General features: G+C 44.5%; 2 protein-coding genes across 2 annotated transcripts; one reads left to right on the top strand and one right to left on the bottom strand.

Annotated features, from left to right (window-relative positions):
* The first annotated feature begins 5,577 nt into the window (after positions 1-5,577).
* LOC149435569 (E3 ubiquitin/ISG15 ligase TRIM25-like) lies at positions 5,578-7,885 on the top strand. The gene has a single exon (XM_089662519.1). It carries the CDS (start codon positions 5,578-5,580, stop codon positions 6,817-6,819), a length of 1,242 nt encoding a protein of 413 aa, XP_089518645.1. The 3' UTR covers positions 6,820-7,885.
* A 46,267-nt stretch (positions 7,886-54,152) lies between these two features.
* LOC149435568 (small ribosomal subunit protein mS34-like) lies at positions 54,153-69,526 on the bottom strand. Its single transcript, XM_089662522.1, has 4 exons — positions 69,290-69,526; positions 60,940-61,143; positions 58,172-58,214; positions 54,153-54,729 (listed from the first exon to the last, which is right to left on the bottom strand). Exons 1-4 carry the CDS (start codon positions 69,401-69,403, stop codon positions 54,437-54,439), a joined length of 654 nt encoding a protein of 217 aa, XP_089518648.1. The 5' UTR covers positions 69,404-69,526; the 3' UTR covers positions 54,153-54,436.
* Positions 69,527-72,089: the final 2,563 nt, after the last annotated feature.

Here is a 72,089-nt window from a genome sequence, read left to right as displayed (position 1 = left end):
TTACAGAATTATTAACTCTGGCTAAAAGGGTAGCACTTCCACCTGGCAGCACTAGGGTCATCGGTTCGAATCCCATCCACAGCACCACCTGCCTGGAGTTTGCATGTTCTCCCTGTGGTTGCATGGGTTTCACCCCACACTCCAAAGACATGCTGGTAGGTTAATTTGCTCCTGTCTAAATGGACCCTAGTATGTAAATGCATGAATGTGAGTTATGGACCTTAGATTGTACGCCTCTTGAGGGTTAGAGACTGATGTGAATTTACAATATGTATATGTAAATTGTAATAATAATATTTAACGCTTCCCCATTCTATGCAAAACTAGAAAAAGTTTCTGGTTAGGCTTTAAAAGATCTCCAAACCTTGAAACCAAATGTAATGCACTCCAGCTTCAAACGATCCATTATGCTCAATCCACAGATCCGAATCATCCTGCAGGGATCGTTGGCATGCAACCTATACAGGCTGACACCAGACCCGCTCCAAGAAAAGGTAAGTTGTAAAGAAAGCCGACGATCCCCGCAGGATGGATCAGATCTGCGGATTGGGGAGTATAATGGATCGGAGTCCGATCCATTATGCTCAATCCGCAGATCCGATCCATTCTGCGGGGATCGTCGGAGGGGGTGTCACCAAGCGTTATTGCACCGGGTGACACCAACCCTAGTCACTCCCCTGATGTAAGGTGTACTGCTTTTACTCACGTGGATCTGCTTTCTTCTCTCTCTGGGACGGAATGTGCCCAGAGAGAGAAGATTTAATAATTTCCTGTACCTGTGTAAATGTAATCACAGGTACAGGAAGATCTCTGAAAGGGCAGGGATCATTCAGAAGATCCAGGCCGAACATCACTGGCCTGAATCTGTTGATTGATTGGTCAGGCACCAAATCACGGCACTGGTGGGTCGGCGGGTACATGTGCGGTCGCCGCAGTCGCGCGAATCACGTATATATACACGTGATGTCGCACAGAGAGTCCCCCCGTAGCAGTATTTCAGCTATAGTGCGGACTTAAAGCAGTTAAGATAGTACCCCTTACCCTCAATTTCCAACCGCTGATTCAGCATCCCCCACCCTTTAGCTGTGTGATGAAGTGCTGAAAAGTCCAGGATAACAAACAGACACTTCACAGGCAGAGCAAGGAAGGGCAAGATAATAGAAATACACAACAGTTCCATGGGAGGAAAGCAATGGAAAAAAAACACCCACCTCCAGAGTGCCCTTAAGACAGAAGCACTGTATACAGGACACTAGCACACGGCTATTTTTATACAAACTCATAATAAAATGGAATATTTATTGAACAGTAACAAGGATGAAATAAAATAAACACACAACTCATATAGTGTTATAGTGGTGCTAAATAAATAATAAATAAAAAAAATGTGAAGTGAATACCACAAAATAAATGTGACCAAAAATGAATAAAACATCCATGATTAACGTGATAAAAAAATCAATTTAAATTAAAGGTGATCAAAAGTCCATGAAAAAACATAATAAAGTGATCCAAAGTCCATAAACTCAATTCTTCTCCTTCACTGCGTACAATAGACTGATAACCAAGTGCTTCACAGAAATCCCCCACATGGATGTGCACTCACCACAGATAATTGCCTTCCAGTGTTGTGGTTGGCAAACAAGCTTCCTGGGATAATCTTCCTATGACGGAGGTGTAGGTGAGACAGAACACACGCAGAGAGCGGTCGGTACACAAGGTTTTTATTGAGGGATTTGGGGCACTTGATCGGTGCAGCAAGGGTTAAGTCCGGGGCACACAGCAGAGGGACAGTTCAGGCAGGTAATGGGTAAAGTCCAGGCTACAACATGGCAGTTCAGACAGACAATGGGTAAGTCCGGGCACACAGCAGAAGGGCAGGCTGGCAGACAATGAACAATCCGGGCACACAGCAGAGGGGCAGTTCAGGCAAAGATAATCCGGGCACACAGCAGAAGGCAGCTCTGGAAAAATCAGGACATGATTTCTAAACTACCATCACTCCCTCATTTTCAAGTCCACCTACACAAATCTTAAATCGTTCAGCTATCCCTGGTGCCACTAAAAATGTCCACGGCTAAGCCATAGTCCTAATAGTTTTCACAATATGACCATTTGTTTGCAACTCATGCCGCCCAATGACATTCATTGAAACTCCACTCTAGCCACCTCAAATTTGAAGGGCAATTTCTAAACTGCAACTGTGCATTCATTTTTAATATTTCAGAGGCATACTATGCATCAAAATGTAGGTCTGGGTCTTGTGATTCTCAAAATATAAAGCTCTTCACTGTAGGATTTATAATTTTTAAAACTACGACCATTTGAAGATGCCAGTGAAGTGAGCAATTTGGAGCAGTTTGTTTTTAACCGCTCTTCTCTGCCCTATTTGAAATCTAATTTTGAATTTGTGACAGTTTGGCCGGCTTCTGGTTAAAGGTTTGGAAATAAGTTTTCTACAGTAGAGAGTATTTGAGGTGTTTCAACTAGCTACATTTATGAAAAGAAATTAGAGCTGTGTGAATATCATCATGCCATCTAAAGGAAAGAGATCTAAAGCTGCAAAGATACGCTGGATTAAACTGGACCTTTCAGACCCACGCTTTCGGGATCCGGAGCCCCACAGCAGCATAGTGGAAATGGAGGCCCACTCCATAAAGTTACTCTGCCCAGTCCAACCTTTTCACAGTTACTCCAACCACTCCAACCACACAACAGTTACTCAAGACACTCCACCCAGTTACTCCGCCCACTCCAGTTGTAGACTACTGGTGGAGGCAAGAACACTTCACACAATTTCCCCAGAAATTGTAGATTTTCTAGTTCTTATTATTATTATAGCCAAATTTACCACCCTAACTCCTCCCACAGTTTTTACACTACATAGACAGTAATATACGTGCGGATTGTTCCCGATTGGTGTGCTATTACTTTGTGGAACGTTTTGCCAAATGGTTCACGAAATGTCAGCGTTTTTGTGGTGAAATTGGTCCCATAGGAATGAATGGCGGAATGTTCAAAACTAGAGTGGGAGCTGACAAAAGCTAGAGTGTGAGCTGAAAAATCAGGACATGATTTCTAAACTGCCATCACTCCCTCATTTTCAAGCCCACCTACACAAATCTTATATCAAAACGTTCAGCTATCCCTGCTGCCACTAAAAATGTCCACGGCAATTTCTAAACTACGACTGTGCCTTCATTATTAATATTTCAGAGACATACTATGCATCAAAATGTAGGTCTGGGTCTTGTGATTCTCACAATATAAAGCTCTTTGCTGTAGGATTTATAGTTTTTACTCTGCCCAGTCCAACCTTTTCATAGTTACTCTAGCCATTCCAACCACACAACAGTTACTCAAGCCACTCCACCCAGTTACTCCACCCACTCCAGTTGTAGACTGGTGGAGGCAAGAACACTTCACACAATTTCCCCAGAAATTGTAGCTTTTCTAGTTATTATTATTATTATACAGTTTTTATATAGCGCCAAAGGGTTTGCTCAGCGCTGTACAGTAGCAAGGGGGACAGAACATGAGACAAGACAGTAACAATACAATACACAAGGGGTTTGAGGGCCCTGCTCTTTCGAGCTTACAATCTAGGAGGAAGGGGAAGGTGGTACAGGAGGAGATGGCTGTGGGGGATGGAGTGGTGGGAGGAGTGGAGGAGGTTAGTTGTTAGGTGAGGTCGGGTGTTAGGTGAGGTTGGGGTAGGCTTCCCTGAAGAGGAGGGTTGTCAGGAATCTAGGAATGACCAGAAAGGTGTGGACTGACACAGGGAAACGCAGGTCTCAGGTACAGTATAATACAGTTTATTATTAGCCACCCAGATATATATATATATATATATATATATATATATATATAAACACACAGTGAGCAAACCAACCTTCCACTAATCTTAGGAGGTGCAGGAATACAGGCGTAGTCAGGGCTGGAGAGGTGGAACGGTCAGGCCGGCCGTAGGGTTCTGTAATGACCGTTTGGTGGTACCTCTAGCGGTCCCCAGGACAGGATTCCCCAGGGCGCGGAGTCTAAGTCCCAGTCTGCTTATTCACCAGGGCCCCTGATGGTGGGGATGGACTTGGAGCAGACAGAAACCAGGTCGCGGCCCCTGAGTACACCTGCTAGTGGTAGAGGGATCCGCCAGAGGTATGTGCAGGTAGAAAGCCTGATGTGAAGAGGCAGAAGGTGTGAGCAGGGACCGCTGGATCCGTGCAGAATGGATGGATGGCAGAGTAGTTAGCATGGTCAGACGGGCCAGGTCAGCAATGTGCGGGCAGCAAGGTACCAAAGGAGCAGGCAGAGAATGGTCAGGGTCACAAGCCGGGTTCAGTAACTCACGGGCAGCGTGGTACAGGGGATCAGGCAGAAGGATGGTCAGGCAAGCCAGGGGTTCAACAGGAGACGGTCAGCAGAGGTCAGGATCAAGCAGGGTCAGCAACGAAGCAGGAACACAGGATACCAGGTACAGAGGCTCATGGGAAACCATACACCAAGGCCCAGATCACAGGCCTGGTCATGCCTTAAATACACCTTCTGCAATCAGCCCCAGGTTTGGCTGATTGCAGAAGTGAGTTTCTGGCTGCTGAGAGCACCCGCTGGTCAGCTCTGGTACTGCAGCCCACACGGCAGGTGAGTCCCACCACCAGTGCTGAGTCCATTCCTGACAAGGGTTTTCAGGGTGCGCCTGAAGGTGAGGAGGGTAGGTGACAGTCTGATGGATTGGGGTAGGGAGTTCCAGAGGATGGGGGAAGTCCTGGAGAAGTCCTGCAATTGGGCATGGGAGGAGGAGACCAGGGAGCTAGAGAGTAGGAGGTCCTGTGAGGAGCAGAGGGCACCGGTAGGGTAGTATTTGGGTATCAGGTCAGTTATGTAGTTCGGGGCGGCATTGTGAATGGCTTTGTAGGTCAGAGTTAGCAGTTTGAATTTGATGCGTTGGACAATCGGGAGCCAATGAAGGGATTGGCAGAGGGGGGAGGCAGATGTGGAGCGGTTGGTGAGATGGATGAGTCTAGCCGCTGAGTTTAGGATCGACTGGAGTGGGGATAGCGTTCGTTTGGGTAGGCCAGTGAGAAGGGAATTGCAATAGTCCAGGCGTGAGATGATAGCTTTTCTAGTTATCTGTTATTATCTCTTCTGTTGTGACACGTGATGCATTAAATCTACTTTGAATAGGCAACGCCTGTGTTTTGTCTCTCATTTTACTCTGCATTGGATATACTGTACTTCAATTTGTATTGGGATTCAAGTTTTATGGATTGTATATTTGCGCTTTTATATGTATTTTATCTTGAGTAACCATTGAATAAAGTATTGACTGTGTACAGTAATAGCACTGTTCTTTAGAAACATTCTGACTACAATTATGCTGTGATTTACAGATAGCCAGACAAAATAGCATTTTCAGAAATAATATGCAAAGGCTGCTCCCATATTTCTCCCATGACAGGTCTATTTTCAATTGGCAGTGTTGACTGCATGTGTTAATGTTCAAGCTGAACATTTTGTGAATGTCTCCCGCCCTTCTAAGAGTAACATTTTCACTTTCATTTCTGCTTCGCTCGTTTCAGCATGGCGTCTGTCAATCTACAAGAAGAGCTGGACTGCTCCATCTGTCTGGACATCTATAAAGATCCTGTGTCACTAAGATGTGGACATAACTTCTGCCAAGACTGTGTGGTGTCTGCACTGAATGCACAGAAGTCCAGACTGTATACTTGTCCCGAATGTAAAGCTGAGTATGCCGAGTGGCCTCTACTAGAGAAAAACAGGAAGCTACGAAACATAGTGGAAGGTTTCCTATCTATCCAGAGAGACCAGGAGAAGATATTATGTACGTATTGTGTTAAATCTTCTACACCCGCTGTTAAGACCTGCCTCCATTGTGAGATCTCTCTGTGTGCAGAGCACCTGGAGGCCCACAACAATAACTTGGATCATGTTTTAACAGAACCCACCTCCTCCTTCGGTAATAAAAAGTGCTCCATCCACAAGAAACCTTTGGAGTTCTACTGCTGTGAAGATACTACTTGTCTGTGTACCTCCTGTTGTTTGGTTGGAAAGCACAAGGGACATGATGTGATTCTTGTAGAAGAGGCTGCCGAGCAGGTGAAGGAGAGACTAAAAAATGCTTTGGTTAAACTTACTCCACTGGAAGACAAACTTGAAAAACAAGTTCGAAGTCTGCAGGAGCACAAGAAAAAAGTGCAGGGGAAAGCACATTCTGAAAAACAACAGGCTACCAACCTGTACAAAGATATCAGAAGACAGGCAGAGGTCCAAGAGAAACAAGTCCTAAGCGACATCTCCAAGGTGGAAGAACATGTTTTACTCAAAGTCTCTGATGTGATCAAGGAGGTGGAATCACAAAAGAGCAAGCTGTCCAAGAAGATACGTGAAATGAAGAAGCTGAGTGACATGACTGATTCAATAGCTCTTCTGCAAGAACAGCAAGCAAATGTAGATGAAGCTTCTGAGGGCCAAGATGTAAAAGTCAATAAAGATCTGGACATCCCTGGTCTGGATGAGGTTTTGGTTATGTTGACTTTGCATAAATCCATTACTGATTTTGTGAACAAGGCAAACTTGAAAGTTTCTTCCCATATAAAAGAGGCTTCTGACATGTTATTGGATGTCAACACTGCCCATATGAATGTGGCTTTATCCCATGACCTGAAGGTAGCATCATTTTACACAACACCTCAGGTCAGGTTAGAATTACCGGGGAGATTTACATTCTGGAGTCAAGTGTTGAGCACCAAGAGCTTCTCCTCAGGAAAACATTTCTGGGAGATAGAAACCAGTCACTTTTGACTTTGGACTGTGCGAATTTAAGGGGTGTGCTACCCTAGCATGGAAAGGCAACAAGAAAGGTCTGGTATTAGAGAAAACAACAAGTCCTGGAGCTTACGAATTGCTCCGAATAAATATTTAGCTATGCATAATTCAGAAACACAGGAAGTTCCTCGCACGTCTCCCTGCTTGAGATATGTCGTGTACCTGGATTACAAGTCTGGACATTTGTCCTTCTATCAGCTGTGCGATACCATCCTACATCTGCATACCTTCAAGGCAACCTTCACCGAGCCCCTGCATGCTGCATTCTATGTGGATGATGGCGCTTGGGTAAAGATAAAAAGTTAAAAGGCGTACTCTGCTTTCTGACTGGTGCAAAACAGGTTCCAAAGTTTGAATTTGTGTATTTAAAACCTGAACTAGGTTTTTTATTGTATACTCACATTGGAAATTACATGATCTCGTAAGTATGTATATCTCATACTGAGAGTTCGCTGTGGAAGCTCTCAATGACTGTAGTAGTAACTGCTATTACAGTGATCGTCACTGTCTTCTGGGTCTTGTGGCAAGCAGCTGCCCCATTCCACACTGATCTGCTCACGTGGCACTGCTCATCTCCCATTCACAAAAGACCTTGTATTTTTTCAATGAATACAAGACTGAATTAACTGAAGAGGAGGGATGGTGATATCACAATCTCCACCTCGTCCATTCAGAGAACATCATGTATTCATTAAAAATGAAGAGGACAGTGGTGATCAGTGTAGTACAGTAGCAATGATTGGCAGCTTCGACATTAGCTCCTCAGGTATGATGTGCATACTTACATCGGTCTGAGCTGGACCAATCAAAATATGCAGTGAAGATCATACCTGAAGTTCAGCATCAATGATCTAAAGTGGTTGTAAACCCTTACATATACCTAGTGAAGTGACTGACCTTATATGATAGACAGGGGTGAAACAAATCCAAATACGTTCCAAGGAATTGTTGCTGTATTGTCTCCCTATATATTGTAAAGGGCTGAGCAAACTGTTGGTGCTATATAAAACCTGTATAATAATAATAATAAGTTGTACCTGTTTATTTGCAGCCATTTGTTCTGTACATCCTTGTAAAACTCAGAGATGAAAAGGATTATTCAAAGATTCACAGAGCAGGGGTGGGGAGCTGCAGTTGCACACTGTATAAGAGCTCTGAGAGCTGATTGGAGGAAAGGGACTCCCCACCTTCACACAGCATACAGGAACAGAACTGAGGCTGTCAATCACAGGCTGTCTGCTGGAGCTCTCTCCCCTGTCACCTTTTTAGCTCTTGGTATCAGGAAAACATGTCAGAAGTGACTCATGCTGATAACAGAGGAACAAGACAGCAGAAAAACGACACATAGAGCTTTGGAGAGAGGCAAGTAAACACTATAGAAATATGTTCTTTGTTCAGATTTCATGTATGAGGTTTACAACCAGTTTAAAGCTGACCTCTGGGGAAAATTTTAAACTACCCTTGTAGGTGGGGCTTTCCCTGCACTGCAAGGGTTAAATGCTCTTTAATCCTAGGGTACCATTAAAAGCAGCTTCACTTAACATATCCTATGCTATGGTTGTGGGGGGCCCTCGGCATCCTCACTTATAATGCAGACTACTGGTCCTGCATTGTATGTGTATGTGATGATGTAAGAGTGCCTGCAACTCATGGAGTGCTGAAGAGAAGTGGCTTTCGGCGATCGGCTACATGGAAAGGGAGAAGCCTGCAGGTGGAAGGAGTAAGGTAAGTAAAACTGCATTTAAAGGTACCCTAAGGCCTGGCTCACACCTATGCGTTTTTAGTGATTTTTTTTATTGCAAAAACTCACTACAGTCCATTTAACATAGTTTCCTATGGGACAAGTTCACATTTATGCATTTTCAGCCGTTGTATTTTTGGAAAGGATCAGGGACTTGTTTTTTTTCTGCAGCAAATTGCAACATGCATAGGTGTGAACCACGCCTTAGACAAAAATGAGCATTTAACCCCTGCGGTCCAGGTTGAGCAAAGGTCATTTTAAATTTTCCCAGCTTTATCTAGTATGCAGAGATTTCCCTATGCAGCAAGTGACCAGGGGCGGACTGACAACTCATGGGGCCCCCGGGCAATAGGGGATCATGGGGCCCCTGTGTCCTTGCCCAAACTCAAAAAAGCCTATGAAAAAGGTACCGGGGGCATCTCATGGGGCCCCTTACTGACCCTGGGCCCTTGGGCAGTGCCCGAGTTTCCAAATGGTCAGTCCACCCCTGCACGTGACTTTTCTATATGTGGACTTTTTTCTTTAGGATGATTTATCCAGATATAGGGCTGGATTCTGCACTTACCCCTGGTTCACATATCCGCGTTCCTGCGGTCTGCGTTTTACGCGGACACAATAGCCCATTCATTTGAATGGACTCCCGCGCCCCAGGACACCCAGTGAAGAAGTCCCTGCACTTCTTCTGAAAACGCAGCCCGCATGGGAACCTCGGTTCCCAGTACATTTGCGATTTCCAGTGCGGGCGGAGTGCCATCAGAACTAATGGCACCTGCCTGTGGGTCCGCATTTCTCTGTGCGGGTGGTGCGGCTGCACTGATTTTTTAGTGCGGATCCGCAGCAGCACCACCCGCACATATGTGAACCTAGCCTTAGCGTATCAGTGTCTGGATTTGTGGAAGATGATAGGCACATTAACCATTAGCCGCCCGGCCAATGGCCGTTTGGTGGCTTCAGATGTGTATCTGCATTCCGGGTGCACGCCATTTGGCGTGCTCCCGCACATGCGCCGTTTGCGCTAGTGCAGAGCGGCGCAGCAGTGCGATCTGTCATCGGCCGTGCACCTCGGACACAGCCGATGACAGATCCGAGTACCGGCTCCCGTTGCTGGTACCATGTGACCTGCCGTGACCAATCACAGCAGGTCACATGACAGTTGTATACAATGGATGGCTTCATTCATGATGCCATCCATTGTATACTAGTGCCTAGCTGTGAATGGTCACAGCTAATCACATGCACATGTCATGTGATTAGCTGTGACCAAATCACAGCTAAGCACAAAAAAAAAAAAAAAAAAAACTGAATGAATCGATTTCATTCAGGTAAATGCTTGCTTATAGCAAAGTAATTCTTTGCTATAAGCAAATTGTGTAAAAAAAAAAAAAAAATACTGATCACTTCCCCAAAGTAGTACAATGTTACTATGGTAACATTGTACTATTTTGGTCATAGTAAAAAATGAAAAAAAATCTTAAAAAAAATAAAAAAAAAATGTAACAAAAAAATAAATATAATAAAAAAATTTAAAAAAATTAAAAAATATATATATATTTTTTTTTTTCATACTGTCACCAGTCAGTGTCCCTGTTCACCGCCATGCCAGTTATATGATGATGCTGTACTGCACTGGTGACAGTATGTAAAAAAAAAAAATAGTGAAAATAATTTTTTTCATTTTCCGAAAAATTATGACAAAAAAATACAACTTCAAAAAACTCGCCATGCCTCTTAGGAAGTACGTCGGACTGTCTACTCTGAAAAAAGGGGTCATTTGGGGATATCTGTACTATTCTGACATTCTTGGACCTCAAGAAATTAGATTGGCCGTCAGTACTTCAGGATTGATCAATATTCAGATCTATACCATAGTTTGTGAACTCTATAACTTTCCTAAAAACTAAAAAATACATCCTAATTTGGGTTATTTTCACCAAAGACATGTAGCAGAATACATCTCGGCCTAAATTTATGAAGAACAATTATTTATTTGTAAACTTTTATAACAGAAACAAAGAAAAATGTGGGTTTTTTTCAAAATTTTTGGTCTTTTTTTGTTAATTTAGCAAAAAATAAAAACCCCAGTGGTGATTAAATACCACCAAAAGAAAGCTCTAGTTGTGTGAAGAAAATGATAAAATTTTAGTTTGGGTACAGTGTTGTATGACCGCGCAATTGTCATTCAAAATGTGAGAGCGCTGAAACCTGAAAAATGGCCCGGGCAGGAAGGTGTAAAATTGCACGGTATTGAAACGGTTAAAAGAGCCATTACTGAGAAAGCACATTGACTGGCATTGCCTTTTGAAAATGCTAATTATCTGGCTGTTATGCTGAGTTTTAGCCCTCATGGACTGGGACGTATTTTGGCTGGAAAAAGCCCCCAAAACTAGTGGGTTTCTAGGGGAGTTTTTTAGCTGTAAAAATGCTCTAACGATGAAAAACGCGGTAAAACGACGCAAACTGGCATTTTTGGACTTTTTTGACCAAAAAGAAAAATTTTTTTGGTAAAAAAAAACACAAAGTTTTTTAGCTGTAAAAATGCTCTGATGAAAAATGCGGTAAAAAGCAGCAAACCGGTATTTTTGAACTTTTTTGACCCAAAAAATTTTTTTCTGTTAAAAAAAAAGTTTTTTAGCTGTAAAAATGATCTAATGAAAAATATGGTAAAACGCCGCAAACCGGCATTTTTTGACAAAAAAAAATATTTTTTTTGGTAAAAAGAAACACAAAGTTTTTTTAGCTGTAAAAATGAGCCAATGAAAAACGCAGTAAAACACCGCAAACTGGCTTTTTTGACCAAAAAATAGATTTTTTTTACTAAAAAAAACACATTTTTTTTAGCTGTAAAAATGATCTGATGAAAAACGCGGTAAAACTGCCATTATATGACCAAAAAAAATATTTTTTTTGGTAAAAAAAAACAAATTTTTTTAGCTCCTCCTCAGCCTTTCCACCCACTGCTATCTCCTGCTGTGTAAGCAGATGGCTGTGTCTGCAGGTTTATCCTCTCACCCAGAGATTTAGTGCAGCACAGCTTAGGAGCGGGATAAACCCTGACTCCTGTTCTCCTCTCTCCCTCCTGGCAGTGCAGATTTGAATCCAATCAGAAGGCAGAAAAGAAGGAGCCAATGGGAGCATCAGTAATGACTCATTGTGCGGGCACCATGGATGATGGGAATTGTAGTTCTTAAAGGGATGTTTCACCACCCTTGTCAAATGACGGCTAACAAGTTCTTGACTTCAGCTCCCATAGATCCCTGATAGTGGAAGATTTGGAGCTTCACCATTTTTCTGGGCAAATCTGCTGAGAGGGGGTCAGTTTTAGAGAGGAGAGCAAAGGATATAGGCCTACTGTAGGGGTCTGTATTACACATCCACGGGACCAAAACCATGTAGAGGAGCTAACGGACATTCTTCTGTGCCTGTCCATCTACACCAGAGAGAGAGAGGATGGATCTGTTTTGAGCCTGCTAAGCTGCCCCAGAGACTGAACTTCAGAGAGAGAATTGCTGTGCCTCCAGAATCTGCAATGACCACAGGAATCTGAAATTGTAAATGAACTAATTTCCTGCGAGGGGCTGAACTACACCTCTTAAACTCTTGCCATACACATTACACTCTGCAGAGAGCGTTCTTACCCAGATGTTCATATACATCCACCACAAACACTTAAAGGGGCAGTTGATGTGCACCATCTAAATAAGGGCCCCACCGAAAGCCGACCAACATTAACTATTAGGCGCCAGATAATTTCAGCTGCCTTAAAGGAGTACTCCATACCTTGGGAAAGCATACTCATACCGGCTGCGAAGTTTATATGCAAAATGATGTATCCATTAACGTTTAAGCTGACTTTGTCTGTTAACTTCTCAGTTAAAAAAAAAACTAAACATGTTTGTCTCCAGAATGTGGAACCTGAAGGTGGATGCAGTGGATGCCCTGGTGGCACTGTGGGATCAGTAGCCCTGATATATGCCTTTCTTCTGAAACATTTATCTTTTGAGGTAAAGAAACACATGCATTACAGTCATTTTCAAAGCTCCAGATTGACCTTGGAGAGCGTGATTTGCTAGCCGACACTCCATGACCTCTGCCAAATCTGTCAGATCTGTTATCTCAAGGACTGATCTTTCATCCTGATTTTTGAAGTATACACCATAGGATTGTAAAAGACGTGGGACACCTTTGGGTGCCTCAAGGGGCGCAGTAACGAGGCTTGCTACATTTGCCACACTGAACAGTGGGTGTGGGCAAATTGCATTAACAGTGGGAGGGGCTTAAAGGGGTATGGTTAAATAAAACTGAACAGTTTCAGTAGAGCAGTGGACAGTGTCAGTAGGGCAGAGGTTGGTGTCTCTAGGGCAGTGGATGTTGTCAGGTTTTTTTTTTTGTTACTGATTTTTTTTAAATATAATTTTTTTCTACAATATTATTTTTCACAATTGTTAGGAACCCTTGGGGGGCTTTGGTGAAATATAAGGGGTCTAAACAGACCCCTGATGTCTCACTTTTGACACAGAGAAAGGGACTAAGGACAGAGTTTCCCTGGTCCCCATCTCTAAATGACTAGGAAGCACTCTGGGCTGAGCAGCTTCCTGTTCCAGCTTCCATGTGAGTGAAATTAAACAGAGGATAACAAAAGATAAAATGTCTGATCTCTGATGCCTTCACTTTATCCAGTATCACTCACATTGTAAGAGAGAGAGAGAGACAGTGACCAAAGCATCTCATCTATTTGACAAGTAAAGCAGCACTTATCTGGGGTCTGTGGTGTCTGTGGCTGCAGTGATACCCGACATGCGGTGATAGGGTCTCCTCCCCTGCACCTCCTCTTCACGGTCAGCTAACCGCCCCCCTGAAAAATGCCGCCCTAGGCAAACGCCTTGTTTGCCTCATGGCAGATACGCACCTGAGTATACTGTCTTCAAAAATTGCTAGAACGGAATATTGCCTTATAAACCACAATCTATTTGGGCTCATCTGTCAATCATGTGACAGAGCTCAGGCCTGGTGTTTGTCAGCTACACTTGAGCACTGTCACATGGGAGGAAGTCACAGCCCACCAGCTGTCAAAATATCCAATTAGTGGCTGCGTCTGATTGGGTGCAACCACTGTTTGGCTGACATTTCTCTGCCTGACTTTTTCAATCAAAGGATGTCAGGCGGGAGGGGGATGACAGGACGACCCACTAAGCAAATTTCAGCCTGTTCATCACATGTGTTTTAACCTCCTCGGCGGTATGATTCTTTCCGATTTTTTGTGCTGAAAGCGGTACCATTTTTTTGCATGGAAATATGTAGTTTTTTATTGTAGGCTGTAATTTTTAGGAATAACTCACTGAAATCTGTCCGAACAAGAGTCTATTAAACATCCCGGGTATGATAAAATTTGAAACATGAAATCATAAATTATAATTTAATAAATAATCATAAAAAATAATAATATAATAATAATAAATTTAATTCAATAATATAATCAAACCAAAAACACTGAAATTTGAAATACAGAGGCAAATTCGCACATCGCTGAGCAAAGTCGCAAAATCGTTTTCAGTGTCTGATGACCAATTTCCCCACAAATCAGTATCACTCAATTCTGCAAGTGGTTCTGATTTACTATCGCTGTTCTAAAACCGCTTTTGACGTAAAGAGACGCTTTTTGGACGCCATGGACTTTTCTCAGTTTCCAGGCAGAAAGAACATTCAAAATACAGGCAGGACACAGGACAAAGCAGTACGGACAAAATATATGTGAAATGCATTGAAACAGCAATGACAGCAAAAATGAAATTTTTTAAAAATTTCAAATTTCCCACCGGTTACGGCGCCCGTACGTCCCGACGTCACAGGGCGCGTAACACAGAAGCCGGATGCCGGCATCGGCCGGAGGAGATGGCTGGGACGCTGCAGGGGACACATCGTGGGAGTGAAGGACAAGGTAAGTGCTGCAGGGACCCCCAGAGCAACGCCGCGTGGTAAGCCCGAGTGTAGCTCGGGGTTACCGCTCTTGGTATAGAAATTTTACCCCGAGCTACACTCGGGAATACCGCTAAGGAGGTTAATGAGTTGGTAGGGCCCCTTCACATAGGCACTGTTACTTTGCCCTGCATTCATTGATAAATATCACAACAGCAACTTTTCCAGATAATTGTATTTAGAATGCTTGTTGAGCACGTAGAATCTATTCAATTCAGCTACTACAATATGTTATAACAAAAGGAATTAAATAAAATCACATGCATGATACTGACATTCTACTTCTCATACATCCCATGAAAAGAGGAATAGATACTACATAAAGAATCCCAACAAACCTGTGTGTTCACAGAAGCCACAGAGCTCTCTCGAAGGCCAGGGAACAAGTGTTTGGATTACAGATTAGATCTACCTTATATGGGAATCGAACTTGAGTAAAGTAGATAGCACAGTACAGGAACCGGGCTCAAAATACTAGAACTATATTTCATGCTGAAATTCCAGTGCATTCCTGTTAACACAGACATGATTCTCTAAAGCAGAGGCCTTCAAACCTTTCAGTACAAGGTCTTTAAACTTTTCAGGGTGAGGGCCACATCATATATTTTTTACTAAATTTTCATGAGCTGAAAAAAAATCGGTTTTATCAATTAACAAATCAGAACAACAGAAAACATTCCAAATAAACTTAGAACTCTTCAGAGTCTTCCCTTAAGTCTAGTAAGCACAATGAGAAAATTAGACGTAAAATACCACTTTTGAAGCGATTGGTTGATAATCTCATCGTTTGTACACAGTTTTCAAGAGCCGATCATGACAGTTAATGCAAAATTATCCAAAGTGGCAAGCACAAAAATTGTTCTTGTACAACACCAGAACAAATGATTTTCATTTAATCGGTACAGTATTTGTCCAAAAAAAATCAACCAACCAAGACCCTGCATGCTCAAAAACAAAAGAATGCATTACAATACAATACAATACATTAACCAGGGGTGAGCAACTGTGGTCCTCCAGCTGTTGGTGAACTACAAGTCCCATCATGCCTCTGCCTTTGAGAGTCGTGCTTGTAACTGTCAGTTTTGCAATGCCTCATGGGACTTGTAGTTCTACAACAGCTCGAGGGCCACAGTTGCCCACCGCTGTATTAAACTATTTTCGAAGTTGTATTCTGTCGTACAAGAATTTTCATAACTTTAGTAACCTCTTCATTTTCAATATGACACTAGCAAGCAAAAAATATGGACGATCATACGTCCGATATTCTCATCATGTGTACGAGGGTTTACATTACAGTCCCCTTCAGAGCACCCTTACATCACAGTCCTCCCTACAACAAAGTCCCCATCAGAGTCCCCTCTTATATCAGATGGCTGGATAAAATCTTGAAGTAGGCCACATTTGGCCAGAAGAAGTTAGTTTGGAGACCACTGCTTTAAAATGAAACTGCCTAAATAAATAGTTGAAATATACACACAGACCACTTTATTTACCAAAATACTTGTAAATCTTATCAGCCAGTGGTGTTATTCACACGCCCCTACCACACTGCATAGCCAGGATGGTATCAGCACTATCAAAACACTGCAGCTCTGCAGCATTTTGTGTTCCAAGCCGCTTGATCAAGGTTTCTCAACCAGGGTTCCATGAAATACTAAGGTTCCTCCAGAGGCTGCTAGGGGTTCCTTGAGCAATGAGCAATTTCTGCCTCTCAGATAAGTTTCCACTGACTTCCATCGATCTTTTTAGCTCTCTGTAAGGGGGTAATTCTTCCCAATGATCACAAGTGTAAGGCGCATTCTTCCCACTGACCATCACACTAATGTATCATGAGTTGTAGATAGTCATTTTAGCAGGGGTTCCATGAGACCAGAAAGTTATTTCAAGGGTTTTTTTGTTTTGAAAAGCTTGAGAAAGGCTGTTCTAGGCCTTGCACTGGGATATAAGAATTGCCACATTGATGGCTTTCCTAAATACTACCCTCTTTGGGGCAATGGCCTTTGAATGGCTTCTGAAGGTTACAGAAGCTCCTTTCGATTGTCCTGGACTTGTTCTTGTGCCAAAAAAATGTTCCTTCACTCGCTTAATTTTTTTTAGACAAAGGAAAAAATAGGAAATGCAAAAAGTGAAAAATAAAACCGTTTAAGCAGCAGAACACAATAACATAAGGGAAAAAATATACAAACACTTAAAAGAATTAAAATAAATGGCCCCAAATATCAATAACAAAATACCCTCTAATTTTTCTAAGCATCTAAATGAAGTTTCATATACATATCAACGACAAGATTGGTAATTTTGCAGCAAAATCGGTTTTGCCAGAATCATGGATCCATTCTGCTTTGAAAACCTACCTACCTATAAAATAAAACCCTGGATACATGTAGGAAATAGCTACAGTGGTGAAAATAATTATACAGGATTTATATAACGCCAATAGATTTCTCAGCGCTTTACAATATAACGGGAGACAATACAGCAACAATACAGTTCAATACAAGAGGGTTAGGGGGTCCTGCTCCTTGGGGCTTACAATCGAAGCTATTTGATCCCCTGCAAATTTTGTAAGTTTGCCCACTTACAAAGAAATGAAGGGTCTATAATTTTTATCATAGGTGTATTTTAAATGATAGAGACAGAATATCAACCAACAATCCACAAAAAACACATGATATAAATGTTATAACTTGAGTTGCAGTTCAGTGAGTAAAATAAGTATTTGATCCCCTACCAACCAACAATAATTCTGGCTCCCACAGACTGGCTATGTGCTCATGTGGTACACAAATTAGTCCTGTCAATTTAAGAAGGTACTCCTAACGACAACTCATTATGTGTATAAAATACACTTGTCCACAGATTCTTTCTTCTACTCAAACCTCACCGCCATAGGCAAGACCAAAGAGCTATCAAAGGATGTCAGGGACAAGATTGTAGATCTGCACAAGGCTGGAATGGGCTACAAGGCCATCAGCAAGAAGCTTGGTGAGAAGGAGACAACTGTTGGAGCGATTATTCAGAATGGAAGAAATACAAAATAACCATCAATTGCCCTTAGTCTGGAACTCTATGCAAGATTTCGCCTCATGGGGTATGATCATGAGAAAAGTGAGGGATCAGCCCAGAACTACACGGGAGGAGCTTGGGAATGATCTCAAGGAAGTTGGGACCACAGTCACCAAAGAAACCACTGGTAACACAATACGCCGCCATAGATTGAAATCCTGCAGTGCCCACAAGGTCCCCCAAGAAGAAGGCACATGTACAGACCCGTCTAAAGTTTGTCAATGAACATTTAAATGATTCAGAGAACTGGCAGCAAGTGCTGGTTAGATGAGACCAAAACTGAGCTCTTTGGCATTAACTCAACTTGCCGTGTTTGGGGGAAGAACAATGCTGACTATGACCCTAAGAACATCATCCCTACAGTCAAGCAGAGGTGGAAACATTATGCTTTGGGGCTGTTTCTCTTCTAACGTTACAGGCTGTCTTTGCCACATTGAGGAGCCAATGGACGGGGCCATGTATTGTAAAATATTGGATGAGAACCTTCCTCCCTCAGCCGAAACACTGAAGATGGGTCCTCTAGCATGACAATGACCCAAAACATTCCACCAAGGCAACAAAGGTGTGGCTCAAGAAGAAGCACGTTAAGGTCATGGAGTTGCCTAGCCAGTCTCCAGACCTTAATCCTACAGAAAATTTGAGATCTGTTAAAAAGAGTGGACCAAAATTCCTCCTGAGATGTGTGCAAACCTGGAAACCAACTACAGGAAATGTCTTACTTCTGAGCTTGCCAACAAGGGTTTCTCCACTAAGTACAAAATTATGTTTTGCTTGGGGATCAAATACTTATTTTACAAATTCTGCAGAGCATCAAAGAATATTTTTCCCCACTGTAATTTTATGAAGATCATACTGAATTAGGTACTGTTCTCTTAAAACAATTTCATCTTGAGATCTTGCATGCTATTAGGCTGAATAACTCAACATTTACATATGTTTTTCTCATTAAGTTATTTCAATTAAATCTTAGCACCTGAGTTCCCAGCTCCACCCACTTGCAAGGGCCATTACAAGGGCTATCATTTGCCATAAGGTACCATTGTGTATACAGAACTTGTATCATTTAGTTAGTAAGCAAGTATGATGAATAAGACTTCACAGCATTTGTAAGCAGACCTGGGAGCCTCCTAATAGCTATTCCTAGCAATAAACACACAAATAATAGGAGGTTGTGATACATATCAGGATATGTTTTGTAAGAAGTCACTACTGCAGCATAGATTTTGATTTGCATTTCAAGAACGCATATGTACAGATTATCCCTAAGGTTCACCAAAAAAAATCCTGATCTTGCCCCTGCATTGAAGGGTACATAATTTTCAGTTCAGGACCAGGCTATTTAGGGTTACCCTAGGAGGCACTTATGAGTGAATCCAACTTTGGAAGCACTCCTAGCCATATGGATATTTTTCAGATTTCTAGGTTTATAGGTTGGGCAGCAGAACACTTAGCTTGAGTTCACATATATGCGGTGCGGTATAACGCATGTGATTTGCACAGGAACCGCACCACATTCCTGTGCAAATCGAATGTTATTTGTGTGCGGTGCGATCGGAGCCATACATTTTGTATGGCTCTAATTGCAACGCATCCACACCAAAAATGTACAGGACCCTTTTTTGGGTCCACACTAGAATCGGATCGCATGGGTATTCACACCTATGTGATCCGATTCTGCACATTGCACCATGGTTTGCAGACCGCTTTCGGGGTGTTGCTAACTTAACATACACACCCGCAGTGGTTCGCATGAACGGAGTGCGATTCTGAAGCGGTGCGGAATTCGCACAGAAAACGCTACAAATTCCGCACCGCATCAGTGTGAACCCGGGCTTAAGTGAAGGGTCCCAGCATGTTGAAGGATGAACGCATGGTTTCCAGGGAGATAGTTGCACATCTATGACCACACTATGGGGGTTATTTAGTAAAACTGGAGGGTGCAAAATTGAGTGCAGCTCTGCATAAAAACAGCTTCCAGGTTTTATTGACAAAGCTTAATTGAACAAGCTGAAATTAGAAGCTGATTGGCTACCATGCCCAGCTGCACCAGATTCTAAGTGGATTAGGTTTAGTAAATCACCCCCATGTCTACCTGCAGTACCAGTCTACTGTCATACCTGGTTTATGGTAGTCCAGAGATACACATTAGCCCTTTAGTCTTCCTTCAGCGACCTCGTATAACAAACGTTAAGATTTGTCACTGCCTTTCTACCAGAAGTTTGCAGGAGGGAGGAGTTCCATTGTGATGTCAAGAGAAGCAAAAAAAATGTATACACCACAAGAAAAGGGACTTGGAACTCAACATAAAAAGAGATGGGAAACAATCGCAAGCTAAACTGTATATGTCAAAAAGGGAAGTTTGTTTGAAAAAGGACAGCAAGGAACCTTGAAGATTAACATTTTATGTCACTGTCAGTCTGGACTTCAGCAGAAGAGTTCTCAGGATCAGAAAGGTGAGTTTGTTATGTAGCACTACCCCCTTAAGAGTTGCTAGAGATTTGGGTCCCCCTATAGTCCTGCACAGCCAGGCAACACGCATTTCCTTCCAGACTTGCATTCCAGAGACAGTAAACAGTCCTTGAGCTTGTTTTTTTTTTTTATATTATTAAGGGGTAAATAACTTAGATGGGGATGAGGGGTACATGGGATGCCCGAGGAACTGTAAAACTGAGGACAACTCCCTGGAACTATGTACCAGTAGTCAGGGCCGCTGTTAGATATCACGGGGCCCCGTGCAGCCTACCTGACAGGCCCCCCCCCCCCCCCGCCAGAAAAAAAATCAAAATTATATTTACGGTAAAAATACACTGAAAACGTTATTAATATACACAATCCCAAGAAAATTCTAAAATCTAAATGATAAAACAGTACTGAGTTAATAAATAAAGCTGTGTGTGTAATTGAGGTATTGGGGTTCATTCACATGGGTGCTGTGGCCTGTAGAGTGTGAATCAGTGGTTTGTTTATGTGGCTGGAGCCACTTGGAGCCGTTTGCAGGCAACCTATGTTACACTATGGAAATGCTGCAGGTCCTAATTTGACAGGCATGCGGGTTCAGGTGTACAGCCCTGAACACAGACAGTGAGCATTCAGGGCCACTTCCCCATGCCTGCACACCTGTCAGATGAAAACCTGTGTTCATACAGCTGCTGTGTCCCCATAGCATAACAGGTGGCATTGCGTTTCTTTGCTGTGCAGGAAAATTTCTGCACTACAAATGATGTGAACAAGTCCTAAGGGCTGGTTCACACTATAGAAACACAGTCTAGATGTGTTCCAGATGCGTTTTTGCATGTGCATTTTTGAAGCATTTTTAGCGCATTCCGGTGCGTTTTTGATGCATTCAGTTTCATTTTTTTCCTGTCTTTCTCTTCAATTCAATTAGGGACATGTGCATTTCAGTGCCTTTTTGTTTGTTCTGGATTGTTTTTGGTGTTTTTCCTAGTTTCTATGGAAGTTTAAACCATATTAGAGTTCTATTTTTGTATATTAAGTAAATAAATTTGAGGAATTAGTTGTAAGCACTGAATCTTCATTTTAATGTACTGTATGAGTTTCCTCATTTGCTTTCAGAATATTTCCCTCTGGTCTAATGTATTCTGCTTCTTTTAACCAGAAGAATGATGTAGGTATCACAATAGTTATTACATTGGTGCCATCAAATCTCTCCTGGGCACAGACTATAAAAGCACCTAAGTACAGAGAAATCTTTTCTACAGTAGAATTAACTGAACATTCTGAGGACCTTTTCACACTGCATTGCTCATTCTTAAGGTGGCCATAGATGACCCATTTTTTTCAATCAGCCAGCAGACTGATTGAAAAACAATGAATGGCTTACTCCATCCACAAAAGATGTTTTTAATTTTTTTATTGGATATGTTTTATAACAGAAAGTAGAAAATAGGGTTTTTTTTCAAAATTATTGATCTTTTTCAGTTATATAATAAAATATAAAAAACCCAGTGGTTATCAAAAACTAGCAAAAGAAAGCTCTATATGTGTGTAAAAAGTATATACATTTAATTTGGGTACAGTGTTGAATGGCAGAGCAATGTCCAGTTAAAGTAGCACAGTGATGAATAGCAAAACAATGGTCTGGTCATGAAGAGGGTAAAAACCTCTGGGGGTAAAGTGGTTAAATGCACTTTGAGTTCCTGATAGACAGAACATAAGGCCCATTTTAAGCACCTGTTGAATGACCACATGACGTGTTTTTATTGGCTTCTGTGTATCTTCCCAGTACTGCAGATCAGATGTTGGTTGGGGTTATAATGTTGCTTTCTCCTAATTTTTTTGCTGTGTGATTTTTAAATAATAAGATGTTTGTACTCATTATAAAATCTATTTTTTGGAGTCCGTTGAGAGACACGGGAAGATTTCACCTTCAGTTTATACTGCTGCCTACAGGAGGATTAGACACTGGCAAACCAAAAAATTGTTTCGACCCAAGATAATTTCTACTACTGGCATGCTTCAGTTTTGTGACCTGTGTTCCCCAGGGATCTTCAAGAATAGCTTTTAATGTAAGCACAAAAATCTTATTTTTTTTCTTGTCCATGGAAGGTCACCTTTGGGATGCCCAAGAGCAGTCCAACTGAGAGGTGGGCAACAGCAAACAACTGCTAACAGGTCCAACGTGAATAATAAAATACTGGAGACTGTCTATTGCTCGAGAAAACCATTTATCTGAAGGACCATACAATTGAAGTTGGCACCAGATGACGCCACAACACCCATCTGGTAACAGAACAGTAACAAAGACTAGGTGGTAAATCAAATATAGGGAACCGAAGCTGGATGTCAAAAGAGCAGAATACATAGTGAAAAATGTCCTCACTTGGAAAAAAAGGACATTTCTTCAAAACAGTATAAGCTTGAAGTTGGCCTAACAGATCCATCTGCAAGGATGAAAATAAAATGAATTCCCTACAGGGAACATCAGCAAGGGCATCTGAGAATCAATACAGAAAGGAAGAGACTTACAGCCTAAACCTGGGCCAGCAAGAAGAAGGAGCTCCACTCAAGCAGACCATACACAATCAAAACCCGAAAGCTTTGTGGAGTGAAAAACATAATTAGCTCATAGGATTATGCCATCACTTGTTTAGTTTTTCTAATAAAAATCCATCATGTTGAATCAGGCATTTTCTGGCACACTAATGCTGTGAAAAACAAACAATTCAAAATTTTCGTTCAGTTTTCGCATTGTCTGTGGCCTGCTTTAGAGACTTGGGGCTGGACAGAAGGAAAGCAATGTCCTGGTAAAGGGAAGATCAGTCAGAGCCACACTAAAATAGAAGTAGGTCCTAGGGTCTCATTGCACATGAACCTAAAATAGGTACAGGATTCCCTGCATGGAATGGCTGTCAGGGCAGACATTAAGCCCACTGAGGAGATGACCAAGGAAGACCTCTGCAAAGTGAACTTAGTGCAGAACTTGGTGAGATCCCATGGAGTCCCCCTTGGTGAGATCCCATGGAGTCCCCCTTGGTGAGATCCCATGGAGTACCCCTTGGTATGATCCCATGAAGTCCCCCTTGGTATGATCCCATGGAGTCCCCCTTTCCAAACAAGGTAAAGAACATGGGAACACTCCATACAAGTGTTAGGCAAGAAGTAGAAGGCTCATCTCTTTCCCAAACATTAGCGAAGAAGAATTCAGACTTAATAGAACTGAGGGCAAAGCTCAATCAGCTCTGCTTGTTCATTCATAATAGTGAAGGACCATTTAGAGTTGTGTATCTGTGTAAAGTATCTGCTCTGTGTTTGCATAAGCATCACCAGATACATTACACATCATCACAGACTGTGTGCTGTTTTTCATGGTCTCCAGAGCAGCTCCTGCTGCCAGATACCAGAGCTGTCAATCACAAATCCTTTCTAACAACATTATCTGATGGGATGGGGGAATGTCCAACCATGCTGCTTAGAAATGAAGAGACGGATTTGAACAGGACCAAATACTATATTGCACTTAGACTAAGCAGCTAAACTAAATATGTATAGTAATAGATCTTCTTTAAGCTGTATATTCTGTATAGCACCTACCTGTCAGTGGCATCTTTTCCTCATCTGTGTGTACCTGTTTTGCAGCAGGTCACTTTACTGCCTAGGCTGTAAATGTGGAGGCCACATATTGTCAGTTCCTCCCAACTGTTTGCTCCTTGCTACTCATGTGCTAGTCATGCAACATTGAACAATATAACATATAACGATCATTTTGATGTTTCTAGCATATTGAATGTACAAATTAAGATACTTAATCGGTAAAAATACTTTTCAATGAATTTGACCAAATCAGTCGGTCCTGGCAGAAATAGCCAAACTCTGATTTTTTTGTTTTTGAGCAAATGATCATTTGAAGTAATCAAATACATAATCAATAATTTATTTCCTGTTATGTGCATGATCAAAATTAGAGAGAAGGGATGGCATGGAGTCTGGTGGCTACAGGGTGCAGCCAATAAATACAATTTGATGGATTTGCTACATCTTCCTTAGGACATGTATAATTAACTAATTAATTCAGCTTGTGGCCTGGATATGCTTTTTCATCACTTTGGCAGATCCTCTTTAGACAAATCCAGAAGTAAATAAAGCCATATAATTAATTGTTTTCTGTTGGATCCACATTATAATCATTATTTTATAGCATTATCCCGTTGATTGAGCCATCTTACTTGAGATATCTAGCCCAGCATCTGCTGTTTGATTAGGTGATGAGCAATTACTGCATTCAGTCCTTTGATTTAGCAAATATAATCCAAATTTCAATTATGGCATGTTAATAATACATTGTGAGGTAAGTATTTTGTTAAGTAATGCACACTAAACAAAAAGTAGGAACAGGCTTATGATAAAGAATACAGGGAAATTTCAAGTTTGTGGCTCTTTCTTGAGAACTGGGACACATTTCTTGTTGCAGTCCAGAGGTAGTGTTGTTAACTGTCATGCTACAGGCAAGAGTAAGTAGGCCCAAATCATATTTTCATAAACAGTTTGAAAATCAAAGTACATGTCTACCATTGTTTTAACATTACAATGTCCAAGGAAGGTCAAATGTTTACTGTGTGTGCAGGGGCGGACTGACCATTTGGAAACTCGGGCACTGCCCGAGGGCCCGGGGTCAGTAGGGGGCTCCATGAGATGCCCCTGGTACCTTTTTCATAGGCTTTTTTGAGTTTGGGAAAGGACACAGGGGCCCCATGATCCCCTATTGCCTGGGGGCCCCAGGAGTTGTCAGTCCGCCCCTGTGTGTGTGCCTTCACAATGGGGACAATTCGCTACAAAGTGTGTTCCCACTGGACACCAGACTATGCGGCTGCATTTCAGTTAGCACAATCTAGAGCACACTTTCTCAACTACAGTAGAGTTTTTCCTGAGATTACTAGAGGTTCCTTGAGCGGGTAACAATGGGGAATTGATCTCCATCCTACACTGACCACCAATGCAAGCGGCAATGTAACCACCAATGTAGGGAGCCTTTTCTATGCTGTGATCACTAATATATAGGAATACCACATTTTTTTAATTTCAAGATTATTACTGAAAATGATTTTGTTGTATAGAGCAGGAAGGTGGTAAAAAAAATAATAGGAGTATCTGTCCCAGGTGTCAAATATGCTAAGTAGGCCACATTTGTTAATCTTTAATTAAAACTTTTTACAACTTATGGATCATGTTAAAGTACCATGTGCCATAGGTTTTCAGGTAGAGGTTTCCAAAAACCTGAAAGTTATTTCACAGGTTCCTTCGAGGTTAAAAGGTTGATAAAGGCTGGTCTAGGGGGAAATGTTCTCACCTAGCCTCTGAGACAAGCCTCTGAGTGCATTCAATTTTCAGAATTCTGAAAAGGATGACCCATGTGACTTGGATTCCTTCCAGTGCTTGTCCGCTCCTCTCCTGCTTCCTCCTCCTCCCAATATAAGTACTCCATGCAGGGTGTGACTGACAGCTCTTGTTTCCTCCTCTTCTGATCCCTTCTCTTCATTGCTGCAACAGAATTCTGCATGAGGTGCTTGTTCTTTCTCATCCTGCACCTGTGGGCAGCGGAAAATGCTCACAACATCATTTGGCACCACCCCAAGTGCTGTCCACAGCGCTATGTACTTGCCAGCAGGAAAGGGATTCCTGAACTGACTCTTTAGGTGAGCTGTGCACATTGGTGACAGGGGTTGCACAGATAAAAGTGGGTGCAGAGGTAGTAGGGAGTGCAGAAATGTGAAGGGTTGCAATGCAGATGTTGAAGTAGCTGCAATAGTAGATGAGCGTGCAATGGTTGAACAGAATGCAGAGGTGGAAGTGGTTGCAGTGGCAGAAAGGGGTACAGAAGTGGACGTTGTTGCAATGGTGGAAAAGGGTGCAGGGGTGGAACAGAATGAAATGTTAAAAGGGGCAGAAAAGGTGGAAAAGGGTGCAAAGTTGGAAGTGATTGCAATAGTTGAATGGGTTACATTGGTGAAAGAGTGTGCAATGGTGGCAGGGTTGCGGGGTGGAAAGGGTTGCAAAGGTTGACTGATGGAAGGGGGTGAAGAGATGGAAGGGAAAGGGGCTACAGTTGTGGAAAGGGATTGCAGTAGTACAAGGAGGATGGAGCAGGGAATGCAGATGCTAGAAGGGGTTAGAACTAGGTAATGCAATGATGAAAGAGGGTGTAGAGGTGGAAATTGTTGCAATGCTAAGAGTGGGTGCAGAGGTGGTTGCAATAGTAGAACGGGGTTCAGAAGTGGAAATGATTGCAATAGTGGAAGATAGTGCAGAGGTGGAGGTGGTTGGGGCTGCAGTTGTGGAAGGGTGAGCAGAAGTGGACAAGGGGGTTCAGGGATAAGAGGTGAATGAAGGGGTACAGAGGTTAGTAGTAGAATGAAGGGGTACAATAGGTTAGTCAGGGTGTGCTGTGGTTAACAAGGGGTTCATAGGTGATGAGGTAGTGCAAAGGTAAGACAGGGGTTCACAGGTGAGCAGTGGACAAGGGATGCAGAGAAGAGTGGTGGACTGCGGCTATGGGGGTTGTGCATGATTTCTGTGTGATTGAGAAGTGAGGATTTTTGCTTCAGGAGAGAATGTTCTTTGGGAAGGAGGGATATTTTTTTTTTTTCGGTGAGGGATTTTACTGGGGAAGACTTTTGTTGGTGGTAAGACTGCTGCACAGAGAAACAAACCTAACAAAAAAAAAACAACAGAACTCCAGCGGACCTTTAAGGCACCCAAACAACCAATTAAAATACTACACTTTATTGCTACATCAATGTTAAAAATAAACAGTTTAAAATTATAAAGCACATTCCTTTATACCATAAATTAAATTGTCTTGAACCTATCTGAAGGGTATGTTGCACTCCCAGCCTCATGAATTGTACAAACATACTGTATATCAAATATCAAAAAACATCATTTGTCAGTTCAGCTGGGGGTGGGATCATTCCCAAACTCTAGGTGTTTCGCAGAATCGGGTTCAGCTTCTTCAGGGGATTTATAGAGCTCTGTGGCCTAAATTCAGATCAAACAATGTTAGAAAATATATATAACAGTGATATACTATAACAGATTTAAGAAATAATCCATATTAAATGCACAAGGGGTCCCAATATGAGTTACATACATGGAATGTATCGAGCGTGCTGAAAAAGAGTTATGGTCTGAAGGCCACATGTTGCACTGTGCAAAAAAATTCATGTCCCTAGGCAGGTGCATTGGCAAAGCTTCACACAAGCACACCAAGCATTCTTTGCTGTGCACTGCTAAAATACATGGGCTTAACGCATAGAAACTCGTGTGTTACCACAATGCTATGTTGTGGTGTGAATGGTCCTTATAACATTGCCCCCACTGTTCTTATACTTGCTGCTTACATTTTGAGGTTAAAAATGATGTATTCTGTAGCTCAACATAGCTGTGCCACATTATTCTTGTAACTTAGGTGTTCAATTTTTTTTTTTTACATCTGTTTGTTAAGGGCACCCTATAAAAAATGTTCTAAGAGAAGTATGGTATAAAAACAACTTTGGCAACACTTCTTTTTAAAAGTTCAGGGGTGCAAAAAAGTGCAATTCTACCCTAAAGAAGGTCATGTTTTTGAGCTTCACTTGACAAGCAAAGACAACACTCAGGGGGCCCATTGAGAAAAATGGGATTCTTCACCTTGAATGTTGTCACACTTAGGGAATGGTGCCCCAAAACACTCAGATGTGAAAGGGGGTTCAGGGTGTACCATAAAACATAGCCCCACCCTCAAACTACCCCACCCCATCCCCCCCACTTATCGGAATAGAAGGGTTCTTTACCTCCCAGCATTCAGTGTTCTTCTGAATTCTGCATGGATCTGTCTGCCAAGATGCATCAGCCACCCTAGGGGTGTGGACATTTTAAAAAAAACTACTTGTCCAGGGACTAAATTGTTGCCCCAATCTACTTGTCCCTCATGACAATCTACTTGTCCAGATAAAAAAATTTTTTTTACCAAAACTGTATTTAAATCAGAGGTGATATTAGAAATGTCTGGGGCTTTTAAAAACACTTAAATGTTTAATATTTTTAACATTGCGCTGTTTATCTCCTCTTCCCCTCCCTTCCTGTCTCCAGCACTGCACCCAGGACTAGCAGGGAGGGGAGAGACCTTGCAGTGTACTGAGCACCGATGGGCTCCTCATCAGGAAAGGGGAATGTCCGCCTTATTCTTTATCCCTTTCGCTGCCAGAGCCGTTTTTGCATTTTTTTGCACAAGTTTAAAAAATAATTTTAGGCCTGAAGATTACATAAAACCCCCAAACATTATATATTTTCTGAAAGCAGAGACCCTAGAGAATAAAATAGTGGTAGTTCCAATTTTTTATGTTGCATGATATTGCAGTAAGAAATACAAGAAAGTTAAGTTTATGGCACAAAAAAGCAATAAATTACCTTTTTTTTGTGAAATATAAAAGATGAGGTTGCAGTGAATAAATAGATATCCAACTTGTCAAACCTTAAATTTGTGAACTGGCGACGATCTTCAGTATACTATATTTTCTATAGGTCGATACTTTTAAAGCTCCTTATAGGTCACCAGTTTAGCGTTATTTCAACCCAGAAATTAGGTTCCAGTCTCCAATATAGTCAGAGTTTACTTCAAGGCTCCACCCAACTTGTTCTTTTTGGCGCATATAGAAATTTAGGCTATACCATATACTTCCTTTGAAGTGCTGCCTCCCCATTGCCCTTCATATACTTTAGCATCTTGTTTCTCTATGTAGTAAGTTGACTGCAAAGCTGGTAATGTGCCAGCTGCAGTTGACTGCAAAGCTCTCCCACAGACAATGCCTAGAACAGTGGATGCAGGTGGGTTATGTGACTGCTCTATGGAATTAAGCCCCATTCTCATCCCTGCACATTACACAGATAAGCCAGAGATTTTGTCACATGACTTCATGAGAAAACAAGGAAAATAGGTATTTAGAATGTGATTTATGCTCAAATGTATGAAGACCAATGGGAGGCAATGGGGAAGCAGCAGGTGTTGTATGGTATAGCCTAAACGTGTACTGTAAATAAACCGCCACCTTCCATTTTGCCCCAAACATGTACAGGCACCATATTTATCTATATGTTTTACCACAAGGATCCAATTTCCTTTTAGCTTTCAGATAACTGCCCTGTCATAGGAGGTTAGAAATCAGGAAACAATTCAGCTGTTGAAAAAGAACATTAATTACCAAAAAGCTTTCAGATAACTGCTCTGTAACAGGAGGTTAGAAATCAGAAAACAATTCAGCTGTTGAAAAAGAACATTAATTACCAAAAAGATTTTTCTTTCCTATTTCAAGGTATGGCAGGAGTCACAAATGCACCCTGACAAGTGTAGGAAAGCCAATGATGAGCCAAAGACATACTGTAGGTAAGGCTGGCAACACAATATACATTTTTTGTTCAGCCAGGGGGTTGAACAAAATAAAAAAGTGCCAATATCCCCATCCACACATTTGAGGTAGATGGGGGGAATCACTTCCACTGTGCTTTTGTGTTCTGCCGGCAGGGAGCCTTCCCCGACATTCGAATACAATGATCAGTGTTGTTGGCTATAGCCAGCCGCATTAATTGTTGGGGAAAAACCCAACAGGCTGGTTGTACACAAGATGATTGACTTGCATACAACCAGCTAGCCCATACATGGTTCAAAATTTGCCTAGTCCCTGACTAATTTCAATCCTTGTATCACCAGCTTAAGGGGTGAGAGTGGTAAAGTGTGAGGATTGATAATGCTAAAGTCTGTCCTACTGTGATCAATGTATAAATATTATGTGACAGTCTCTGCATGTGGGGGCTTTAATGTAGGCAAGTCTGTACAATATTGAATAGGGGATTTATTTTCCAACATCCCTGAAGAAAGATAATCTAAAGCTTTATTTATTTTTTACTTTATTAATTTACTCATTCACTGTAAGGAATAGAGATTGCCATTTAAAAAAGACTAGATCATCAAAAATGTCCTTGGAGCATGTGACTTGCTTTATGTGACAATGGTACTTGGTGATTGGCCCAGTGTTGTCACATGGGTGATGGTAACATGAACCCGTTGCTTTGCTCTGCACAGGTTCACTTTCAGCCAGTTTGTTACAGTACTTGTAGGACCCTGCTGGTTTTTCCAGGATTCCTCACAGGACCTCTTGCCGGGTCTTCCAGGATCCCTCTTGATAAGTCCAAGAATCCTATGAACACTAGCTCCAGGGTTACCAGTAAAGATGCAGAGCATGTCCTCTGACCAAAAGAGTATTTAAGCTCCAGCCCTTGGAATGGCTAGTTCTGTGGCTTATCACCAGCTACCTTAGAGCTAAAAGTGCTAAAATACCTGCCAGTTGCCTGTTTGTTGCTGAACTTTTTTTTTCCGTACTTACCAAACTAATATGCCAAATCGCTTCCAATGTCATATTTGTAATGAACCTTCTACCTTTGTGGAAAAGCCCGCTTATTCTTATTGTACCCCCTCCCCAAAACACTTTCGGGGAAATGGATAATTTACTTACCTTTCTCTGTCTTCCTCCTGCAGCGCTTGCTTAAGTGTGACCTCATCCTGCTTCCAGTCAAGAAGATGACCCTGCACCGTGCTGTGCTCAACATTCCCCAAGTTCTTGTCGACAGGAGGATGATGTCATCCCCTGCACTGTGGAAGTTAGGGAAAGGTGAGATCTCTAGCTCCCTCCAGAGGTACTTTTATGCAATGGGTAGGGGAGGGGGCAACTTGAATAAGTGGTCATTGCCACTGAGGTAGAAGGTTCACTATATCAGACCAGGGAGCAAGTAAAGAAGTTCATAGTTGAGGATAACATACACTTTAACATGAACTCTCTGATAATCACTAATTCAAACCAGGGGCGGACTGACCATTTGGAAACTCGGGCACTGCCCAAGGGCCCGAGGTCAGTAGGGGGCCCCATGAGATGCCCCTTGTACCTTTTTCATAGGCTTTTTTGAGTTTGGGCAAGGACACAGGGGCCCCATGATCCCCTATTGCCCGGGGGCCCCATGAGTTGTCATTCCGCCCCTGATCCAAACCCTTTTCCACAGGTTGGGTTTTGATGACTGCTCCAATGAAGTTGCTCTGTATGCCGGTTTCCAGACTGACCCTCTCATCAGTACAGGAGCAGCATCCACATGATCCAGATGGAACATGTCTGAGATACCTGGCCATATTCCAGGGCTGATGATCAGAGGACTGGGACATTGGCTGTCATGGGTCCATGGGTTAATGTGAGTGTTACTTGGGGAGTTAAGATCTCTTTTTTTAAAAAAGTGAAACATTACTGTGGAAAGTGGAGCTCTGTTTTTGTTATGTGGCTAGAGCAGGAGCGGACTGACCATTCGAGCACTCAGGTCAGAAGGGGGCCCTGTAAAATGCCCCTGGTACCTTTTTATAGGCTTTTTTGGGTGTGTTTTGAGTGTGGGCAAGGACACAGGGGCCCCATGATTCCCAATTGCCCGGGGGGCCCCATGAGTTGTCAGTCCGCCCCTGGGCTAGAGTTGCCATTTTTCCTATGTTATATTGGAAATCACACAACTAAACCAGCACTGACCAACACAGACACCCTTTTCTTCCAGTGTTCTAAATTGGACACCTTGAGAATTACATTTACAACTGTAATGAATGGGTTAATGCTAACGTGTTAGTGCTGTCTCCATCAAAGCTGATATAAAAGATACAAAATAATGCAGCAAGGTGTGAATAAATCAATAATTGCATTTTATGATGCAATTTAATGTAGGTACTTGCATTTGATTTAGTATCGGCTTCTTGTAATCCTCTATACAAAAACACTAGAAGAGGGACCATCAGGGCTGGGACCCAGCAAGGTGTGCTGCATGAAAATGTGTTGGAAAGGAGCATGGTGACAGGTAAACTCCCAGGGTGTTGCTAAATGAGGCCAAGTTATTACTGTTCACCTTCACCATCACAGTGGTGAGCTCTCAAACTCTGAGCTCAGAGATACTGCATCAGGGGGGAGAGCGCAGGTGAAGGGGGTGTGAATTGGAGAAAGAGCTCACTTCTGTGAAAGTGAAGGTGAACAGTAATAGCTGTTAGGGAAACACAGGCTTCAGGTATAGAGTAAACAAGACAAATTATTAAAGACTAAACAACACAAACGCAGTGCAAGGTAAACATAACACAGTGCAAACAACCCAACCTCCAACAGATAACTATATATACAAATCAAACGTAGTCGGGCAGGCCGGGTCGGTAGCAAACGGGCAAACAGGGTACCAGGAGCGAGCGGAAGAGTGGTCAGGAATAGCCGAGGTCAGGACAGGCGGAGTTTGTTCAGAGTCAGGGTCAAAGCAGAATCAGGATCAGGCAGGAAGCAGACAGGGTACAGGGGCTCATGGGAAACATACACCAAGGCCCTGACTGCAGGCCTGGCCACTCCTTAAATGCACCTCCTGCAATCAGCCTCAGGTGATGACTTGATTGCAGGAGTGAGCTTCTGGCTGCTGAGAGCACCCGCTGGCCAGCCCTGGTACTGCAGCCCACACAGCAGGTGAGTCCCACCACCAGTGGTGAGTCCATTCCTGACAGCCATGCTTAGCAACATCCTGGACAGCTTCAGGTCAGGCTTCTTAAGGTATGTAAATGGCCTATCCCTATAGCAAGGGCATTATGCAGTTTTGGTCAAAGCTGCTTTTTCTTATCTGCAGACATCCCTTATCTGTATAGGCTTTTTTTTTATAAAGGTGAACTGTTCCTTTAAATATGAGCTGCATCTTCTTCTTCTTCAAAATTTAGAAAATTTGTACAAGTTTATGCTCGCACAACTCTTTAATTCCCTCCAATATTTACACAATTTTTAACCCATTTTTTTATGAAATCCAATTTAAAAAACATTTATAAATAGATCCCATAGTGTCAATACAGTAAAAATATTGATTATTTGAAATTATATTAGGTGATTTTGCGATATTTGAGGTTTTTCAAAAAATGTGATGCCTGTCAGTTTTCCAGGTTTTGTTAGTAAAAAAAGTTATTTGGTAATTGTAGTGATTTATTGTTTTTTCATGTTATGCTGTGCTGTTTTTGAGGTTTTTATTTCTTTTGTTTGTTCTTTAGTTATGTTCATGGGGCCTTTCATTAGTGAAGGGTGCTCAAAGTGGAGTCTACACTTGTAATTGACCATTTGCTCTTGAAGCTGCTTTTTTGTTTGCAGCATATTACTGCATTATTGAAATTAAAAAAAAAAAGAATAAGTGCAAGAACAGTGTACAAGTAAACTACCACCCAATAAATCACTTACTTTTCACTGCGCTTCAATACCCCCATAGAAAAAATAAAAGTCAGGCATACATTAGTTCTTTATCCCCCTGAATAAAATGGTTTTGCTGCTGGCCAATGTACACTGTTGTAACCTGTGCAGTATCTTAACCCCTTGACGCCGACGTCACACAAATATGCGATCTCACGGAACTGAGCTTTTTTCTGTGGGGCTGCATATTTGCGTACCTGTCTTTGTGCTGGGAGCATGCTGCACTGCGCGCTCCCAGCACAAAGACCACGGTGTCACTGAGAGCACCGGGTCCCGTTCTAATGATCGGGACCCGGGACTCCCGTTTCCGGGTCACAAGATCGCTGTGATAGCCTCTAATTGGCTATCACAGTGATCAGTCACTGTGCAGTCCGGCCTCCTTGTTTTTTCTCTCTATGAATGGAGAAGAGAGATACATTGTATCTCTCTAACTCCTGGCATAGAGAGAAAAAAAGTTTGTAAAAAAAAAAAAAAAAGATAAATAAATATTCAAAAATAAAATAAAAAATAAAGAAAAAATACCTAGATCAAGGTTTGATCTAGTTCAGTGCCAGGGTTATTGTATGAGTCAAGGTCAGGGCCAAAGTTCAAGGTCAAAAGTCAGGATTTAAAAAAAAATTGGTATCAGTGTTTTTTAGGTAGAAAAAAAAAGACAAAAACAAAATGCGCACTATTGTTTCTGGGCTGTACTACGGGTACAAACAACAAATAACATACACATATATGGTATCGCTGCGATCGTCAAGAGCTGGAAAATTTATTTTGGGTTGTTTTTTGGTGGTAGGTTATGGTAGTAACAGGAAACACACAGCTAAATAAAAAAAAAAGATTTTTTTTTTTACTATTTTGGGCCAGTTTTCCTTTGATAACAAAAAAAAAATCAGGAGATATCCATTACCATTTACCACCAAATGAAAGCCCAATTTGTCCTGAAAAAAACGCGGTATAATTCACCTGGATGTACAAAGTAGTTGTGATGATATGTACGGTTGTACTAGCTCATGTCAATGTTGCAAAATTGTGCTTAGGCATTTAGATTTTTTTACCCTTAAGCGAGAAGGGGTTAAAACAGTTGTAAAGGTTTGCTTTTTTTTATTAACATACATGTTAGAGTTACCTGCTGTGTGCAGTGGATTTGCATAGCACAGCCCTGCACCTCCCTTTCTGGGGTCCCCCACTAGCACTGTAGGCTCCTCCTCCCTTCTGAGTGCCCCCATAGGAAACTGCTTCCTATGAGGGCACAAATGCGTGCTCGATCCGAAACTTGGCTGTGCATGTTTATTGAACAGTGCAAAGCACACTCGTCCCCACCCACCCACTTCTGCATCTTAGATCTTTGGTGAGAGAGAGCAGCACTGCTCTTATTGTACACAGTCCTGGTTCGAAGTCTGGCTCAGGTAAGTATCAAAGATAGAAAAAACCTTGAAACGTTACAACCACTTTAATACTTATAATAATGCCCCAGTCTTTGTCTTTGGGTCTAGCCTTGCTATTTCTAATATTCCTGCTACTTGTCAATTTTACACTTCTGTGGCATCTGCTGTACATAATTCTTGTTATAGAAAGCATGCCTGTGCTTTTTTTTAGTACATTTTGGCCGATTTGCACTCCATTAAAAATATTCTGCTGCTGGCCAATTTTAATCTGATCATCTGCAGTCTCTTATTTCCTTATGAAACTTGATGGAACATTGTCCTGTCGTTGGCCAATTTCTATCAGCTAGAACAGGGACAGCCACAGAGAACTACTGGCCAATTCTATCTCCAAGTGGGCCTTATTGCCATTTGATGTAAAAGCATGTATCACTGTAAAGCTACTTAAAGTTTTTTTTTTAACTTAAAGGTAAACTTCAGGAATTTAGTCACTTTTTAAAATGTGCTAGCTTATATGGGATAAGGCCAACAAAGTGCATGACACTTCACAGACTTTCCTTTAATTCTGGTGCTCCAATGCTGCACCTTCAGTTCCTGCAGATTCAGATTCATATGCAGCCTCTCTGTCAACCCCTCCGCTCTGCTGGAGCGCTATGTATTATGTGAACCCATTCAGAAAATACAAAGCCTTCTGTGAATGGACATGAGAGCAGAGGGATAGGCAGAGAGCTATATGAGAAAGCAGGATTACTCCTGGATCTGTTAGACCCCTGATGCATTCTGTTCTTGCAGTGCCTGTAGATGGAGGGGAATTGAATTGAATTGAAGCTTGCCAAGCTGCTGCCTCTGGGATTCTGAGGCCCTGAGCCCAAAACTGATCAGAGCTAAGCGCTTCCAGGTTTCAATCTAAGCGGAAGAGATTAGCCAGCACTCTTTCTATCTGGAACTTACCTGCAGGGATCCCAGGCACACAAAAAAGCTTCATGACTGCTGGTAGGGTATCATACTACATGTTGGTAGGAGTGGTCAGGTAGCTTTACATCTACATGTAAAGATATAAAAATCATCTGTATTTTCTGTGTTTAGCAAATCAGATTCTGTTGGCTGTAAAGCCACAAAATCACTTCTATCTGCTGGCCCATATTTACCCTGCACTTGTGTGCACTTGGGATGAGTTTTAGCAAAAGTGGAGATGTTTGGAAGTGGGGCTGTTTACATATGGCATTGGTCACAAGACAGTTAAACAGTAAAACAAATATAAAAAAAAAAAACAAATCAACTAATATGCATTTTTATAACTTTATTGAGATGTTATGCTCTTGAAACAATCTGATTAATTTGTGCTCCATCAGCTTTAAAAGAAGGTGAGATGTGTCCCATTAGAAAGAAAGAATAAAAATACTTATATCTTCTATTGGATGATTTTCCCTATAAGATATGAATAAAGTTTTAGTAAAAGTAAAACAACTTCAAAATATAAAGTTTCACCTAAGCTAAATATCTCCCCTAAAAAATGTTTGAGCCCATCCTGCCCCCAAGTGCACACAGGAATGTCATTGCACCCATTAGGGGCACCTATGTATGAAAACTAAAAATTCTGAATGAACCCTCTACACACTGCTAAACACCCTTTCTAGCAAACGTTGCATAAAAATAGGGATTTTTAGTTCACATAGATTGCAATACATGTTTAAGCTGGTCCACTGCATCACCATAACCCCTCTCTGGCCAGTCTCTTCTCTACTCAAAATGCAAAATACTTGCTTATAGAAAACTTTAGTTGATATAGTGCCAATATGGGGCAAATAGACACAAGATGTAGAAGAGCTATAGGTTGAAGTCTGGTCACTGACCTGCACTATGCAATATAAATTAAATATACCTGTGCTCAAATCCCAACAGTTATACATTTACATGCAGCGGGCAAAATAACTATTGAACAAGTCACCATTTTTCTAGGTAAATGTATTTCTAAAGGTGCTATTGACATGAAATTTTCACATGTCGATAAAAACCCATGCAATCCATGCATACAAAGAGACCAAAACAAATATGTTCAGGAGATAAGGTATGTGTAATAAAATGGAATGACAAAGGGTAGAAGTATTAAACACATGGAGAAGGGGAGAAGCACAAAGGCATGGAAAGTCAAGACACCAACTGACATCTTTCAGTAATTAGAAAGCAATCCTGTCCATTGTCAGTGCAAATGAATATCAGCTGGTTCAGTCTCAACTGATGGCCTATAAAAAGGTGTCTCATTACCAAGGTGTCACACATGAAACATCTCATGATGAGTAAAATCAATGAGCTCTCTCAAGACCTTTGCAACTTTACGGTTGCAAAACATACTAATGGCAGTGGTTACAGAAGGATTTTTAAACTTCTGAATGTTTCTGTGAGCACTGTTGGGGCCATAATCCAGAAGTAGAACATCATTTCACTATAAACCAGCCACAACCAGCTTGTGCTCACAAGATTTCTGATAGAAGAGTGAAAAGTATTTTCAAAAAGGTTGTCCAAGAGCCAAAGACCAGTTGTGGAGAGCTTCAGACAGAAAAGACATTTAAAGTTTGCTGCACAACATTTAGACAAGCCTGTGAAATACTGGGAGAATATATCTCGTCAGATGAGACCAAAATTGAACTCTTTGGATGCCATAATACACACCATGTTTGGAGGTCAAATGGCACTGCACGTCACTCCAAAAACACCATACCGACCGTGAAATTTGGAGGTGGGAACATCATGGTGTGGGGCTGTTTTTCAGCATACGGTACTGGCAAACGTCATGTCATTGAAGGAAGGGTGAATGGAAAAATGTATCAAGACATTCCTGATAAGAATCTGCTGCCATCTACCAGGATCATGAAGATGAAACGAGGGTGGACATTTCAGCAAGACATTGATCCCAAACACAAAGCCAAGGAAACTCTCATTTGGTTTCAAAGAAAAAAGATAAAACTGCTAGAATGGCCCAGTCAATCACCTGACTTGAATCCAATAGAAAATCTATGGAAAGAACTAAAGACCAGATTTCCTAGAAGAGGCCCACGGAACCTTCAAGGTATGAAGACTGTGTGGAAGAGTGGGCCAAAATCACATCTGAGGAGTGCATGTGACTAGTTTCTTCATACAAGAGGTGTCTTGAAGCTGTCATTACAAAGTAAGGATTTTGAACAAAGTATTAAACTTCAGTTAACGTGTTCAATACTTTTTCCCTGTGTCATTTCATTTTGCTACACATAACTTAATCTCTGAGAGAGAGAGATACACACACACACACACACACACACACATTAGGTGTCTAAGGAGCATGACTATATGTTACCAGTAAAAATACTAAATGAACCCTCTGCATGGTGCTATACCCCCCTTCTAGCAATCTTTGCATGAACACAGCGATTTTTAGTTCACATGCATTGCAATACATGTTTAAGCTGGCCAACTGCGTCAAAGTAATCCCTCTCTGGCCAGCCCTACTCTACTCTAACTCTAGTCTAACTCTAGTCTACTCAAACTAATTTTTTTTTTTATATATATATATGTATATGTATTTTATATATATATATTTGTTTATATTTTTATATGTTTTATAGTTTTTAATTTTATTACCATACTCCTAATCTTCTCTACTCTACCGTAGTTTACTCTAGTTTACATTAGTAGTAGTGGTAGTAGTAGTAGTTTACATTAGTGTACTCCAACTCTACTCCAGCTCTTCTCTAATTCCTTCTACTCTTCTCCTACTCTACTCCTCTCCTGCTCCTTCTCTACTCCTCCTCCACTTTACTCCTCCCTTATCCTACTTCTACTCTACTTTTCTTCCTATGCTACTCCTCTCCTGCTCCTTCTCTACTCCTCCTCCACTTTTTACATTTTTACTAGTTTACATTAGTAGTAGTAGTAGTTTACATTCGTGTACTCCAACTCTACTCCAATTCCTGCTACTCTTCTACTCTACTCCTCTCCTGCTCCTTCTCTACTCCTCCTCCACTTTACTCCTCCCTTATCCTGCTTCTACTCTACTCCTCTTCCTATGCTACTCCTCTCCTTCTCCTCCTTGTTCTCTACTGTACTGTATCTCTAGCCTGCTGCTGTACTCAATACTTACCTCCTCATATTTGGTATATGATTTGTTGCATAGTGAATATGAAAAATCAGTTGTTAGAAATTGGATGGTCCAACCAAAATGATGCCTATGTGGGTTTGGGTGGTTTTGGTGGTGGACGCTTGCGTTTCCTGGGAAATCGGGTAAATGTTTGATTTTCCAGGCATTGAATAAAATGTGGTCTTAGGAGCTTTTTATTGTACTTACACTCTGGATTACCTCCAGGAGTCAAAAGCTCAACCATATTTGCAGCTGAAAACATGACACAACTGGGATCATTTGCTGCCTGCTGCTGCACTTTTAATAATGTAATGTGTTTTAGTGGGTCTTTCAGAAGAACTCTATAGCATTCTTCAGTCTGTTTAAAGGCAGCTGATGTATAATCGATCACCAGTTGACTGTCGGCCATCACCACCCGTTTACCATTACAGGCCGTTACAAAAACATGTCCTGACAGTATGTGTAACTGAATGGTTGGTTTTAACACTGGTATTACACGTGAGCCAACCATTCTTATGCGCATGTTCTGTGTGTGTTGAAATTGATTTTTCATTATTGCAACTACAGCCTGGACAACAACAGACCTGACAGGCTGACCATTTTCAATGTCAGCCTTGTCCTGCATGCGGAGTCCCAATTGTGGGATCCAGGCTGCAGTAGGGTCAAGTTTTAAAACCTTTGTGTGTGTCTCGCTGTCTTCACATGGTGGCCTCTTTCTTTTCCTCTTTCCACGATCCTGCTGTTGTTCCAACGTAGGCGGGTCCTCTGTAGAGCGGCTTGTTGAAGCTGAAGAAGATAAATCATCTAATATATTATTGTATGCCGTGTTACTTTGCTATATATTTATATACAGTATATATACAACACATTATATATTTTCAGAAATCAGAGACCTTAGAGCAGGGGTCCTCAAACTTTTTAAACAGGTGGCCAGTTCACTGACCATCACACTGTTGGGGGGCCGGACTATAGTTTGAAAAATATGAACAAATTCCATTGCACACCGCACATATCTTATTTGTAGTGCAAAAAAACAGGAAAAAACAATACAATATTAAAAATGCACTGCACACGGTAACGTACTGGACACCGCAATGCACTGTACACTGTAATGCACTGGACACTGTAATGCACTGGACACCAAAATGCACTGGACACTGTAACGCACTGGACACCAACATGCACTGTACACTGTAACCCACTTGACACCGCAATGCACTGTACACTGTAACCCACTTGACACCGCAATGCACTGTACACTGTAATGCACTGGACCTGGTGCATTGTATGCTCTCCTCCTCCTCCTCTCCTGTTGCTCCTCTGGCTGTAGAGAAATCAGCCTTAAGTCAGGGGGTGATTCTTCACCAGGCTGCCGCATGCTTGGTCCTCACAGCCGAGAACCCAGCAAGCAGCCTAGCTATTTGCTGGCGCTGTATTTTGTTTTTTTGTTTTGGGTCAGGTAGATTACTTTGGTGAGCCAAATCTGGCCTACAGGCCATAGTTTGAGGACCCATTACCCTAGAGAATAAAATAGTGGTAGTTCCAGTTTTTTTTATGTCACACGATATTATCGCAAATTTCAGTAAAAAATACACTTAAGTTAATTTTAGGGCACAAAAAGTAAAAAATTATCTAATTTTTTAGTAAAATATAAAAGACGAGGTTGCATCGAGTAAATAGATATCCAACATGTCGAACCTTAAATTTGCGCACGCTCAAGTAATGGCAACAAACTTTAGTAACCCTATATTTTCTATAGGTGACACTTTTAAAGCTCCTTATAGGTCATCAGTTTAGCGTTACAGAGGATATCTCGTGCTAGAATTATTGCTCTCATTCTGGCATTCGCGGCGATATGTAACGTGTATCGCAATCGTCGTTTTCATGCGTAGATGCCCCTGCGCATGCTTTTACGTTTGTACGTGCGTACATATGTGGGGGTGGGGTGGCCTTGAAAAATTTGTTGAGCTTATATATTTGGATGTAACTTTTAATTTTTTAAAAATTAAAATTGTTTTTTTTTTACTTAACTTTTTTTTTTCATCACACATGGGACAAAAAGTGATGATTTTTGGTGACAGATTCTCTTTTTTTTTAAACATACAGGGTCTAAAAGACCCTGCATGTCCCTCCTGTGCTCCACTGAATTTAATGCTGTGCACATCGCACCGCATTACATTTATCCCAGCCTTGATGTCTGGGAATCTGTCGACGGGGACCCGGAAGTGACGTCACATCACTTCCAGGTCAGGACAATAAAGGGAAGGGAACGGATGTGTTCGCTCTCCTCCCTCCGCTATACATGTCGGCAGTCACTGAAATAGTCCCAAGCCCGCAGATGGGCAAGCGGAGCCGGGGCAGAGGCTGGCAACATAGTAGGCTGTGTGGAAGCAATCAGGCGGCAGCGTTGCCACCTGAATGCTTCCACCTGACAGGTGAGCCCTGCTGCTTGCCCACAGCTGGACTAAAGGTAACAAAAACTACCTGACCGACGCCCGGAACTACATGTCCGCGGCGTCGGCCGATATGAATTGCACATGCCTGAGAGAGATATACAGTCATATATACAGTTGCAAGAAAAAGTATGTGAACCCCTTGGGATTACGTGGAGTTTTGCATGAATTGGGCAGAAAATGGGCTCTGAACATCATCTAAGTCACAACAATAGAAGAACACAGTCTGCTGAACATAATACTACACAAACATTAGATGTTGCCATGGTTTAATTGCACATAACATGTAAACATTTACAGTGCAGGGAAGAAGAAGTATGTGAACCTTTAGACTTAATAACTGGTTGACCCCCCTTTGGCAGCAATAACCTCAACCAAACGTTTCCTGTAGTTGCAGATCAGACCTGCACAACAATCTGGAGTAATTTTGGACCACTCCTCTTCGCAAAACTGTTTCAGTGTAGCAATATTCTTGGGATGTCTGGTGTGAATCGCTCTCTTAAGGTCATGCCACAGCATTTCAATCGAGTTGAGGTCAGGACTCTGACTGGGCCACTCCAGAAGGCATATTCTGTGCTGTTGCAGCCATTGTTTTGTTGAATTACTTGTATGCTTTGGGTCATTGTCCTGTTGCATCACCCATCCTCTGCGGAGCTTCAGTTGGTGGACAGATGGTCGTACGTTTTCCTGCAAAATGTCTTGATAAACTCTGGAATTCATTTTCCCATCAATGACAACAATCCGTCCAGGTCCTGAGGCAGCAAAGCAGCCCCAAACTATGATGCACGCTCTGCCATGTTTTACAGTGGGGGTGAGGTTTTGATGTTGGTGTGCTGTGCCTTTTTTTCTCCACACATAGTGTTGTGTGTTCTTCCCAAACAACTCAATCTTGGTTTCATCTGTCCACAGTATATTTTGCCAGTAGTGCTGTGGAACATCCAGGTGCTCTTTTGCAAACTTCAAACGTGCTGCAATATTCTTTTTGGACAGCAATGGCTTCCTCCGTGGTGTCCTCCCATGTACTCCATTCTTGTTTAATGTTTTCCTTATTGTAGATGTGTCAACAAAAATGTTAGCATGTGCCAGAGATTTCTGTAGGTCTTTAGCTGACACTCTGGGATTCTTCTTTACCTCATGCAGCATTCTGCGCTGTGCTCTTGCAGTCATTTTTACAGGACTACCACTCCTAGGGAGAGTAGCAACAGTGCTAAACTTTCTCCATTTGTAGACAATCTGTCTTACCGTGGACACATGAACATCAAGGCTTTTGGAGATACTTTTGTAACCCTTTCCAGCTTGATGCAAGTCAACAATTCTTGATCGTAGGTCTTCTGAGAGCTCTTTTCTGCGAGGCATGGTTCACATCAGACAGTGCTTCTTGAAACCAGTAACACCAAAACAGGTTTGTGTTTTTTAAGGGTAGGACAGCTGTCAGCAACACATCCAATATCATCACACTGATTGGAGTCATGGTTGGCTCACTCCTGGCTCCAATTAGCTCTGGGAGAAGTCATCAAGCTAGGGCCTCACATACTTTTTCCTCCCTGCACTGTGAATGTTTACATGTTATGTGCAATTAAACCATGGCAACATCTAATGTTTGTGTAGTATTATGTTCAGCAGACTGCGTTCTTCTATTGTTGTGACTTAGATGATGTTCAGAGCCCATTTTATGCCCAATTCATGCAAAACTCCACGTAATCCCAAGGGGTTCACATACTTTTTCTTGCAACTGTATATATATATATATATATATATATATATATATATATATATATATATATATATATATATATATATAAAAGCAAAGTGAAAACCATAGATATATGTAAACCTTAACTTATAGCAGATATTCAAAGCCCAGTTCTATCCACATAAAAACACTTGTGATTGGTGCTGCTTCTCCTTTAAAATGCTCACTCATCATACTGTATGGACCCCTTAATAATAATCAGGTCTGAATGCATGTTGGATGTAATCTCCACACTCTCCTGGTGTTATACTCAACCTTGCTCTTCTCCAACCTTGGAAGGTAAAAATATCTTCTCCAACCTTGAAAGGTACAAATATCTGTACCGCCAGTTAGCTCCTTTCCTTTAACCATCAGACTCCCAGAGTAGGTCACCAAACTGTCACTTCATAAAGCTCATGTGATGACACAGACCAGGAAGAACCCTCATCATTTTCCATCTTTGTATTATTTTTAAAACACACATGTTTTAATAATCCATAAACCGCTATCTAAGAAAACTGCCATTTAGTGATGTTGTAATACATAACCATCATCAACAAAAATGCATATACAATCTAATGTCATCTAGTGTCCATTTATGAAATATATAAGTAAAATGAGAATAAAAATTAAAAAATGTGTACTCCCCATATATAAAATTGCTATCAACACCTATCTAGCTTAGTTTGAATGATAAAATCTCAGAATCTCAGAAGTATGAAATATCTTCTCCTTGATACTAGAGATAAAACAATTGAGATCTATTTCTATCTTCAAATCCTGTGGGCTCAGAGCTTCCAATTTGTAAATCTCCCGGGTTTTGTTTCTAGAATTATTTCTCATATTTGTTTTCTTCACTATTTTTGTTTGCATATTAAGGTATATATATATATATATATATATATATATATATATATATATATATATATATATATGGTTTGTTCTTTATTCTAGGAAACTATATTCTAAAGTTGAGTGATAACTCACAGACTTATAGGTAGAGCTGCCTATTATTTCTAAAAATAAATGATTTTTGATGTAGAAGGTACATCTGAAAGCAGCGGCTGGGTTCATTTGCTAGTACCACACTAAAAAAATTAGAGCTTTCAGAAATAGACGTGTTAATAGTTTATGTAATTTCCATTTTGCTCATAAAAATAAACAGCAGAGAATCCCAAATCAAATCAATATTTGGTGTGACCACCCTGTGCCTTCAAAACAGCATGAATTCTTTAAATCTTCTAGGTACACTTGCACACAGTGTTTGGAAGGCACTTGAAAGGTAAGTTGTTCCTAAACATCTTGGAAATAACACAGATCTGTGGATGTAGGCTGCCTCAAATCCTTCTTTCTCCTTATGTAATCCCATACAGACTGGATGATGTTGAAATCAGGGCTCTGTGGGGGCCAAGCCATTACTTTCAGGACTCCTTTTTCTTGTGTACACTGAAGATAGTTCTTAATGACATTGGCGGTGTGTTTGAGGGTCGTTGTTCTGCTGCGGACAGGGGCGGACTGACCATTTGGAAACTCGGGCACTGCCCGAGGGCCCGGGGTCAGCAGGGGGCCCCATGAGATGCCCCTGGTACCTTTTTCATAGGCTTTTTTGAGTTTGGGCAAGGACACAGGGACCCCATGATCCCCTATTGCCCGGGGGCCCCATGAGTTGTCAGTCCGCCCCTAGCTGTGGTATAAATTAAGGGCCAATTACACACCACAATGATGGTATGGCATGATGGATAAGTATCTGCCTGTATTTCTCAGCTTTGAGGACATCACTGATCCTGACCAAATCTCCAGATCTTCAGCTCCATTTGCAGAAATGCAGCCCCAAACTTGCAAGGAACCTCCACCATGCTTCTGTTACCTGCAGACACTCATTATTGTACTGCTCCCAAGCCCTTTGCAAACAAACTGCCTTTTACTACAACCAAATAGTTCAAATTTTGACTCATCGGTCCAGAACACCTGCTGCCATTTTTCTGCACCCCGGTTCCTATGTTTTTGTGCATAGAATGTGGAAACAAGGCCTAGGCGACGCAACTATGCATCAAAACTGGCATGCAAAAAAATGACAGCAGATGCTGTGGTCCAATGAGTCAAAATATCTAACATTTAGCTGTAGCAAAAGGCAGGTAGTTTGCCAAAGGGCTAATGAGTGTCTGCAGGCAATAATGAAGCATAGTGGAGATTCCATGCAAGTGTGGGGCTGCATTTCTGGAAGTGGAGTTGGAGATTTGCTCAAGATCAATGGTATCCTCAATGCTGAGAGATACAGGCAGATAATTATCCATCATGCCATACCATCAGAGAGGCGTGTGATTGGCCCAAATGTATTCCTCAGCAGGAGAATGACCCCAAACATACAGCCAATGTCATTAAGAACTATCTCCAGTGTAAACAAGAATGAGAGTCCTGGTATTGATGGTTTGGCCCCCATAGAGCCCTGATCTCAGCATTATCATGTCTGTCTGTGACTATATGAAAAAAACAGAAAAAGAGTTGCGGCAGCCTACAGCCATAGAAGATCTTTGGTTAGTTCTCCAAGATGTTTGGAACAACCTACCTGCCGGGTTCCTTCAGAAACTGTATGCAGGTGTACCTGGAAGAATTCATGCTGTTTTGAAGGCAGAGGGTGGTCACACCAAATATTGATTTGATTTGGATTCCTCTTCTGTACAATTACTTTCCATTTTGTTAATTAATAAAAATAAATTATTAACACTTCTATTTCTGAAAGCATTCCTTATTGACAGCATTTTATATATAAATAGATATAATCTGTCTAAAGTTCCTCAAAGTATAGGTGGAAGAACTACTCACCCCCCTGCCTCTAAGTCAGGGTGTTCTCCAGCTCTTACCCACTCCTAGCACAACCCCTTGTCTGAGCCGCCCCCTCCTTCTAGCATTGCTCTGCATCTGCCTGAGCTACATGCAAACAGCCTATAGAAGTAGATGCATGTCACAATCTGGATCATCTGCACGGCCCTGTGTGCACACAATCTGCATTTGGGGCTGCGCAGCGATCACATTTTGACATGTGGCTGTGTCATTGCAGCTGCTGCATCTGCATCCGCTTCTGTAGTTTGTTTCTGCATTCACCCTGAGCTGCATGCAGGCAAAGGCAGCCTGCACACAGGACGGGTGCCAATGCCCATCTGAATGAGGCTTTAATTGCGATATTTGGCATGGATGCGCTTCATATTGTTGCGCTTCATATTGTTGCGCTCTACTACTCCGTGCCTGGTGGGTGACAGAGAAGTTGAGGGCTCATGCACATAGGCCCTCTGAGCCATATAGTGTAATACCAGGCATATCTTTGCCATAGGTCTTATATATAGTTGTCTGCCAACAGCCTGTAGAAATCAATACCAGAATGATATCCGCAGCAGCTGTATTCATATTTACACATCCCAGCAGTAATTCCATACAGGGACAAATACCTACAGGGATGCAGAGCATATGTCCCTATACACATCAATCACAAAACTGCAGTACCACGGGGGATGGGCATTAATAAATGGGAACTGCTGCTGTGTGTTGCACCTTGGCATTGATTTCTACTAGCTGAATGCAAGACCAGTTATTTGCTAGCACAGGAACATGCCCAGTTTTTTTTACAGTACAGCTCTCAGTTCCCATGTGCATGAGCCATTAGAACACATCTTTGCATGAACGATAACCCCCACTGACTACGGGAATTATAGGTCCCTTCTAGCAACAATAGATAGCAGTAATAGTAATAGCAACAATAGTTACCCCAGCAGCAAGAATATATACCCCAATAACAACAGTAGATGTATGAGCAACAATAGATAGCAAGAATAGTTACCCCAGCAGCAAGAATATATACCCCAACAACAACAGTAGATGTATGAGCAACAATAGATAGCAAGAATAGTTACCCCAGCAGCAACAATAATTAGCCAAGCATCAAGAAAAGATAGCCCAGCAGTAACAATAGATACCCCAGCAGCAATAATGTGCCTCTTAGCAGCAACAATAGATCCCCATACCGATCCTCAGCAGCAACAATAGATCCACATTCTCTATGTAACATGAACAATTAGTTATGGGGAAACTGTGCACTCAGCCAGGAGGAGCGAGGACACTAGGAGTGAGCACAGGCAGCAAACCTACAGGCAGCAGAACTCTCTCAGTCCCTGCAGCCTGTTCCTGGCTCCCCTGTCAAGGCATATCCCCTACCCTATACAGGGAGAGGGCAGCTTCACATAGATCTCTGCTGGAGACGGTCAGAACTGCTGCAGCCGCCGGCCAGCACTATAGAGGCAGCGTTGGCAAATGCATCCGTCTGCTTACTCTGTGGCTGGCACAGCTGCAGAGAGCTGAGTAAGTCCCACTCGTTCCCCGCGTACATCAGTGGGGGTGTCAGACCCTAGTTCAGCCAGAAGGAAAGCCCTGTGTATATATATATATCTATCTCACACATGGACATGTTTTCTGTTCAGCATTAGGGACTCAAGCCTCCACATCACAAGGACCCAATGATGAAGAGAACTGAATGACATGTCACTTGGGACACTTCAATAACATTCTAGCAAAATGTAAACAACCGCGTCCACCAAAATGTGATCTAGTGAATGAATTCTACAAATTCTACATAATTAGGGGATTAAAAATGCATTGTATGACAAGTGTATTATAAGGAAAAATCTATTGTTGCTATTAGCAACCAGTCAGAATTCATTTCACAGCCTGGTGCAGCACTGACAGCTAGAGGCTGACTGGTTGCTAGGGGCAACAAGAGATTTCTGTCACAGCACACTTCTCCTACATCATCCCCAGACAGGGCTTTCAGTGATTGCTGCATAGGGATGATGGCAGGCTGTGCATAACACACAGCCCTGTTACCCAAAGGGATGCTGGGACTTGTAGTCTGCACAGACTCCAGCCTCAGACTCATCACTACATCCTATATCATGGCATATGGGAGGGGCCTGGAAACCACAGGGCAGGCCTACCACACCAAACCCCACCCACAGGGAGAATAACTAGTCCTCTAGAGGAGGGGTAGGCCTTGTGGGTGGGGCTAGCACTGTAATTGGGATTACTGGTGGGCCATTCAGATTCCTAGGGACACTGCTAGGGACAGGCCCATCAAAACAGAACAACGGTAACCATAGCAACGGTTTAAAAAAATTTATTTAATAACACTCACTTATTGTCTCTGGGCGTTCAGACGTCATCTCCGGTCTTCTCTGAAACGAAATCACTGTAAAATCGCTGTGGATGTGACTAGAAATCACCAGCTAATTCTCCCTGCTTCCCTCCTCTCCAATCTCTCAAAGCAGAGTGAGCTGTTAGTGTCAGAAGTGACAGTTGGAGGTCACCTGACCCTGACCGACCAATCACTGGAGACTTTCTTCATTTTCTTGCACACCGGCTAAACTGCACGATTTGTGGCTGACAATGACTTTATATTCCCAATAAATTATATATTTTCCGAAAGCAGAGACTCTGGAGAACACATTGATGCTAGTTTCAAATTTTTATATTACAGCATACTAGCACAGCGGTTTAATAAACCCCCTATTGTTAGTAAAAAATTGTATATACAGTAAGTTAGTTTTGATGTATACAAACACTAAAAAATTCTCATTGTTTGATGAAATATAAAAGATAAGGTTGAGCCTAGTACAAACCCAACATGTCAAGCCATAAAATTGAAATGGCAACAAACTTTGATACCCCATATTATCCATAGGTGATGCTTTAAAGGGCTCTTTGCAGGTCATCAGTTTTGTCTTTTTAGATCTGTCCTAATAAAGAAATGGTTCTATCGGATGGCAGTCATTCCTCCATCCTCAGATATAAGCTGGACTAGCACTTGATAGTCCTGGCAGACAAGGGTGGACCAGCCTGGAGCAGTAGTTTTGGTGTTCTTCAGTTCACAGTTAACCATGAATGATAGCCCTAGAATTGTTCTCTCATTCATATTTAATATGTGTGATACAATCAGTTTTTCTTTGGCACACTCTACATACGTGTTTACATTTGTATGTGCATGCACTTATGTAGACGGTGGGGGGCTTTAACCCCTTGGTGACCAAAGGTAAAACAAATGTTAATGCCTGAACACCATTTTGCAACTTTGGCAAGTGTTAGTACAACTGTACATATCGGTGCGACTACTTATTGTATCCAGGTCCATTATACCATGGTGTATTTCAGGACAAAGGGGGCTTTCTTATAGTGGTAAATGGTAATGGATAGCTCCTGATTTTTATTTTTATTATCAAAGGGAAACTGATTCAAATTATTTAAAAAGAAAAGCAAAAACTTATTTTTAAAAATTTAGCTTTTGTATTTTTTGCTATTACCATGCTTTACCACCAAGAAACAACCCAAAATAATATCTCCTACTCCTGATGATCGCAGCGATACCACATATGTGTACATTATTTGTTTGTACCCGTAGTACAGCCCATAGACAACAGTGTGTATTTTGCTTTTTTTTATCCTACCTAAACAGTACTAATTAATAATTTTAAAAATGTTTTTATTTTTTAAATCCTACTTAAAATATACTGTCCTTGACCTTTTACCTTTACCTTAACCCTAATGCTGACCCTGGCATTGATTTAGATCGTACCATGGTATAGCTAATTTTTTCTTTTTTTAATTTTTTCTAATATATTTTCTTTACACACATTTGTTTATTTACTTCTTCCTCTCGTGCAAGAAGAGAAAGATACAATGTATCCTCCTCCCACCTAGAGTAGGAAACACATGATCCACAATAATATAAAAATCTATTTTTTTTTAATTCATTTTTTTCACAGGAACAGGTGTCTCCACCACGCCATTTCATTTCACTTCTTGCTCTAGTGGAAATGCTAACATTCTGCATTTTGTCGCACTTTCTGTCCCAGTGGCAGTGGTCTGCAGGATGCATAGAGAGGGTGAAGGGTGTATCTCCGCAGATGGGGACACCAATAGAAAAAAAAAAAAAAAAAAAAGACAAAAATCTAACCCTTCCCCCAGACTATTTCAGTTTCATTCAGTAACAATGGTTGCTAAAACCAATGAAATGCAAAAAAAAAAAAAAATCCTTGCCCAGAGTAGTACAATATTATTATGGTAACATTGTATTGCTTTGGTCACCGTGTGTTGAAAATGGTAATAAAATAAAAAAGTAATAAAAAAACTGAAAAAAATAATTAAATTATTATTTATTTTTACATACTGTCACCAGGTCAGTGTCCCTAATCACCACCACACCACTTATATAATAATACTGGACTGGAGACAATATGTTAAAAAAAAAATATATATATATTTATTTACAACTTCAAAAAACTTGCCGTGCCTCTTACTAAATAACTTTGGCTGTCTATTTTCCAAAAATGGGTCATTTGGGGGGGTATTGGTACTGTCCTGGCATTTTTGGGCCTCAAGAAATGAGATTGGCCATCAGTACATCAGAATTGATTGATTGGTAGATATACAGTGGGGATCGAAAGTTTGGGCACCCCAGCTAAAAATTTGTATTAATGTGCATAAAGAAGCCAAGGAAAGATGGAAAAATCTCCAAAAGGCATCAAATTACAGATTAGACATTATTATAATATGTCAACAAAAGTTAGATTTTATTTCCATCATTTACACTTTCAAAATAACAGAAAACAAAAAAATGGCATCTGCAAAAGTTTGGGCACCCTGCAGAATTTATAGCATGCACTGCCCCCTTTGCAAATCTGAGACCTGCCAGTGTCATGGATTGTTCTCAATCATCGTCTGGTAAGACCAGGTGATGTCAAGCTCAAAGGTTTTAAATGCCCAGACTCATCTGACCTTGCCCCAACAATCAGCACCATGGGTTCTTCTAAGCAGTTGTCTAGAAAACTGAAACTGAAAATAGTTGACGCTCACAAAGCTGGAGAAGGCTATAAGAAGATAGCAAAGCGTTTTCAGATGTCAATATCCTCTGTTCGAAATGTAATTAAGAAATGGCAATCATCAGGAACAGTGGAAGTTAAAGCAACATCTGGAAGACCAAGAAAAATATCAGACAGAACAGCTCACAGGATTGTGAGAAAAACAATTCAAAACCCACGTTTGACTGCACGATCCCTCCAGAAAGATCTGGCAGACACTGGAGTTGTGGTACACTATTCCACTATAAAGAGATACTTGTACAAATATGGTCTTCATGGAAGAGTCATCAGAAGAAAACCTCTTCTACGTCCTCACCACAAAAATCATCGTTTGAACTTTGCAAATGAACATATAGACAAGCCTGATGCAGTTTGGAAACAAGTTCTGTGGACCGATGAGGTTAAAATTGAACTTTTTGGCCGGAATGAGCAAATGTACGTTTGGAGAAGAAGGGGCACAGAATTTAATGAAAAGAACCTCTGTCCAACTGTTAAGCATGGGGTTGGATCAATCATGCTTTGGGGTTGTGTTGCAGCCAGTGGCACAGGGAACATCTCACGAGTAGAAGGAAAAATGGATTCAATAAAATTTCAGCAAATTTTGGATGGTAACTTGATGCCATCTGTGAAAAAACTGAAATTAAAGAGAGGGTGGCTTCTACAAATGGATAATGATCCTAAGCACACCTCAAAATCCATGGGGGATTACATCAAGAGGCGTAAACTGAAGGTTTTGCCATGGCCTTCACAATCTCCTGACCTCAACATAATTGAAAATCTATGGATAGACCTTAAAAGAGCAGTGCGTGACAGACAGCCCAGAAATCTCAAAGAACTGGAAGACTTTTGTAAGGAAGAATGGGCAAAGATACCTCAAACAAGAATTGAAAGACTCTTGGCTGGCTACGAAAAGCGTTTACAAGCTGTGATACTTGCCAAAGGGGGCAGTACAAGATATTAACTCTGCAGGGTGCCCAAACTTTTGCAGACGCCATTTTTTCATTTTCTGTTATTTTGAAAGTGTAAATGATGCAAATAAAATCTAACTTTTGTTGACATATTATAAGAATGTCTAATCTGTAATTTGATGCCTTTTGGAGATTTTTCCATCTTTCCTTGGCTTCTTTATGCACATTAATACAAATATTTAGCTGGGGTGCCCAAACTTTCGATCCCCACTGTATATACCATGGTTTGTGGACTCTATAACTTTCCTACAGACTAATAATATACAATAATTTGGGTTATTTTCACTAAAGAAATGTAGCAGAATACATTTTGACCTGAATTTATGAAAAAAGGTTATTTATTGAAAACATTGTATAACAGAAACAAAGAAAAATGTGTTTTTTTTTTCCAAAGTTTGTGTTTTTTTGTTTATTTAGCAAAAAAAAAAAAAATTAAGTGGTGAATAAATACCACCATAAAAAGCACCTTACAGCATCTGTCTCCATCCTGGGGATAATGGGATCCTGCCGACATTGGGGATCCCTGTGGACCTGCTCCGCTGCCTGGAGCGGGGAATCGGGTTCTGTTTGACCCCCATCCGTAGAGCTGGAGGTTCACGGCCTACGTGGCCTCCGAGAGGGGCCACACTATATGCCACGGCTCATATATCCCCTCCCCTCGGTGTGCTAGTGTCCTGCGATACCATGGGCAGAGTTGCTTCCCTCTGATTTGGGTTCAGTTTCCACCTAGTTTATACTTATTCAGTAATATTCAAGAAAATATTTTTCCTAACAAATTCATTCAAGACCATATTGCAAAAATTAATACACCTCAATGAAAGTCTTAGACGCAAAGCTAAGTTTTAGACAATAAAATCCTAATTAAAAAGAATTCAACTACAGGTGAGTCTAAATATTCATTAAACAGGTGTACAGCAGTTGATTATAAAAGGGCATTACTTAAGAAAGAAAACCCCTCCCATTTCATGCTGTCAGCAATGGCACCACATGGAAGAGAAATGTCACAAGGCCTGAGAAGGAAAATAATTTCTTTACACAAGAAAGGTGAAGGCTACAAGAAGATCAGCAACGCTTTACTTATCAGTCAGAATTCTGTATCAAAAGTGATACAAAAATTTAAAAAATATGGAACTGCAACCATCTCACAGAGACTTCCAGGCTGTCCACGGAAGTTGACACCTCGACAAGAGCGTCTTCTGATGAGAGGGGTTAAAGAAAATCTCCATGCAAGTTCATTGCAGTTGTCTAAAATAGAAAGCAAAAACTGGGGCAATTGTTTCCCATGACGCAATATGGCGTATACTGCAGAGGAATGGCATGCATGGGTGTCATCCACGTAGGAAACCTCTCCCACGCACAAAAAATCCTGCCTAGAATTTGCCAGGGACCATACTCAAAAAGAAGACTACTGGGACTCTGTACTCTGGAGTGATGAGACCAAGATAAATGTTTTTGGAACTGATGGCTTCAAAACTGTACGGTGTTGCAAAGGTGAGGAGTACAAAGAAAAATGCATGGTGCCTACAGTGAAACATAGTGGTGGCAACGTCCTTCTGTGCTGCCGCATGAGTGCTGCTGGTGTCGGGGAGCTGAATTTAATTCATGGTATCATGAATTCACTGATGTACTGCTCTGTATTGAAAGAGAAGTTGTGCACTTTTCCAACATGACAATGATCCAAAACACACATCTAAGGCCACTGTTGCATTTCTGAAGAACAAGGTGAAAGTGATTCAGTGGCCAAGTATGTCTCCTGATCTGAACCCAATCGAACACCTATGGGGAAATCTTAAAAGACAAGTTGAGCATCACTTTCCATCCAGCATCCAGGCTCTAAGAGGTTGTTCTTGAAGAATGGAAAAATTTAGATGTTGCAATGTTGCCAACTTGTTCATTCCAAGCTTAGAAGACTTGGTGCTGTCCTTACAAATCATGGAGGTCATACAAAATACTAGATGTAGTAGTTTTTGTTGTGGGGTGTATTCATTTTTGCATCAACTAATTGGAGTAAAACTGACGATTTTGTAATCTACGTTACAATATTAACCTTACTTTCATGTAATGAGCAAAACAAATGTTACATAAAACTCAGTTTTGCCAACATTTTGGAAATAGTTCTTGTGTTGAGATATTGAATAAAATCTTACTTTTCAAAAGGGGTGTACTCATTTATACTGAGCACTGTATATATGGAATGCCTTTAAATTATCAGTAGCACACAATGGTGTGATTTTATATAAAGTTTTATTACAGCCCAGTAAACATCAAATAGGAAAGTTCAACAGTTACTGGTGTCATTGAGTAAAAATGACAATTCTCAATTACGGAAGGTGTTGTGCAATCTTTACACAGTATGGTCTATTAACTGAAAACAACCCTCAACAAAGAGCAGAGCCCATAACCCCAATTACCATGGCAGTTCGTTGCCATTTTGGTTTGTAGGTCACGCTGCTGACAATAAACTGTACATGAATCCATGTTTCTAGGAAGTAGCAGAAGTCCATGGCCTTATCACACCGGTGTCCCTGTTTTGGCTCTCCTCACTTTAAGCTCCTTTTGGAGCTCATGATCAGATTCCCGTAATCTCCCAATGTCCAGCATGGGCTCTGTTAAAGGCTTTCCTTCTTTCTGCAACTGAGCCAGAGCAATAGCCCTCAGTAGTGGTGGGTATGGCACATAGCGGACGGGTTCTGACTCCGGCAGAGGGATAAATTGCTTGAAGTTCTCTTCTTCATGCCGTGGTATAAGACGCCAGTCATGGTACATGACTTTGCTGATCTCCTGCTCTTCAAGAACGGTTTTACCTGGGTGAAGGAAGAAGATGACCATCAATATAAGATCACCAAGTCACTCTACCTCAGATAGGCTCTGCTTATGATCCTGGATGAGAAATACGCTATATGGCCAAAGCTGCAAGGACCCCACTCCAAATAATTGAGTGAATGTGTTTTAGTGAAGGGTACTGTTCATTCTACAATTCTCTAGCATACAAAGACATTTAGATTTGGATGTCAAGCCTACTACACACGGGCCAAATGTCGAGCGGTATTTTGACATCTTCCAATTTTTATTGGATATTTGGCCCAATGTGGTAGCCGGTCTGTCAGAAGCCAGACGTTCGGTCGGCTTCTGTCAAAGAGGCATGATTGAAGAAGGTCTGCTGATCAGCTCCTGATCAGTGCTCTCAGCCAATGGCTGACAGTGTTGACCAAAGTGTTCTGTCCGGGATGGGGGGCATCCCTGTCAGAATCCAATAGCACAGCAGGGGAGCTCGCTGTACCAATATCGGATCATTAGTATACTATGACATACAAAGCCATCCACAACACTGCCCCAATTTACATATCTGATCTTATCTCTATCACCCAAACCGTACTCTTTGCTCCTCGCAAGACCTCCTACTCTCTAGCTCCCTTATCTCCTCCTCCCATGCTCGTCTCCAAGACTTCTCCAGGGCATCACCCATTCTCTGGAACTCCCTACCCAAATCTATCAGACTATCACCTACTCTACTTACCTTTAGGCGATCATTAAAAATCTCTCTCTTCAGGGAAGCCTATCCCGCCCTCTGCTAATACTGGAATCCTCTATGCTTCCAACCACTCCATCCCCCCCAGTTTTACCTATTGTACCACTCACCCCTCCCTCCTAGATTGTAAACTCCAAGGAGCAGGGCCCTCAATTCCCTCTTGTATTGAACTGTATTGTTACTGTATTGTCTCCCACTATAATGTAAAGCGCTGAGCAAACCATTGGCGCTATAAAAATCCTGTATAATAATAATAATAATTAGTACAGTGGCTCCTCCTGAGCTGTCCGTTTTTTTTTTCTCATTCAGTGTGTACCAGGCTTTAGTGCAAATAAAAAATGTATCATGGACAATACTCGATTGTTCCTAAAGACATTCAGACAATTACAATCTGGTGACAATTGTTCAATACGAATACCCTTAATTAACCTGAGATGTCCTACAAACTCATATGGGTTTGATGGTCAATAAATGTCCGCAAATCGTTAACCATATAGTGTACTTCACTCTCTTTCTTAAACAGCTTAGTTCATCAATGACTTTTCTACACTGTTTACCAAACTATTCACTGCAAACTCTACAAAGAATTAAAAGGAAACAATGGGGGTTATTTACTTAAACTGGAGGGTGCAAAATCTGGTGCAGCTCTGCATAGAAACCAATCAGCTTCCAGGTTTTATTGTCAAAGCTTAATTGAACAAGCGGAAGTTAGAAGCTGATTGGCTACCATGCACAGCTGCACCAGATCCTGAATGCTCCAGTTTTAGTAAATCTACCCCTATGTATATGTTTAAGAATTTATACTGGAATTTGGAAAATTAATATAATGAGTTAGTTTGGCCAATTATTTTTTTTTTTCTAATTTCATAACCCCTCATTTGCTGTGGCTTCAGTTTGTGTTGCTTGCCTATGAGTAAAAGGTCGAATGTTGCAATCAAATTTTATGGCATACTCCCTTTCAGATGCTATCATTTAAAGGCTGCACTGGGTTCTAAGCAGTCCTGCCAGAAAGACTTGCTTTTTTTTTTTCTTCAATAAAGTCATCTGCAGACAACAGGATCTATGAAAACAGAATTATATAACAAAATGCATCCCCAAGATTCCTCTACATTGATATGTTCCCTCAAGACTAGCTGGGCGGGATCATCAGAGAGCATGTACGCACGGTTTTAAGCAAACTCCCACACCCCTTCCTTTATAGAAAACAGTATTTTAGATGTCATCCAAACATTTTTACCACCAACCTTAATTATTAAACTAATTGTAAAGGATTGCTTTTTATTTTTTTTTTTAACCACTTCCTGTCCAGCTGTTGTATATAAATGGCCAGACGGTGGCAGTACAGGGTCGGGTAAACATTTATAAACGGCCTCCCCGCCCCCTGCTTGTGCGCGCTCCCTGGGAGCACTGTGATCTAGTGCCCGCTGTGTCCTCCGGACACAGTGGAACACCGATCGTCGTATGGGACCTCTGTGCAAGGTACCGATCATGTAATCACTGATTGGCCAATCAGTGATCACATGCAGAGCATTAAGCAAGATGTTACTTCTGACATCATTGCTTACTACGTGTGAAATCTGTGAATGATCACAGGGGTCACATGGTACAAAGCTATTCACAACAGCCTTGTACCATGTGACAAGCTGTGACCAATCACAGCTCACACAGTAGTTCTCAATGGCTACAAGAATGCAGCCAGAGAGAAGGAGCAATGATTGCTTTTATAGCCTTTATGGGTGTAAAAGCAATCAGTGTAAAAAAAAAAAAAAAAATCTTCATCACCCACCACAAGTAGTACAGTGTCACCATGGTGACACTGTACTGCTAGGGCGACAGTATGTTAAAAAAAAAATAATAATAAAAAAATAAAATAAAAATGTACAAACAAATGTTTAAAAATTATAATTTTGGTTATAAACTAATTTGGTTATTATTTTTTTTTTTACTAAAAAGATAAACGGAATAAATTTTGGCCAAGATTTACGATGAAATATTATTTGCAAACTTTTGTAAGAAAAACACTTTTTTTCAAAATTTTTGGACTTTTTCATTTACATAGCAAAAAAAAATCCCAGTGGTGAATAAATACCACCAAAATAAAGCTTTATCTGTTTAAAAAAAATGCTAAAAAATTCATATGGGTACAGTGATGCATGACCGCGCAATTGTCATTCAAAGTGTGATAGCACTGAAAGCTGAAAATTGGCCTGGTCAGGAAGGGGGTAAAAGTGTCCGGACTGGAAGTGGTTAAATAACAAACATGTTATACTTAACTGCTGTGTGCAATGGTCTTGCACAGAGCAGCCCCAATTAGCCTCTCCGTGAGTTCCCCTGCTGGCACTCCTGGCTCTTTGCCCCCACCGAGTGCCCTCATAGCAAGCATGCTTGCTTCCGAGCTGGCTCTGTGTGTCCATAGACGCACAGAGCGCGGCTCCTCCCTGGCTCTGATTGACAACAGTGGGAACCAATGAGGAGGGAGAGAGCCAAGAGAACGGCTGCTCCTGTGCACACTGCTGGATTGAGATTGGGCTCAGGTGAGTACAAGGGGAAGCTACATGCAGAAGGTTTTTTTTACCTTAATACACATTAACTTTCCCTTAATAATTTCTTTGAACTAAAATATTAACATGGATTTCTATTAAACTTTTTACAGTATGTTTTTGGTCTGTTGCTTTTTTTTTTTATTTTGTAATGACATTTAATGTACCAGGACCTACCGCGATATGTTAAATAACCCCAGGCTTGTCCATGGTCCATGTTCTGGAAGACACAAACACAAGTTAAAATATGTAAATTAAGATTAAAGAATGAGCACACTGTTAACAAAACCTACAGTAGCTACTTTCATATATTATTTAGGAAAATCAAGCAAGTTGGCAAACATAACCTTTCATATTTATCCATCCTCCTTCGGTCACCTTAGGTCTTCAGAGTTCTTCAGAGGTATTCTAGAATCCTGCAGCTATCTTCACTGGAGTACATAAAAGAAAACACCCCATAAACCTCTTTAAGTGTGCGTGCTCTTAGCTGACAGTCTTTCAATAACAACTCTAAATTATAATCTGTCCCTATCATAAGTATACACTGGAGGTTTAACTAAAGTTCTGCAAGATGTAGCTGGTACATCTATCATGAAATCAACAGCTCTCAGTTTGTGCTATCTAAACATACACTATATTGCCAAAAGTATTGGAACACCTGTCTTTACTCACACATGAACTTTAATAGCATCCCAGTCTTAGTCTGTAGGGTTCAATATTGAGCTGGCCCACCCTTTGCAGCTATAACAGCTTCAACTCTTCTGGGAAGGCTGTCCACAAGGTTTAGGAGGGTGTCTATGGGAAGGTTTGATCATTCTTCCAGAAGCACATTTGTCAGGTCAGGCACGAATGTTGGGGGAGGAGGCCTGGCTCACAGTCTCCGCTCTAATTCATCCCAAAGGTGTTCTATGGGGTTGAGGTCAGGACTCTGTGCAGGCCAGTCAAGTTCCTCCATCCCAAACTCAATCATCCATGTCTTTATGGACCTTCTTTTGTGCACTGGTGCGTAGTCATGTTGGAGCAGGAAGGGGCCATCCCCAAACTGTTCCCACAAAGTTGGGAGCATGAAATTGTCCAAAATATCTTGGTATGCTGATGCCTTAAGAGTTCCCTTCACTGGAACGAAGGGGCCAAGCCCAACCCCTGAAATACAATCCCACACCATAATCCCCCCTCCACCAAAAACTTTACACTTGGCACAATGCAGTCAGGCAAGTACCGTTTTCATGGCAACCGCCAAACCCAGACACGTCCACTGGATTGCCAGACAGAGAAATATCTCCACTGCTCTAGAGTCCAGTGGCGGCATGCTTTACACTACTGCATTCGATGCTTTGGATTGCACTTGGTGATGTAAGTGCTCGGATGCAGCTGCTCGGCCATGGAAACCCATTCCATGAAGCTCTCTACACACTGTTGTTGTGTTAATCTGAAGGCCACACAAAGTATGGAGGTCTTTAGCTACTTACTCTGCAGACAGTTGGCGACATCTGTACACTGTGCGATTCAGCATTCGCTGACCCCGCTCTGTCATTTTACGTGGCCTACCACTTCGTGGCTGAGTTGCTGTTGTTCCCAGTTTGTTATAATACCACTAACAGTTGACGGTGGAATATTTAGTAGAAAGGAAAGGTCACGGATGGACTTACTGCACAGGTGGCAACCTATCACAGGACCACGCTTCAATACACTGAGCTCCTGAGAGCGACCCATTCTTTCACAAATGTTTGTAGAAGCAGTCTGCATGCCTAGGTGATGATTTTATACACCTGTGGCCATGGAAATGATTGGAACCCCTGAATCCAATGATTTAGAGGGGTGTCCCAATACTTTTGGCAATATAGTGTATATACTGGAGTATTTGTTACATCTGAACCTATGTCACCATACAATAAATAATTTACTATAAGAATAGTGATATGTGGAACTGTAGGGAAAATTATGGCAATAGATCTAGGAAGGTTCTATGTATTATTTAAAGAGCAACCTCAATCTCCCTTCACCATCCGTGTTCTATTTTTGTTCCCCTCCTATCTTGTTAGCAGGGTTACCTTCAAAATACATACTTACACATCCAGCTGATATAGTGTTGTCCTGGGTCAAACCACCGATCCACTGCAGCATTCCAGGTCTTGCTCCACCATCTCATTTACTTACAACATCAGGGGGGAACTATCTATTTTGGGTTCTTGTAGCTGGCCTCATGATGGCATGCATGTTTCACTTCATCAGGGGACTGGCTGCAAGAACCAGAGCCTCAGCAAGCCCCCTGATGACGTGGCATTGTAAAGTACCCCAAGGCCTCCCTTCCTTGATGCACCAGGAGGGAAAAAAAAAATGAAATGAGGCTCCCATGGCATCACCGCAGCCCCATATTACATATGACCCCACCTTGGCTTCTAGCCCACAAAAATGACCACAACATGTAGAAGAAGAAGTAAGAGGCAGGCAAGCAAGTGTGCTGTCTTGTCTACCATGTCCATGTGTGTAGTATCCTTAAGGGCTGATTCACACTAGAATGCTGCGTGGATTTCGTGCACCGCATTCTGAATGCGCTGCCCTTGCGACCTGCAGTGGGTGTCAGTGCAATGTTACTGACACAGTAAACGCAGTACATTGGCCCGCACCAGATTGCATGGTACAAAACTACAATGCAATCCAGTTGTAGTGCATTTCCAAAAGTAGTGCATGCACTAATTTAGGTGCAGTGCAGTACAATTTCAGCCCATTTAAAATGAATAGGCTGAAATCGTACTGCACATAACTGCATATGAATCGCACAGGAACGTGCAGCGCATACCGGTGCGATTCCTAGTGTGAATCGGTCCTTAGGGTCTGATGAGCTTTAATACCACGGTGTGTATTCTGGCTAAGATTGTCAGCACCACTTTCTACCCTCTCAATTTTGCAGGACGGCGGTCATGATCTTCTGAACTCTCCCTCACCTCAGCTCTGTAATCCACTTTGACCTTAGTAATAGTCCAGTAGCAAGGCTCATCGAATTGCTCCAGCCAGGACTTCTTGGTCACCATCCTTCCAACTCCAAACAACCTCAGACCAGTGAGCAGAGAGAACAGCTGCTTCTCATTCTTTATATCCTCCCAAGCAAGGACGGGCATCCGCTTACTTGTGAAAGGCCGGGTCAGATTCTAGAGAGAAGAAGACAACAGTTGAATATTCCTTATAACACACTTGCAGTGGTGAGAGGTGCAACCTGCTTTGTTTAGAGATGTCACACAGTGCCACAGATAAATAAAGGAAACAGAAAGAAGAACTCTTGCATGTAAAAGTGAAATTCTTAACCAGCACTAGAAAAATCAAATGAAAAATCTGACAGGTGGGTGAAAGTACCCTCATGAAGCCCTGTATAGCAGAGGACAGAGGGGTGACAGGACCATCATACAGCCCTGTACAGGAGAGGACAGAGGGGTGAATGGACCATCATACAGCTCCATATAGGAAAGGACAGAGGGGTGACAAGACCATTGTACATCCCTGTATAGGAGGGAACAGGACCATCATACAGCTCTGTATAGGAGAGGACAGGGGAGTGACAGGACCATCATACAGCCCTGTACAGGAGAGGACAGGGGAGTGACAGGACCATCATACAGCCCTGTACAGGAGAGGACAGAGGGGGGACGGGACCATCATACAGCCCTGTACAGGAGAGGACAGAGGGGGGACGGGACCATCATACAGCCCTGTACAGGAGAGGACAGAGGGGGGACGGGACCATCATACAGCCCTGTACAGGAGAGGACGGAGGAGTGACGGGACCACCATACAGCCCTGTACAGGAGAGGACGGAGGAGTGACGGGACCACCATACAGCCCTGTACAGGAGAGGACGGAGGAGTGACGGGACCGTCATACAGCCCTGTACAGGAGAGGACGGAGGAGTGACGGGACCACCATACAGCCCTGTACAGGAGAGGACGGAGGAGTGACGGGACCGTCATACAGCCCTGTACAGGAGAGGACGGAGGAGTGACGGGGCCATCATACAGCCCTGTACAGGGGAGGACAGAGGGGGGACGGGACCATCATACAGCCCTATACAGGGGAGGACAGAGGAGTGATGGGACCATCATACAGCCCTATACAGGAGAGGACAGAGAGGGGACGGGACCATTATACAGCCCTGAACAGGGGAGGACGGAGGGGGGACGGGACCATCATACAGCCCAGTACAGGAGAGGAAAGAGAGGGGACGGGACCATCATACAGCCCTGTACAGGAGAGGACGGAGGGGGGACGGGACCATCATACAGCTCTGTACAGGAGAGGACGGCGGGGGGACGGGACCACCATACAGCCTTGTACAGGAGAGGACGGAGGGGGGACGGGACCACCATACAGCCCTGTACAGGAGAGGACGGAGGGGGGACGGGACCACCATACAGCCCTGTACAGGAGAGGACGGAGGAGTGACGGGACCACCATACAGCCCTGTACAGGAGAGGACGGAGGAGTGACGGGACCACCATACAGCCCTGTACAGGAGAGGACGGAGGAGTGACGGGTCCGTCATACAGCCCTGTACAGGAGAGGACGGAGGAGTGACGGGTCCGTCATACAGCCCTGTACAGGAGAGGACGGAGGAGTGACGGGACCGTCATACAGCCCTGTACAGGAGAGGACGGAGGAGTGACGGGACCGTCATACAGCCCTGTACAGGAGAGGACGGAGGAGTGACGGGGCCGTCATACAGCCCTGTACAGGAGAGGACGGAGGAGTGACGGGGCCATCATACAGCCCTGTACAGGGGAGGACAGAGGGGGGACGGGACCATCATACAGCCCTGTACAGGGGAGGACAGAGGGGGGACGGGACCATCATACAGCCCTATACAGGGGAGGACAGAGGAGTGACGGGACCATCATACAGCCCTATACAGGAGAGGACGGAGAGGGGACGGGACCATCATACAGCCCTGTACAGGAGAGGACGGAGGGGTGACGGGACCACCATACAGCCCTGTACAGGAGAGGACGGAGGGGTGACGGTACCACCATACAGCCCTGTACAGGAGAGGGCGGAGGGGTGACGGGACCACCATACAGCCCCGTACAGGAGAGGGCGGAGGGGTGACGGGACCACCATACAGCCCCGTACAGGAGAGGGCGGAGGGGTGACGGGACCACCATACAGCCCCGTACAGGAGAGGGCGGAGGGGTGACGGGACCACCATACAGCCCCGTACAGGAGAGGGCGGAGGGGTGACGGGACCACCATACAGCCCCGTACAGGAGAGGGCGGAGGGGTGACGGGACCACCATACAGCCCCGTACAGGAGAGGGCGGAGAAGTGACGGGACCACCATACAGCCCCGTACAGGAGAGGGCGGAGGGGTGACGGGACCACCATACAGCCCTGTACAGGAGAGGGCGGAGGGGTGACGGGACCACCATACAGCCCTGTACAGGAGAGGACGGAGAGGTGACGGGACCACCATACAGCCCTGTACAGGAGAGGACGGAGGGGTGACGGGACCACCATACAGCCCTGTACAGGAGAGGACGGAGGGGGGACGGGACCACCATACAGCCCTGTACAGGAGAGGACGGAGGGGGGATGGGACCACCATACAGCCCTGTACAGGAGAGGACGGAGGGGGGACGGGACCACCATACAGACCTGTACAGGAGAGGACAGAGGGGTGACGGGACCATCATACAGCCCTGTACAGGAGAGGACAGAGAGGGGACAGGACCATCATACAGCCCTGTACAGGAGAGGACAGAGGGGGGACCGGACCATCATACAGCTCTGTATAGGAGAGGACAGAGGGGTGACGACCATCATACAGCCCTGTACAGGAGAGGACAGAGGGGGGACAGGACCATCATACAGCCCTGTATAGGGAAGGACGGGGACCATCATACAGCCCTGTACAGGAGAGGACGGAGGGGTGACGGTACCACCATACAGCCCTGTACAGGAGAGGGCGGAGGGGTGACGGGACCACCATACAGCCCCGTACAGGAGAGGGCGGAGGGGTGACGGGACCACCATACAGCCCCGTACAGGAGAGGGCGGAGGGGTGACGGGACCACCATACAGCCCCGTACAGGAGAGGGCGGAGAAGTGACGGGACCACCATACAGCCCCGTACAGGAGAGGGCGGTGGGGTGACGGGACCACCATACAGCCCCGTACAGGAGAGGGCGGAGGGGTGACGGGACCACCATACAGCCCCGTACAGGAGAGGGCGGAGGGGTGACGGGACCACCATACAGCCCCGTACAGGAGAGGGCGGAGGGGTGACGGGACCACCATACAGCCCTGTACAGGAGAGGACGGAGAGGTGACGGGACCACCATACAGCCCTGTACAGGAGAGGACGGAGGAGTGACGGGACCGTCATACAGCCCTGTACAGGAGAGGACGGAGGAGTGACGGGGCCATCATACAGCCCTGTACAGGGGAGGACAGAGGGGGGACGGGACCATCATACAGCCCTATACAGGGGAGGGCAGAGGAGTGATGGGACCATCATACAGCCCTATACAGGAGAGGACAGAGAGGGGACGGGACCATTATACAGCCCTGTACAGGGGGGGACGGGACCATCATACAGCCCTGTACAGGAGAGGAAAGAGAGGGGACGGGACCATCATACAGCCCTGTACAGGAGAGGACGGAGGGGGGACGGGACCATCATACAGCTCTGTACAGGAGAGGACGGCGGGGGGACGGGACCACCATACAGCCTTGTACAGGAGAGGACGGAGGGGGGACGGGACCACCATACAGCCCTGTACAGGAGAGGACGGAGGGGGGACGGGACCACCATACAGCCCTGTACAGGAGAGGACGGAGGAGTGACGGGACCACCATACAGCCCTGTACAGGAGAGGACGGAGGAGTGACGGGTCCGTCATACAGCCCTGTACAGGAGAGGACGGAGGAGTGACGGGACCGTCATACAGCCCTGTACAGGAGAGGACGGAGGAGTGACGGGACCGTCATACAGCCCTGTACAGGAGAGGACGGAGGAGTGACGGGGCCGTCATACAGCCCTGTACAGGAGAGGACGGAGGAGTGACGGGGCCATCATACAGCCCTGTACAGGGGAGGACAGAGGGGGGACGGGACCATCATACAGCCCTGTACAGGGGAGGACAGAGGGGGGACGGGACCATCATACAGCCCTATACAGGGGAGGACAGAGGAGTGACGGGACCATCATACAGCCCTATACAGGAGAGGACAGAGAGGGGACGGGACCATCATACAGCCCTGTACAGGAGAGGACGGAGGGGTGACGGGACCACCATACAGCCCTGTACAGGAGAGGACGGAGGGGTGACGGTACCACCATACAGCCCTGTACAGGAGAGGGCGGAGGGGTGACGGGACCACCATACAGCCCTGTACAGGAGAGGGCGGAGGGGTGACGGGACCACCATACAGCCCCGTACAGGAGAGGGCGGAGGGGTGACGGGACCACCATACAGCCCCGTACAGGAGAGGGCGGAGGGGTGACGGGACCACCATACAGCCCCGTACAGGAGAGGGCGGAGAAGTGACGGGACCACCATACAGCCCCGTACAGGAGAGGGCGGAGGGGTGACGGGACCACCATACAGCCCCGTACAGGAGAGGGCGGAGAGGTGACGGGACCACCATACAGCCCTGTACAGGAGAGGACGGAGAGGTGACGGGACCACCATACAGCCCTGTACAGGAGAGGGCGGAGGGGTGACGGGACCACCATACAGCCCTGTACAGGAGAGGACGGAGAGGTGACGGGACCACCATACAGCCCTGTACAGGAGAGGACGGAGGGGTGACGGGACCACCATACAGCCCTGTACAGGAGAGGACGGAGGGGGGACGGGACCACCATACAGCCCTGTACAGGAGAGGACGGAGGGGGGATGGGACCACCATACAGCCCTGTACAGGAGAGGACGGAGGGGGGACGGGACCACCATACAGACCTGTACAGGAGAGGACAGAGGGGTGACGGGACCATCATACAGCCCTGTACAGGAGAGGACAGAGAGGGGACAGGACCATCATACAGCCCTGTACAGGAGAGGACAGAGGGGGGACCGGACCATCATACAGCTCTGTATAGGAGAGGACAGAGGGGTGACGGGACCATCATACAGCCCTGTACAGGAGAGGACAGAGAGGGGACAGGACCATCATACAGCCCTGTACAGGGGAGGACAGAGGGGGGACGGGACCATCATACAGCCCTGTACAGGAGAGGACAGAGAGGGGACGGGACCATCATACAGCCCTGTACAGGAGAGGACAGAGAGGGGACGGGACCATCATACAGCCCTGTACAGGGGAGGACAGAGGGGGGACGGGACCATCATACAGCCCTATACAGGGGAGGACAGAGGAGTGACGGGACCATCATACAGCCCTATACAGGAGAGGACGGAGAGGGGACGGGACCATCATACAGCCCTGTACAGGAGAGGACGGAGAGGGGACAGGACCATCATACAGCCCTGTACAGGAGAGGACGGAGGGGTGACGACCATCATACAGCCCTGTACAGGAGAGGACAGAGGGGGGACAGGACCATCATACAGCCCTGTATAGGGAAGGACGGGGACCATCATACAGCCCTGTACAGGAGAGGACGGAGGGGTGACGGTACCACCATACAGCCCTGTACAGGAGAGGGCGGAGGGGTGACGGGACCACCATACAGCCCCGTACAGGAGAGGGCGGAGGGGTGACGGGACCACCATACAGCCCCGTACAGGAGAGGGCGGAGGGGTGACGGGACCACCATACAGCCCCGTACAGGAGAGGGCGGAGAAGTGACGGGACCACCATACAGCCCCGTACAGGAGAGGGCGGTGGGGTGACGGGACCACCATACAGCCCCGTACAGGAGAGGGCGGAGGGGTGACGGGACCACCATACAGCCCCGTACAGGAGAGGGCGGAGGGGTGACGGGACCACCATACAGCCCTGTACAGGAGAGGACGGAGAGGTGACGGGACCACCATACAGCCCTGTACAGGAGAGGACGGAGGAGTGACGGGGCCATCATACAGCCCTGTACAGGGGAGGACAGAGGGGGGACGGGACCATAATACAGCCCTATACAGGGGAGGGCAGAGGAGTGATGGGACCATCATACAGCCCTATACAGGAGAGGACAGAGAGGGGACGGGACCATTATACAGCCCTGTACAGGGGAGGACGGAGGGGGGACGGGACCATCATACAGCCCTGTACAGGAGAGGAAAGAGAGGGGACGGGACCATCATACAGCCCTGTACAGGAGAGGACGGAGGGGGGACGGGACCATCATACAGCTCTGTACAGGAGAGGACGGCGGGGGGACGGGACCACCATACAGCCTTGTACAGGAGAGGACGGAGGGGGGACGGGACCACCATACAGCCCTGTACAGGAGAGGACGGAGGGGGGACGGGACCACCATACAGCCCTGTACAGGAGAGGACGGAGGAGTGACGGGACCACCATACAGCCCTGTACAGGAGAGGACGGAGGAGTGACGGGTCCGTCATACAGCCCTGTACAGGAGAGGACGGAGGAGTGACGGGACCGTCATACAGCCCTGTACAGGAGAGGACGGAGGAGTGACGGGACCGTCATACAGCCCTGTACAGGAGAGGACGGAGGAGTGACGGGGCCGTCATACAGCCCTGTACAGGAGAGGACGGAGGAGTGACGGGGCCATCATACAGCCCTGTACAGGGGAGGACAGAGGGGGGACGGGACCATCATACAGCCCTGTACAGGGGAGGACAGAGGGGGGACGGGACCATCATACAGCCCTGTACAGGGGAGGACAGAGGAGTGACGGGACCATCATACAGCCCTATACAGGAAAGGACAGAGAGGGGACGGGACCATCATACAGCCCTGTACAGGAGAGGACGGAGGGGTGACGGGACCACCATACAGCCCTGTACAGGAGAGGACGGAGGGGTGACGGTACCACCATACAGCCCTGTACAGGAGAGGGCGGAGGGGTGACGGGACCACCATACAGCCCTGTACAGGAGAGGGCGGAGGGGTGACGGGACCACCATACAGCCCTGTACAGGAGAGGGCGGAGGGGTGACGGGACCACCATACAGCCCCGTACAGGAGAGGGCGGAGGGGTGACGGGACCACCATACAGCCCCGTACAGGAGAGGGCGGAGAAGTGACGGGACCACCATACAGCCCCGTACAGGAGAGGGCGGAGGGGTGACGGGACCACCATACAGCCCCGTACAGGAGAGGGCGGAGAGGTGACGGGACCACCATACAGCCCCGTACAGGAGAGGGCGGAGGGGTGACGGGACCACCATACAGCCCCGTACAGGAGAGGGCGGAGGGGTGACGGGACCACCATACAGCCCCGTACAGGAGAGGGCGGAGGGGTGACGGGACCACCATACAGCCCCGTACAGGAGAGGGCGGAGGGGTGACGGGATCACCATACAGCCCTGTACAGGAGAGGACGGAGAGGTGACGGGACCACCATACAGCCCTGTACAGGAGAGGACGGAGGGGTGACGGGACCACCATACAGCCCTGTACAGGAGAGGACGGAGGGGGGGACGGGACCACCATACAGCCCTGTACAGGAGAGGACGGAGGGGTGACGGGACCACCATACAGCCCTGTACAGGAGAGGACGGAGGGGTGACGGGACCACCATACAGCCCTGTACAGGAGAGGACGGAGGGGTGACGGGACCACCATACAGCCCTGTAAAGGAGAGGACAGAGGGGCGACAGGACCATCATACAGCCCTGTACAGGAGAGGACGGAGGGGTGACGGGACCACCATACAGCCCTGTACAGAAGAGGGCGGAGGGGTGACGGGACCACCATACAGCCCTGTACAGGAGAGGATGGAGGGGTGACGACCATCATACAGCCCTGTACAGGAGAGGACGGAGGGGGGACGGGACCATCATACAGCCCTGTATAGGGAAGGACGGGGACCATCATACAGCCCTGTACAGGAGAGGACGGAGGGGTGACAGGACCACCATACAGCCCTGTACAGGAGAGGACGGAGGGGTGACGGGACCACCATACAGCCCTGTACAGGAGAGGACAGAGGGGCGACGGGACCATCATACAGCCCTGTATAGGGAAGGACGGGGGGAGGGACCATCATACAGCCCTGTACAGGAGACAGAGGGGGGACGGGACCATCATACAGCCCTGTACAGGAGAGGACGGAGGGGGGACGGGACCATCATACAGCCCTGTACAGGAGAGGACGGAGGGGGGACGGGACCATCATACAGCCCTGTATGGGGGGGGGGGGGGGGTAATACTGACTTCATAGTCCATAGCATATCGCTGGGACTCTGTCGGTCGGTTCTTCATCGCCCGGTACTCCCGGATTTTTCGGGCCATCTCGGCGACGTTTCTCACTTTCTTCCCTTGCCCCATGATCCCAAACGATGCCCCTCACACCGACAATCCACACACGTGAGGGTGACCCCCGGAATACCCAGGAATGTGTCTCCCGTGAGGATCTGCCTCCCTTGATGTATCTGCGCATGTGCCAGTTTCAGGCATAAGCAGACGATCAGCGATCTCGCTCTGAGAAAGTGTTAACTCCTTTCATGCTGGATTGCAATTACAGGAGTCACATCCCTCGGATCACTGCTGCTGCTGCTGCTGACGATCCTAATGTCGACAAGCTGCTTGGGGGGTGACATGGCAAGTACAGTCACATGTGGGGGGATCAGTGATATTGGGGGGCCATAACATGTTTTGGTGGTGCAGTTACACGTGGGTGCCAGTCACATGGGGGTGGGGATTTGCAGCAAGGGAGACTGAGCTTATTGCTAGGGGGGGATGTTTGCGTCAATGGGGGGGCAGATCTTCACGGGGGACTGATCCTGGGGTGAGGGGGGGTAATGACAAGGGGGGCAGATCTTCACGGGGGACTGATTTTGCTGGTGAATGACAAGGGGGGCACATCTTCACGGCGGATTGATCTTGCTGGGGGGTAATGACAAGGGGGGCACATCTTCACGGGGGACTGATTTTGCTAGGGAATAATGACAAGGGGGGGCAGATCTTCACGGGGGACTGATCTTGCTGGGGGGAATGACAGGGGGGGCAGATCTTCATGGGGGACTGATCTTGCTGGGGGGGGGAAGACAAGGGGGGCAGATCTTCACGGGGGACTGATTTTGCTGGGGGGGGGGGAATGACAAGGGGGGGGCAGTTCTTCATGGGGGACTGATCTTTCTGGGGAATAATGACAAGGGGGGCAGATCTTCACGGGGGACTAATTTTGCTGGGGGGGTATGACAAGGGGGGCACATCTTCACGGGGGACTGATCTTCCTGGGAAATAATGACAAGGGGGGCAGATCTTCACGGGGGACTGATTTTTCTGGGGAATAATGACAAGGGGGGCACATCTTCACGGGGGATTGATCTTGCTGGGGGGGGAAGACAAGGGGGGCACATCTTCACGGGGGGCTGATTTTGCTGGGGAATAATGACAAGGGGGGCACATCTTCACGGGGGACTGATCTTGCTGGGGGGGGGAGACAAGGGGACAGATCTTCACGGGGACTGATTTTGCTGGGGGGGGAATGACAAGGGGGGCACATCTTCACGGGGGACTGATTTTGCTGGGGGGTAATGACAAGGGGGGCACATCTTCACGGGGGACTGATTTTTCTGGGGGGTAATGACAAGGGGGGCACATCTTCACGGGGGACTGATCTTCCTGTGAAATAATGACAAGGGGGACAGATCTTCACAGGGGACCGATTTTGCTGGGGAATAACGACAAGGGGGGCACATCTTCACGGCGGACTGATCTTTCTGGGGGGGAATGACAAGGGGGCAGATCTTCACGGGGGACTGATCTTGCTGGGGGGTAATGACAAGGGGGGCAGATCTTCACGGGGGACTGATTTTGCTGGAGGGGAATGACAAGGGGGGCAGATCTTCATGGGGGACTGATCTTGGGGGGGGGGAATGACAAGGAGGGTATATCTTCACGGGGGACTGATCTTGCTGGGGGGGAATGACAAGGGGGGCACATCTTCACGGGGGACTGATCTTGGGGGGGGAATGACAAGGAAGGTATATCTTCACGGGGACTGATCTTGCTGGGGGGGAATGACAAGGGGGGCACATCTTCACGGGGGACTGATCTTGGGAGGGGAGGTACAAGGGGGGGCACATCTTCACGGGGGACTGATTTTGGGGAGGGGAATGACAAGGGGGGCACATCTTCACGGGGACTGATTTTGGGGAGGGGAATGACAAGGGGGGCACATCTTCACAGGGGACTGATTTTGGGGGGGGGGGATGACAAGGGGGGCAGATATTCACGGGGGGCGGAGCTTGCTGGGGGGTAATGACAAAGGGGGCACATCTTCACGGGGGACTGATTTTGCTGGGGAATAATGACAAGGGGGGCACATCTTCACAGGGGACTGATCTTGGGGGGGGGGGAATGACAAGGGGGGCAGATCTTCACGGGGGACTGATCTCGCTGCTACGGAGGGGGTTGCGTCAAGGGGGGCAGATCTTCACGGGGGACTGATCTTGCTGCTACAAGTGTGGGAAGTGACATGGGGAGGACAGTGATATTGGGGGGGGGGGGCGATGACATGGGGAGTACAGTCACATGTGGGGGGATCAGTGACATGGGGGGGCTATAACATGTGTTGGTGGGGCAGATACATGTGGGGGCCAGTGACATGGGGGGGTAATGACATGGGGAGGACAGTGACTTTGGGGGGGGGGCATGACATGGGGAGGACAGTGACATTGGGGGGGGACATGACATGGGAAGGACAGTGACATTGGGGGGGGGCATTACATGGGGAAGACAGTGACATGAGAGGGGGGGAGTGACATTGGGGGGGGGGGCATGACATGGGGAGGACAGTGACATTGGTGGGGTAATGACATGGGGAGGACTGTGACATTGGGGGGGGGCAGTGACAGAGGGGGAAGTGACATTGGGGAGGGCATGACATGGGGAGGACAGTGACATTGGGGGGGGCATGACATGGGGAAGAGAGTGACATGAGAGGGGGAAGTGACATGGGGAGGACAGTGACATTGGGGGGGGGGGCATTACATGTGGAGGACAGTGA

The sequence above is a fragment of the Staurois parvus genome, unplaced genomic scaffold (assembly GCF_062004578.1).
Source record: "Staurois parvus isolate SC_StPar_1 unplaced genomic scaffold, SC_StPar_1.0 ptg001488l, whole genome shotgun sequence".
Taxonomy (NCBI): Eukaryota; Metazoa; Chordata; class Amphibia; order Anura; family Ranidae; genus Staurois; species Staurois parvus.
Note: the sequence above shows the minus strand (reverse complement) of the source record. Positions and strands in the feature narration are given on the sequence as shown.

Bases quoted from the DNA above. Each gene is read 5' to 3' on its own strand.
- LOC149435569 (XM_089662519.1), top strand. From the start codon at position 5,578: ATGGCGTCTGTCAATCTACAAGAAGAGCTGGACTGCTCCATCTGTCTG.
- LOC149435568 (XM_089662522.1), bottom strand. From the start codon at position 69,403: ATGGGGCAAGGGAAGAAAGTGAGAAACGTCGCCGAGATGGCCCGAAAA. The intron at 61,144-69,289 runs GTCAGTATTACC...TCTTCTCTCTAG, and splicing joins GATATGCTATGGACTATGAA to AATCTGACCCGGCCTTTCAC. The intron at 58,215-60,939 runs GTGAGGGAGAGT...TGTGTCTTCCAG, and splicing joins AAGTGGATTACAGAGCTGAG to AACATGGACCATGGACAAGC.